We start from the raw sequence: 72,089 nt of genomic DNA, 5'->3' as shown, positions 1-72,089 counted from the left end.
CCGCGTCCTTCTCTGTTCCAGAAGCCGTAGCTGTGACTCCCTCTCTCTGCTGCCTCCCTCTCCCTCTGCGTCGTACGTGGAGTTCGGGTAGTAACCTTGGTGTGCTCATCTTCCTGAGCCAGGCATTGTTTGTTTGTGGGTGTAGTCCTAAATGACTTGCCAGGTTGTCCCAGGAAACATTTGACTAAGCAGTAAATCGAACCCAGCTTCTAAACTGTCCTGCAAACCATTTTCTTAATGCCTGCTTGTCTTTGCATAAAACATCCGGGCAGACCACGTTGCCACATCTGCCTTTTTGCAAAGAAGTAATGGCTTTGGGATGGTGGCGACTACACAGGCGTCAAGTAGAGATTTTATGTGTTCTCCTTTGAAAAATATGTTTCTCTTTGAAATACTGTGCATTAGGTTGAGTACTACAACAGCCCACCTAAACAAATAATTGATATCTGAAGCTTCCTGTAATTGGACATTCTACTGATAGTAGGGATTATAAGTGCTGATATGGACAATGCAATAAAACATGATGAGAGGTAATGAAATCCTGCACTTTGTCTTAACAGATTTACTCGCTTTTACTTTCTTTTGATGTCTTCAACAGGACTAGAAGCTCAAGCTGCCCAGTCTACTGTTGGTAGGTTGTGATATCACCCAAATGTGACATGCCTCTCGACAGGCAGAAGAATACTGCCCCAGCCCTAAAACATGCCACTGGTATTGTGAAGGGGACAAACCCCATTTTGAGATGATGCTTTCATAGCTTATTTTGAAGAATGCAATGATCAAATAAAAGTGATTAAAAGGGGAGCAAGCAGTGAGGCAGCTCATTTCAAAGCAGTTTCTTTTACAGCCTGCAGTAGTGTCATCAAACTGTAATCTGCCTTCTAACTTCAGTGTTTTGTTGGGAGAAGGTGGGGAAGTGAATTTTAACTTTCTAATCTGATATATAATAAAGGAATAGCCCACCCTGGGAATGAACACTTTCCAGACACTTTCCAGACCAGAGGTGCCCAAACAGTTTCTTGTTTCTCCCAGAAAACACATATCTGCTCAGCCCTTTAATCCATTTCCGCTTTCCTGTATCTCACTCATTTAAATCAATGCAAAACAACAACAAAAATTATTTCTTTTTCTTTGTATTATCTGAAAAAGATGGCTGTTAGGAGGGAAAAGTGCTTCTTTAGAAATCAGTGGGTTGAAGTGCTTTAATTTCAGCTCTCATGATTAAGGATGTACAGTTTAAAATTTGAGGGTAAATGAGGCTGGCATTCTAGAAAAACTCAATACAGATCAACTCAGGTCCAATTATTTTCTTACTGCTATCCTAGAGAAGAACACCTGGGTTACCAAAATAGCAATTAATAGTGGCGGTTCATTGCATATCACAGCAAAAATAAAGAGATAAGCTAAGAAAGAGAGAGCTTCTGGTCTCAGTCATGCCAGTGCTAGAGATGGATTTACTAAGAAGGATTTAATCCCACCGCCCTTTTTCAGCCCTCAATCATTTGAATTTGGTTCCTATGACAGAGAACAACTGTACAATGCACACCTTAGCCCTAAAATATGACCTTATCCCATCTTTAGCACAGTCCCACCAACCCGTATTGGAGATATCAGGAAAAGGAGTATCAGTTCTCTTTATCTGGTGATTCATTTTGACCCTTAAGTGGACAAAACCCCAAAGAATTACTAGATAACAAAAGTAACAAGGTAAACTGGACAGGATGCCTTTCTAGAAGCCTTCATTGCACTACCCCCCACCATGGGCTATCAGGGTCATTAGGACCTTGCTTGAAGAAAACCAGTTCCCTCAGGACTAAACATCTGAGTAGAGTTTATGTGCCAGAAGTAGGAAAATTTACTTACCCCATGCGAATTTTCAGTGACATCTAATAGATGCATATGTTTTATGCGTGTGTGTGTCTATATATCTGAATATTATGGACACACATATGGCAATATCTAATTAACATGAAGAAAAAAATTCCTTTTTAGAAAAGATGTTAAGCCATATAAAGGTGCGATATATAGATCAAGAGCCAAGTCAGAAAGGACTTTTGCCATTTGAATTGCCAAGTTAAATACGGTACAATTGAAGCAAACCTGTCCCTCCAGGCATTCATAAGCCTATACTTGGGAGCTCTTGGAAGCTAACTTAGCACCAATTGTATCTTATTTAACTTGGCTATTTAAAGGGCTAACCCTTTAGCAACTTGGCTCACGCTGATCGTATCACACCTTTACATGACTGACCTTCCCCTCTCAGCTTTCCCTCGTTTAGTGCACGCCGAATGTTTTTGATCAGATCTGATTTACATCATTTTGGCCAATTAGCGTGAAAGACAAAAACAAAACCTCTAAAGGACAGGTCTGCGAACATAAAATATAATTGGATGGAAATGGACCTGTTTGCATTCTTTTTGCCTTAGCTCAGCGTGCGAGCGTCAAGTGCGAGCCGCCTGTTTTTGCCGGCCGTCTGTGCCACCCTACAAGGAATTTTCCCCAAAGCCCGATAGTTGAACCTTCTGTGCTCTTGTGCAGGGCTCATACGCTGCACTAAACCAAGCAGTTTTTCCCTGCTCTGGGGGAGGCTCTGGGTTGGATGTAATTATAATGGGAAATAGAGAGGGCAGCCAGTGGGTTACTGATGACTTCTGCTGTCATATGTCAGGGCACGCATGCGGTAGAGCCAGATGGTACTGTTAAAAGTGCAAAGAGGTTCGGGTCTTGCTTTTTCTGGTAAATACATGCCTGAAGGAGACTAAATTAGAGTATGGGTATCCTGTGGAAAAGTGTCAGTTGTGAGTACCACAAAGAAGAAAGAAGAATTCAGTAAAGAAAGGGAATTTGTTTTAACATCAAAATGCTGTTGCCATACAGGGCACAGGAAACTGAACCTCTTCAGATCTCAGATCATGGATATTTAAAGACACTCCCAGTAGACTTCTATCATTTGAGTCAGCAGAATCAGAATCAATGAAAGTGGAATCTGATAGAAATATTGTGTTGCAATCTTTGTAGATTATTACCTATGATAATTAAACACTTAGAAATCACAGTAATGACAGCAGTATAAAGGCTTAGGCAGATTAGATAGAAAGAACACAAAATGACTTCCCTGAGGTGTGTACGTCATCACATACATGGTCTCATACCATCTTCCGATCCAGCATAAAATTCTAGTCCGTGCAATAAAACCTCTCCATTCAAGGTGATGTATGGATGGAGCTGCAGGGGAAGCAAAGGAAAAGCGGTCAAATATGGCCCCCAAGAACACTGGGGTGGTTAAAGGTGGATTTATTGGTGGCAGGAGAAGGGAATGAGTGTGTTACCCATCTTCTTGGTGGTAGTGACAGTGTAATACAACCAGTGCACAACACCATTTATGCTGTTCTGCCAGTACCTAGCCCTCCAATAACACAATTTGCACATGGTTGAGTGGAAAAAGGCACGTACAATGAGATTTGCTAGCCAGGAGATGCAATTTAGAATAAACTGAAGTGATGCTTCACATTCCTGCTTTCTCCAAGCCTCTCATATTAATTTAGGCCTTGATTACATGTGAATTGTCCTGCTGTGAAACGAGTGATGGGCCTAAAGTCTCAAGGGTTATCACTGCTTCTTAAACATGTTCTGTGGAATTTGTGGTAAAATTTTATTCCTTTTTTTCCATCTAAAAGGTTTATAATGACTAGTTACTGTGCAAAACATTATTAAAATTAATGAATAATATAATAGGAAAAAACACTTAATAATACTCTTGTACTAATTCACCTCTATCTCCTCTTATCCTCTTCTGTTTTCTTCCCTGAAATCAGATAAAGTATTTGTTGGCTGACATGTTATAAGAGCATGGGACTGGAAGACTGTCATTTGATTAACACCTACCTTGCGTTCTAAAAAGAGGTGCTTTGTGAAGCTCTTACAAAACATCAACCTGAAATGTCACCATGCTTTATTGCACATATCATACATCACAGGCAGTGAGCAGAAGAGATGAGAATACTGCTAATGGTGTAAATCCCTGAAATAAAGGAAATTTATTTAATCAAACTGCCAGAGGTACCTAGCGGATGGCCCCAACACGGAGCTGTGAGGTAGCACAAAAAGTCCAGCAGCTCCTTCCATCTTACCTGGGGAAGAGAAAGAAATATTCCTCCTGTCACCGAGCCTTTAGCCCTGAAAATGTGAACTTGACGTACCAAACAGGTAAATGAGATCAATACCACCAGGACTTAACGCGTTACAGTTCTATATCGTGTTTCTAGTTATTACCAACCTCCAGTGATAAGGAGGTACAGGAAAAAACAAATTGCAGAAGAAATAATTTCTACAGCTATTAGATCAGTTGAAGATGATTTGCCAAGAATCATAGAAAACATTGCACCTTTTGATCTAAGTAGAATCTACAAACCTCGTAACTGGTCAAACGAGGATGTCTACCCCCTAAACTTTTACACTTGAGCCTAGACTTGTGTGTCTGGTCAGCGGGGAGAAATAGGGATCCCATTATTCTCGGCTTCAGAATGCCTATAATGGATCAGATAAACTATGTTTTAATAGGTGTAATTTCTTTCCTTTTATTAGAAAGGGAAGTCTAAGGAAAATAGGCCAAATATAGACCCGTAAAGTTAGGAAAGGTAACTCTCAGTCTAAGTAAGCAGGCTGTACCTTTTTCAGAAGTGTAACAATGAAGATTTATTCTTGCCTCTGCCCTGTGCCAGAGTGTTGGAACATATTAATGAAACTGAAAACACAATTCCAGAGAAAATTCAGAAAATCGGAAAAAAAACCCAAACAAAAATATTACTTGAAGTCAGCAGATTCTACATTCTAATTCTCTCTGACACGTAGTTACATTATAATTACTTCAGTCAACATCATCTTCTATCTTCCAGAGTCCTTTCTATGAGTCCCACCCATAATCCAAACAAACAAGAGTGTTTTTAGAGAATCACTATATACAAATTAGTCTTCGAAAAAAGTAGTATCTGACGCTTTCCCCAGCAGTTTAGTAAAACTACCTATATTATAAATAAGCTCTGTTTGGGTCTGTTTTTCTGTGAAAATGCAGATAAAGATACAGGCTGGAGACACCCTTTAGTAGAATGATTTACTGAAGCCACAGCAGTTATAAGCATGACTCTGGAGTCCCTTCTGCCTTAAGACTCCGACAGACCAAACACCGGCCTGTGTGAAACGGGCTTTATTGTGGGATGGAATGAAAGAACATTTATAGCAGTGGAAAAATGACACAAAATCCAACTGGCTGAAGAAGGAGAGGGAATAGAGTAAACACGGTGTTTGGGAAAAATACACTGGCTTCTGTGCAAATGTGCTCTTTCTTTTCAAGATTGCCCAAGAATTAATTCTCCTTTTGATACGAAACGCTGCTTTCTGCCTTCGAAGAGCTGTGGCCTGTGAAGGTGGCTTGCGCAGCTCTCTGAGAAGTGAGAAGAGAATGAGGAGAAGGCTGGATGGCCACATGCTGCGAGGCTGTAGAGCGAGTGCCGAGGGTTGGGGGGGGTATCCCTTGTCTGGATAGGACCTGCCTTTATAATAGTTGTGACTCCGAGGTTGCAGGACATCACGGAGGGTGGCTCCCACCTGTGAGATGAGCAGAAAAGGACTCAGCAGCTGTGGCCGTGTGGTGGGACGGGGGCTGGAGAGGTTTTTCCTTCCACCCTGCTGTGCGAGCTGCCATTGGAACGACTTGGTGTAAGCCAGAAACCTGGGCTTTGGGTTCAAAATAGAAGTGTTTTAGTGCACAGGCAGGTAGTTCGGACCTGCCCACTGCGCTTTGGATGGGCAAAATGTTAACAGTGTGAGCACGAGCTGTGACGTGCTACCTATAAGGGTTCGAAAATCGGCCTGGCACCAACTTCTTTAATACTGTAGAGTCAGGCTATGGTCCTGTTTCCAGCTAAGCCCAAGGAAGTGGTGTCTGCCCGAAGAGGAACGAGGAGGACCTTTCCCAGTGCCCGGGACGCAGCCGCTCTGCAGGACTCTTGGCTGTGTGGGGCGAGCATCCCATGGGCTCTGCGGACAAGCAGGGTGACATCCCGCAGTGTGGGCCAAGGCAGGGATCAAGGGCATTTTTGTCCAAATCAAGCAATGGACCAAGGCAGGCTGGCCAAGGACATGGTCGGGAGGGTAGTAACACACTGACTATTTGTTTCCTCTTGGTCCCTGGGTTGGTGTTTTCACTGAGTTGGGTAAAAAACCCACTCTTTAATAGAAGCACATGCAGCTTGACAGTACGCAATCAGTGTACCCTATATCTATGTTGTTCAGAGCTAAAAATTAAGCCAATTAAGGTCTGGTTTTATACTCCACCTTGGTATCTCATATCTCTGATGTCAGTTTTCAAGAACAAGATATGCAAAGAAGCAACAGCTTTTTCACACATTTTGCAGTAGATAATATTTATGGTCTTCTATTCTTTTTATTTGAACACGCTGTGCTGGCATGTGCTGCTGTGCAGTGAAACTGTCTGATCTCAGGGACTGATTATGCAAAATGAAACTCTGGAGCTCAGCTCTCCTGCTCCCATCATATGTCATGTTAAATGCTGGTATTTTCACACTTTTGTGCAAATATTGCACATGATTTCAGAAGTTTAGCTTCAGGACATAGGGTGAAAAATAAGAGACAAGACAAAATAATTTAGGCTAGTTGGGAGGAAGGAAGAACAAATGCCACAGGATAGTAGGGATTTTTTTTTTCAGTTGAAATAGTAAATGACAGATCTGAGATGACCTGTGAGTTTAAGTCCACACTTCCCTGGGGTTTTTAAGACTATCAAGTTCATTTAGTTGGTGGTATAGGATGGGGCATGGAACTCACCCCACAATTTCTGCAGCCAAAACCTGCTTTTGTTCTGAAAAGAAAGTAAGCTTTTATTACAATGCTTCAAGAGATGGAGTACTCACTATCATGCAGGCCAATATTTCAAAGGATCGGTTACAATCAATATAAACTACAATAAAGGATTTCAGTTCTCTGTGTTAAGATTTAAAATTAATCTGAAATCTGAATTCAGAAATTCCAACCATCCATGCAGAACCTTTCTCCACACAAAAGTAAGATCTACCTGCGTGGGTTCAATATCAGAGTTAGGGATGAAAGAGAGAATCAATTTGTGCAGGCTACTACTTAATGAAAGTGCAGTAAAATGGTGTTAAAATATTTTATATTTGCTTAAGCTGGTTTCTAAGCTTTGCCCTAAGAATATATAAATTATATTTGCAGTAATTACAGTACACCACTACTTAATGACACAATGACGGTGGAGAACAATACTATTCAGCTATTTTGACAAGTCAATTTCTATGGAAGCTTAGTCTGTGGCATAAATTCAGTGAAACAGTGCATTACATGAAACTCTTTAAAGTGTATCTCACTTTTTCTGCCTCAAACTAACCAATCTAATGCAGGTTGAGAAGATAGAGCCTGTACTTCAGCCACTAAAACTAAAGTCTGCTTGGAAATTACAGAGCAAATTTGACTGAAATGTTTGTTTAATAGAACAAAATTAGGAAAATCTTTGTATATTTACCAGGGTACAGGTTGAAGGGGGAAAGAAACCATTTTCTTTTGATTCATTGCAGTTTAGCAGTTGTCCATTGCTCACTTGGTAATCCAAAGTGCATATCTTTTAGTTGAACTGTCTCATATCTCCTGAAATTTATCTGATAAGAAAAGCCATTTTTATCTTTGAAGTTGTAAAGATGAGGATCACTGGTAATGGTATGGCACACCCTATTTGATTCAGCATGTAGTTAAAGACAGAAGGAACATTAAACTTTGTGTTCTGATGGGAAATCTTGGAGCTGTTACTTAGTCAACTGTTTTGATCTCTAAATTTTAAAGGTACATTTTCAGAAAGAAAAGGAGGAATATTGAAAAATGTTCCTTCTTTGGCAGTTCCTGATGTCAACAAGAAAGGCACCGCAAACTTTTTCTCCCAAAACTGTTCTGACTATATTCTGATCCCTCTTCTCAGTTTTATTTCAGAGGTCTTCTCTGTTAGATTGCAGTGCTGCAATCAACATTTCTGTTTTTCCTTGTGTTATACCCACTTCTGTTTTTATCTGCTCAGGCTCTTGTCCACTCAATGGTTAATGGAGTTGCTCAGCTTTTACCCACCCTTCTTCCGTTATCTATCTTCCTCATTTCTTTTCTTTCCTTATAGTGTCCTCTACGCATAGACCTACTCATCCACTCCTATGCATACTCCTGGAATAGATAAAACCTTTTTTTGCTGCCTCTTTGCTAGTGATCTAGCCAATTTGCATGCACTAGGACACAGGAGCTCTCCTGCGAGAAGCCTGCACCTCTCTAGACCTATCATCTCTTGTTAAGCGTCATGCAATACGTGGCGTTGTCTACCAAATGCTGACGAAGGGCTGGTGGGAACAGCGGTGCCTGTCTGGATTCAGGCTTTACCTCCTGCAAAAACCAGGGCAAATGTTGTGCATGATGGGACTAACACATGCTCAGGTACATCTCAGAAGGAAGGTGGCCCCTTATATATATACACATATATATATATATATATATACTGCTAAAGGAAAGAGGACCAGGGCCTGATTCATGCCCATACCGCTGGGGGCTGGCCTCTGCCGTTACCGGTGGGTGCCGCAGAAATGAAGAGCAGCGTGGATGGACTGCAGCCCCGTCCTCAGACTTTGTTCCTGGCCACCTCGTCATTTAGCAGCATACCCTTGGGCACAGGGTAACGGCCACCAACAAACTGGAGCACGTAAAGAGTTGAAGCGTCAGGGCTGACGCTGGTTGCTGCTGACACACATCGCTCTGGGATGCTGCGACGTTGGTCGTTCTTTGCCTGTGTGACCCTCTCCTTCTACCCACCCGTTGAGCTGTGCTCATGATTACCTTCCCTCTGGCCAAAGAGCTTCTCCGTGGGCAGCCCCAGGGGCAGGGGACGGTGTCTGTTCTGTCTCTTCGGTGTCTTGCGGTCCTGTGGTATTGCACCGTTGATGTCAAAGTGCTCTTCTAAGGGGGTAAAACACATGCCTCCATGTTGAATTTTGAGATTAAAGTCAAAATCCGCGTATTCTGCTGACTCAGTTCAGTTATTTTGGTGGGGAGTCTGGAAGCAGTACTCTACCGTGCTCTCTACACCCCGCCTGGTGTCTGCACACTATTTTCTGTGCTTTCTCAGCCTTCAACTGAAAAGCAAGAAAGTAAGCAGTTGTATTACCTCCAGGGAAAGTTGTCATGCTGTTTGGAGGACATGACTTTTGCTTTTGAGAATGGCCAGACCCTCAAAGACGTGACGTGGTGGAAACCAGTCAAGAGCAGAACTACAAGGGCAGCTTGGTGCACAGGCTGTGTGCTAAGGATGCTGAGATATGCCAAGCACAAGTGTAATAAAATGAATTAAGTGGTTGAGCTTTCTTTAGGGAATTGGGAAATGTGATTTAAATCTCCTTAGACAGAAGAGGAAATTGAACGCTTCCCTGCCCCCCTGCAGCAAAGGGGATTTGGCTAATGTACACTGAGAGGGAGAGGACAAGGGAATAGAAAACGGGTCATCAACAACAGTCGCATACCAAAAAAGCAGCAGAAACCCCCTGTTGCTCTAGGACTCGAGTAGGTTTGCTCAGAACGTGACTGTTAGACAGAGCCCCTGAGGAGAAGGTGGTGGGGGAAATCCTTATTTCTAGGGCCTGGCTGGGCTTTGGGATAGATATATTTCTGACCTGAATGGTGTTATAAGGCATTTTCAGAGTCTGCATGCATGTGTTAAACCACCTGGGGAACTCCTAGATAAAACTGTAAGTTGTTTCTGGAGTTCAGGCCCCTTTGCTGAATAGTTTAGCATTAAGTACAGAAAAGCTTTGCGCATGTGCAAAGGTGTTTATGGATCTGACTGAGTAGCCTTGCAGCACTAATCCTCCTCCTCCTCAAGGTGTCCTTTCTTATCACGTAGAAAATGCAGAAGTGAGTCTGTATCACTGTATATATTTGAGTCACGTATTTTTGAAAAGCGTGCCTAAAGACAGCACATCACCTCTGAACCTGGTCCTGTAGTTCTCTGCAGTAAACACAAATAACTCATGCAATACCATTAGCCTTCATAACAGAGTAAAAAGTAGAAATTGTCCTTTGAACACTTAAACCCAGGGATCACTTTCATTCCCTCTCATAGCCATTAACTATTTAACAATAAAAATGTATAATGTTCAAAATGCAGTATAAATGATACCAAGATCAAATTGTAAAAAAAAAAAAAAAAGAACATTACATCAAAAATAATGTATTTGTTTGGGATGAACATGCTCATTTTTTTTGTGTAAATGGAAGCTCTGTTCCACAGAAGTAGAAATTGCTCTAACTGCAGTATCTACTTCGTTAAAGCTTAATTTATCATTAACCGCATGAGTCAGAGCTGCCATAGGTCTACAAGGAAACAATAGGGGAAAATACACGGTCTTTACCCTGAATTCTCTGGTCCCACTAAAACCAGAAGGTTTTGAGCGTTTAAAGAAAAAAAAAAAAAAAAAAAAAAAAAAAAAAAAAGGCTTGGGCACATCCTGTTACAGCTATACCAGTAAATAAGCCAAGAGGAGGGCACGGGCTTGCGGACTGTTTGGTGGGGGTTTGCAGCCCTCCCGGGACAGCTTCAGCTCTCGTGACTGGGGGCTCCAGGCTGGGGTTGATGGGGGGGACTTTTTCCAGAAGGGACCCTCCAAAGACCTCAAGGAGGATTTGGTGTATCTGTGTGAAGGAGTTGCAATGACTAGTCTGATCATATTCCAGTGATGTCCAAGTACCATAAGTGATTTTGCTGTTGTAAACAGCCCATCTGTTTTATGTTTTCTGTCTGTGGGAAGTTTTTATGTTGTGTACCAAATGGTTTCTGTGGAAAAGCTGTGAAAACCACAATAGAATGGGTGAAGTGGTACAGAAGAGAAAGCAAGTAATCAATGTGATGACTGGTCCCTCTATGGACAGCTAAGTACGTCTTCATGAAATAATTTTGCCTGAATTTTCTCCTGTCCCCCCATCACTACATTGTTCATTTCTGCATGTACTACTCTGTCTTTCCACTCAGATGTTATCTCCCTTTCAATAGGCAAAGTATTTGCAAGCAGCTTGTGTTTTTCCTTCGATTTAATGATTACTGGAAATGACTGCACAAACAGATGCAAGAACCTCAGAGCTCAAGTTAGCTTGGCAATGGCAGAAGCAGGTGCTCAAGGAAAGAGTGTGAGAGACATGGGCACGTATCCCTGAAGCTTCCAGCAAACAACTATTAAAGGACTTTCTGAGCCAAAACTTGTACCTTGAGCATCATATTAACTTGCTGGCAATGAATTTATGGTCCACGAATTAGGGTTTATTCTACCTCTTTCTTAAGCCCACTTTTTACATATTGTGCATTAAATTTATCCAATTTTTTTTCACACGACGTGTTCATCTATGTAAGCTGTACGTTTTGTTCTGTTTCCTCAGCAGGGGTACTTTTATGGAAAATTGGTCCATATCAGCTGTGGGTTATTTTATGAGTTCAGGCTATATTTTTAAAGAAAGAGCCTTATGTGGAAAGAATTTGTGTTCTACCTACAGCAGATTTACTACTGACATTAGAAACACATCACCAGCACAACCTGTAACCCTGACATTTTCATTAATCCCTTGCAGTTAATTCCACTTGTGGGGAATTAATTGTACCATCAACTTATTTAAACGGGGCCTTACCATCTCAATATGACCTCCTTACATCTATTTTGAATTCAGATGGGGGAAAGTGGCTTTTAAAAACTGTGATGAAATCTCCCAAATGAGTAATACATAAACTCATTGCAGAAGAAGGAGACAGAAGGTCTGCAGTAATATTTAAAAAAAAGTATCAGATTACCTTAATGATATTTGATCAGCACATCTAATCAGCATATCTGAAGCAATTAAATTACATCTATAAAATATGAAGCAATGCTAAATTTGTGTGAGATGGAAACACTGGGTATGTAATTGCTAATATTTCTCATCGTCAGGAACAATTGCAGTGAATGAGAAACTATGTACGAACTTTATGCACTCTAAAGGAAAAACAACTAGATTATGTTTGCCTGGAACAGAAATTATTCGTTTTCATAACAGTATCTAAGATATGTAGTAACCAGGGGTTATACCACTTAAAGGAACCGATCAACTTCCTGTTGAGGTCAATAAGAGTTTTCTTCAATTTTGAGGTTTCTTTTCCCTTTCTTTGGAGTTTTAAAGTATTTGCTGCGATTGCAAAGGATTTCTCAACTGGTGGGTTATTGGAAAGTCAAAAGTCCAGTCCTCGTGGCTGAATCCCCAAATAATTGAAGTCCAAAAGATGAAGATCTTTATTTCAACTTATAATTTCTAAAGTCTCATGTTTTCTTAAATCAATCCTTATCTGAGGGAGGAGGCTGATTTATGATCTTTCAGATGTTAATGGCAATTGATTGATTTGTTTTACACCAAGTCTATTATAAGCAAGTAGAGATATCACTGCTGCTTTTTTATATGCTCTTTGTTTACATAGACACAGTTTGGAATGTCCTCACTGAATTTTATTCCTAGGCCTTTCAAAGTCCCATGTAATTCTGTGGAGAGACGCAGGGCTGGGACAAATTCATTAAGGAGGCATGCTTTTGGTACAGTTCCAAGAGGCGGCTGGAAGTAACACATTTTTTGTTGGTTTGTTTTTCTAAATTCTGAAATATTTCACAATATATTGCAAGGGTGGTCTTATGGGCTTGCAATTACCCCATGCAAAGTGCTGACCCCTCATCTGACTGCAGAGACATTCCTATAGATCAGGGGAAACGCTGTGAATAAGGATGACTTGCACAGAAGTCATGAGGAGGATTTGGCTGCCGCACAAGTGTCTGGTGCCATTTTAGGTGCTGTAGGGCCATGGTAGGTGCAAGCAGGACACAGGACCTACAGAATACCTGTGACTTTCTACATTGCCAGCGGAAAGCCAGGCAGGACAGCCCAAAGCATCTCAGATCGCTCTAGGTGCCTCTGTTCAGGCAGCTGAATTTCACACCCAATTCTGCATCATCTCTTTGTCTCCTTCCAGAATTCCTCCTGTCCTCAACCAGGTGTCTGAGGGTGTGATGGCTTGCTCTCCAGAGACATCTATCTTTTTCTACTGACAGTGCCGACTCCTTGTTTTCAGGGAAGGATGAAGGTCGATGCTGGAAACTTACTTGTAGATGGCTACATTTAATGGAAATTAAATGGAGACGGTAATATCGTTCCACAGTGCATAACTATTAATGAAAACATATTATGACTCCTTCAGGGTTTTCAATTATCCATCTTCTGCAATTCCGGTTTGAAGATTGGCAAATATTGTGGCAAGTAACAGTTATTTTTACATTTGATATTTTGAGTTAATTTAGTGCTCAGCTTAACTGAGATATTAGTACTTCTGGAGCAGAATAAATATTCCTTAGGAAAGAGAAGCAGAGTTTTACTTCTACTGCCCTTCGGTTCTGGCTTGGAAAATCCAGTCATTTGGCTGTGGTACTATTACACTATATTTGCTTTAATTCTGGACACGAGCAACTGATACAGTTAATGTGGGGAGAGCGGGAGCATTCTCGTCAAATACCAAGCAGAGGAGGTCTGTGCCTCGGGAGAAAGGGAATATGGATTACTGGTTTAGATTTGCAGCAAGTGTATTGTACATTAATTGGTTGGACCACAAAAAATAAAGTTCATTTCTCCTTTCCGAGGCTGACAAAAATAATACTGATTGACAGAGATTATAATAGTGTTTTTTGAACATTATAACCTCATTAGTCTGAAACAAGAAACTCATTGAACATAAAGTGCAAATCAATTTGCTTCTTAATTCTATTCAAATTGCACTCTCTTCTGACTAACACAGCACACTATATGACAGAACCAGTTCTTTTAGCTGTCTTTTGGTCAGCTGAGAAATTAGTTATATGTTCATAGGAGATTAAAATCATCATACAGACATTTTTTTGTCTAGTTTTATTTTTCTCAGTTATAAAGTCCTATCTTCCCGGTTAAAGAAAACATACTGGGTGTTCAGAGACTTTATGCAGAAAAAGAAATGAAGACCAAAAGAGATATTTCAACTGGTTTTTTTGTTTTGTTTTGTTTTTTTTGTTTGTTTGTTTGGGTTTTTTGGTTTTTTTTTTTGTTTGGTTTTTTTTCTTGTTTTTTTTCTTTTCTTTTTTTTTCCTGTCTGAGAGTAAAAAAATTAGGTATTTGTTCTAAGTCAGGCCATCTAAATCTACTTTATAGAGACAGACAATACCAGTGGACAACTCATCCTGTAACAGGAGTCTGAGACAGTGGACGTGATTAACTCTCTGGTAGTGCATCTCTCTCTCTTCACTGACTGGGGAAGAAGTCTTTATACCCAGATTTATGGCTACAGACTTTGGTTTGGCAAGTATGATTGTCGCATCCTTGCAGCCCTTATACTGCAGACTTTGGGATGAGCTAAGCATTAATCCAGCTGTCATTTCAACTTTTAGGGTATGTCTATCCTTACACATACTTCAGCTCATTTTGCCTGCAACGGCTTGAGAACTGGCAGCGCAGCAGTGTTAAGACTCAGGGACTACCCAGGCTCTCTGGACATGAATGACTAGCTAAAAGTAGACTAAATGTGTTTACCTAGAACCTGCTAAGTCATCTGTATGACTTCTTAGCCTGAATGGGTAAATCAATGATACCAGTATGAGTAAGAGTTAATTAGATTGGGTATCTGTTAGCCTGAATATTACTGCGTGATGCTTTTAAATTGCACATCCTGCAATGTCCCATCCACAGGTTGTTTCAATGGATCAAATATTGCTTAAAAAGCAGTAGTGACTAAGTGATACCGCCTTTCTTTGAAAGCATTTTCGTGCTGGAGAACATGAGAGGAGATGATGCTGAGCAAGTGAAACAAGCTGATCTTGACAAGCTGGGGTTTTTCTTTTGACAGTGCTAAGACAACTGCAACTGCAACGCTGGAGGCCACCAGCCTCCTTCAATTGAGAAGCCCATATCTCAGCATTTATATGGCTGACAGCCAAAGACACATAACATCTTTCTGGAGATCTTTGGGGACAGGACACAGCTTTCCCCAAAGTCCCTTACATTGCTGTGAGATAGCCCACCCCAGCTTCACCAGTGATGGACAGAGATTGATGTTGCCCAGACTTCCACAGCTGGAGATTTAGCAGCTGTCATGTCAACATAAGCCTGCTTCTGGTGATGTTAACAAGCCCTGGGGCTTTGTTTTAAGTCTGGTGTGCTCTAGAGGCATATGTTGGCTAAGATCTTTGAGCTGGCTTTCCCCATATAAATCTTGGGACATACGACATATATCTTGCTAGATGTAATTGTAATGGCTGCAGAAACTGCAGCCTCCATCCTTCATCTGGGGTCCTAAGTGCACATATACATTAAAAAATATATACCAAATATGGCATCAGACATCCCATGTTCACTTAATCTTCATCAGGTTGCCCAGAGAGGTGGTCGATGCCCCATCCCTGGAAACATTCCAGGTCAGGTTGGACGGGGCTCTGAGCAACCTGACCGAGTTGGAGATGTCCCTGCTCATGGCACAGGGATCAGACTAGATGACCTTTAAAGGTCCCTTCCAACCCAAACTATTCTATGATTCTTTGATTAATAAACATATTAATTTTAGACATAATCCGAGGTGGTTTTGTTACATCTCAAAGCCATAAACTTTGTCTGCATGTTAGGTTTTAATCTCCATTCTTTCCACCTTAAATTACTCCAGTGGGCAAAATTATAAATAGTTTCTGACTTTATTCAGTTCAGTGTTTACACGGTTGCTTTAAATACACGCGCACACACACACACACATAGTATAAGCATGACAAACTATTATTCTTCAATACATTTTCAAAATCTGCTTAAAATATGCATGGAAGCATTGAAGTTTAGCATGGGGAAAGAGTAGCGTCTTGGTCTGTAAGAAAGACATGATCCTAACTAACTTTGGCTGCCCATTTTTTGATGGACGCAGGATAAGGACAATAACGTTTTTACTACAGATGTTACAAATAACAGCTTATCTTTTTCTCAGTGAATCTGCTGTTTCACATTTATGATTCCTCCATAACAGACTTCCCTACATTTTTCTGTTTAATCTTCTTTCTGTAAAACACAGCATGCCTCGTTATGTGCTAAATCCCACTAAGTGTTAAACTCCTCCTTGGAGGTCATGACCACTCTGAACTCCCCCCCAAAATGAAGCAGCTTCAAGCCTTCCAGAACTCAGGAACATTTCGAGACCCTTTCCCCCACATATGGTAGATAGAAGTAATTTATTCTTTGTTTAATACTGGGCACATTTCTGCAGCAGTGGAAAGCTACATAGCGGGAACTCAAATTCCACAATTCCAGTTGTGTTTGTAAAAAACCTGCCACATTAACTCACACCACCTCAGAAGGTCCACTTGAATATGACAAAGAGGTGTATAGTTTCCATCTGTTGCTAGTTGGCTCATTCTTGAATTTTTTGGCCAGCCAACCTCTCATTCATTTCATCTAAAGTTCTCTGGATGTTTTCTTTACATAAGAGCTACAGGACTAATGTTACTGAATGTATCCATAAAAAACTACAGCTGCAAAAAATTTACTGCACTGTTTCTCTTAGAATTATGCTCATTTTCTCCACAAACTTAAGACAGCTTTCCATATCTATTTTTGAATTTTCAGAGACAAATAAGGTATACGTACATCCAATTATTTCTGTCTGTGGTTTATATAATTAAAATCTTAAAGTTGTCAACTACCTCAGTGTCCACATGCCACAGACACCTGGTAAATTCAAATTTATTGAGCTCATAAAATAAGAAAACCACATAACTCTCTACAAGAGCTATTGTCTCGTGTTAACGGTGATGAAAGTAGTCCTAGATGAATCAGGGACAATTTTGTTCCACTTTCAAATGCCTCCCTTTCAGTGCAGAAGTTGATAATTTCTTACGCTTCCAAAATCTCTGCCTGCTCCTTTGTATGCAGCTGTCACACTAAAATTGCTCTAGGCTTACGCCCTCAGCTTTGTCTCTCTGTTCAAGTGTCCAGCACCTAAAAGACCCGGACTGAAGATGCAAAGCTGTTACTTTCTATTACTGTAGGCAAAACCCCAGAGTCATAACGTACCTTGGACTTGTTAAAATTCTAGCTTTAGAATAAATTAATGCTTCAAGCAATTAGTACAGTGCAGTGACTTTAGTCTACCCAGACTGACCTAAATGAAACTTTATTTCATTATTTGCTTGTTCCAATTTCATGGTTGATTCATGTTCAGTGAAAGTCCTTCAGTCTTATCAGGTCTTCCACATCAACCCCTGTTGCTGCCCAGGCACTTTTACAAGATTTCTCTTTGTTTGGTGTGGGGGCTGAAACTAGCAGATGGATTTGCAGGATCATGAGCTGGAGTTGGTAATGCAAATATCTGCCTGTTTTTTTAAGCAATAGCCCACCTTTATTCTGCCTTTCTTTAAATAAGACATAATAAAACATGAAATATTTTTAGGGAATTAGCTTCAAAACCAGATTCTACAATCGTGGCAGAAACCATGTTCAAAATCAAAGTAGAAATCTTTCATAAGTTAATAATTTTAAAGTCTTAATGTACAATATCAGCAGAACTTCTCCTTTTGTTAAATAAAGCAACGGCATGTGAAAAAAAAAAGTTTTAAGTAAACCGTATAACTTTTCAGCTGGTGGGAAGAGAGGTAATTGTCTATTTGGTCTCATTTGATACAAATCCTCCATTTATTTTAGCATGTGATGACGCTGATTTTGAATCCTCTTTCTCCTCTGTTTTCTCAACGTCCGTCTTTGTTTTGACACGGTGTCTTCTGTAAACGCGGTAGCCTGGGAATCAGTATATATTTAGTATTAAATAAAGAAATCATAACAATTGCCTGAAAAGGACACTGTAGTAACATGTAGCCATGCAACATTTTCCTTCCTCATATTGCTACAACATTCCAACACCTCCAGCCAGTTTCTTTAAAGCTATGTTTAATTATTTTATGTCAACAGCACTCATCGCTGGAAACGTACCTTTAGAAAATAACAAGGAAAGCATTTTGAATTCTGCATTTGGTGTTTGACTGCTTTGTGTTCCTGTTGTGTGAAGCGACTTTTAAAAGTGTTGCCTGCCTCCCTGGGGAGGACTTTGGGCTCCTGACCCTCACTTCTACACCAGTCCCCTTTGGCAGGAGCTGGGACAAAGCGGTTCGTCGGTCCCCACGCCGTTGCCTGCCGGAGAGGTGGGAGTCGGGGCTGTGTCCCCGGGGCAGTGCTCTGGTGTGGGTGAGATGGCTGGTTTGGGAGTGGGGGGTCCACAGTCCCGGCTGGTTTTACCTGCGAGCACCGGGGATAAGACCCCGACCCTCGGCAGCTTGGTTGTAGGAGCAGCAGTGCAACTCACGAGAGGTGTACGTGGGAGGAAAAAAGGGACCTTTACCTCGAAGGGAAGATGTTTTCTCACATTAGCCGTGAAGCTAATGCCTGCTTTCTCAACAGCTGGTAGGATGGGGAGTTTGTGCGTGCTGGTGGGGATGGCCCTGGTGGGCAGCTGTGTGCCCAGGCACCCTGGAGCGGTGGGAGAAGAGGCGTTTGCCCTTCCTTGGCCAAGGGCAACAACCATCCTGTGCTCAGTGTATTCTCATGTGCCCACTTGTAGGTGGTAGAGATCCCACCTTGTGCTGAAAAAAGGGGTCTTCCTGATCTTGAACTGAGCCTTGTATATTCCTAGTTATGTACAGGGCACATATTTTCCATTTGATTATCTTTATCCCTTGTTTTCTCCACATCCATGAAAAATGAGGCTGATAACAATAATGATAATTATAATGCTATAATAGAAAATAGCTATACTTTACCTCCTAAAATTAGTAGTGCAAACAACAGCTGGAAAATGCTGTAGATGAGTGGGAAAGTAAACATCAGTTCAAGTTGTTCAGGAGTGAATGAGAGCTGTACTATAGTTGAACACAGCTGAGTGTTTTGCATGCCAGTTTCCAGAGACACCGTACGACATCTAAAGGGAATAACACAAAGACCGTTGTGAAATAACAGCCTGTGGGGCCCTTATGCCTCTTAGTAATCTGGGTAAGCAAGAAACATACAGTAATGGATAACTAAGAAAATGGTATTCTTCAGCTCACATAGTCCGCAAAACATTCCACAAGTCGTATGGCTGTTACTACCAGAACACACACAATTTATGGCAGTTCAGCAATTGTAAAGGACTGTGATCCACTCACTACCGTCTCCCTCTCCTGTAATGATGTTCGAAATTGTAGGCTGCCGCATCTTTGTGAGAAATTTTACTGCAGTCCTAGCCCACTTATAAGTCAGGTCTGCTTCACTTATTTGAAGTGTAGGACATGGGCACACAATGGGAAGACATATGAAAGATTGGAGGAAATAGTATAGTCAGAATCTGTAAATAAACATGTGCACAAGAAAAGTTTTATCTACATATAGCATCCCAGAAACAGGGTTGGGAATGAGTGACTCTAGCATAGCTAATGTTTATGAAGCATTCCCAGCATTAATTAATCATCAAATAAAAACTTTATTCACAGCTAAAAAAAGGCTACATGTCTTTGTCACAGAGAATTCCATACCTGTGCCAAGACAGACCAGCTACACGCGCCAGAAAGAATCCCAGAGAATAGCCAGCTGCTGGAAATATAGTGCCAATGATCCATAATTTGGGTGAGATAGTCCAGGAGCCTTTGTAGAGTATTCCCCCAACCACAGCAATGAGCACGATGAGGATTGCTCCCACAATGGAACCGATCTGTGAGGGGAAAGAGGAAGGGCTGTGTGAATAAGAGACCTCAACGAAATGTAATGGCATCAAACATAGTGTCAAACATGCCCATGAGTGTCTCTGAGTCACTGAAACCTCCTATTAAACATAAAACCTAAAGTTTACGGCAATGTAATTCACAGCAGACAGACAGATTAGATAGATAGCTGCCGTTTTATCCAAACAGGAGATGTACAGTGTACTTCAATGTGTGACTACAGATATAGATCAAGGCACAGCTATAATAGGTATCTGTAGCAGATACCTGTAAAACTAGTCTCTTGGCTATAATTGTAGTTAGAAATGGAGATTAGAAATAATTTCACGGGTGTGACGTGAGCGAGGAATGGTGCACACATTAGAAAAATTTCCACAGAACTGTTGGGAAGCTGACAGCCTAATAGCTAGTAAAATGCACTTTTCCTCCCCGCTTCTTGGGCAGTCACACTCTATGCTCAGTGTAGCATACGTTAACTAGATGCTAGATTGTTAGTGATGGGAAATTATTTACCAAGCAGAGGAGCAGATCTTCAATGTGGCTGAAAACTTGTGTTTGAAAACTGGCTGGGAGCTCCTACAGCATTTCTACATAGACATAGCCACCGAGTTGATTTTACTTCCTCTGGCTGAATGTACTGAGATATTTACCACTGCTTGCCAAAAAAAGTGGTATCTCACCCTCTTCTCCATATCAAAGTGAAATGTCTGCCCTTATGTCACATGTTGCCGAGGTTCTCACCGGCAGACTTCTGGGTCTAAGCTTAGGAGAATCCATTTCTCAGCTGAAACGTGTATTCCCATTGAACCGACTTCATCAGTCTTTGGCTGACGCCTTTTTAAGAGCACTGAGTGAACAAGTACTTTTGTTTGACTGAACTATTAACCACATGCACCTAGGAAGAAGAAACATGGTCTGGCAATGACAAGCTCTTCTATTTCACCTGGCACGCTGTCTTTGTGCCTTTATGTCCATTTCTCACTATATGGACCTTAATCTGACAGCTACGGCTCAATCGTTACTTGATGCTTCATTGTCTACATAAAGCAAACTGTCAATGGACCCTCCTGTGGGTTGATCACCCACTCGGTAAGAAAGAAGATGAAATGGTGTTTTGCTGAGAGAGCAAGTAGAGTTTCTTTTCACGTGAGTTAAAGTGCATGCTTTTCCCTTAAATGATTAAACAGGAATAGTACAGTTTTGAAACCAGCACTCAATAGTACCCAAGTTCATAAGTAAGCTGTGAGTGCTTTTAAAAATACAACACAATAAGCTAACAGCTTAAGAAACAGAACTGACTTTAAAGGACCTTATTTGTGTTCTATGCTTCCTGGGCTGATAGCAGAGAAATGATAACCAAGTGTAGGTAGAATAACAGGTTGCCAGATTAGTTTTCCTTTGGAAAAATTCAGAAAATATATCTGTTAACAAAGGACAAGGGTACTCTATATGTCTGACAACCATTTTAAACCTAAACCTAATGTTCGGAATGATTAATTTGCTGTTAACATTAAATGCAGATAAGTTTGTTGTTGTTGTTATTATTTTGGTAAGAAAAGTTTTTGCTAAAGCCCCATATTTTTGATGCATCTCAAACTATCTTGCAAAGGCAGTTGAATTTTGTGAATAGTTTTGTTAGATTTTTTTAACAGTTGGAACATTTTCAGATTTTTTTTTTTAATTAAAAATTGACTTCATAGTCTCCAAAATTGCCCCCCCCCAAATCAGTAAAGTGGTTTAAAAGTAGAAAGTGGGTTTTTTTTGATCCAGGATGTGCTTATTTTTTATTATTTTGCAGAGAAAACCTGCCTCCAGTTGACCTGAATGATTTTCCTTCCAATTTCAGTTTACATTATAAACTGAACTCAATTACTAACATAGTTGTAGCCAAAGACAAAAGTAGGCTCTTTGGATAATGATGGTTTCTAATAATGTATGCAACTCATGCATGTTTGTGCAGGGGGAAAGCAATACATTTCCGCAGCGTCTCATTTGTTTTCTGCTGAAAACTTCCCGGGTCTTATGGAGTCAGATACTAATACTATGAATAGCAATGTACTGCTTCAGTGGTGCCGCTGATTCCATAATTTGTCCACATTTACTAATGCTTCAGCCTTATATATCCTACCTTAAGTATGATTTTTGCTTTACTAGGCCATCTGTGGTTAACATATATTCCAAACGAAACAGGAATTATAAGAGCTACCAGTGAAATTCCTGTAAAAAAGAAGAGAGAAGAGAAGTTGAGCCCAGGCATCATGCAGAAGTTCACGACAGGAGGGCAGACACCGTGCAGAGCGGCTCGGGGTGCGGAGCAAGCCTTCAGAGGCTGTTTCTGGTGCGCGTCCCCCAGAGCACACATGCACGCTTTACCCACACCTGCCCATTTGCTTTTCTATAGAGTCTGTTATCTTCGGCAGCCTGTTGAAGTAATTGCCATTCTGCTGAGCTACATGCTCATTCACCTGCATCAGAAAGGCAGACAGAAATTTGAGTGTGCTAATCATCACTATCCTGTGATGTGAGTAGCTATATTAAACGTTCATTTTGTCTGCAGGTGTTTCGGTACTGTACCATATCAACAACTGGTTTAGAGCTCCTTTTGTTTTGGCCTCCCCCCTCCGGTATTTATTTTGAAAGCGCAAGCAACGTATGTGATTTTTTTCCCCCCTCCAGGACAATGGGAAATGAAATTGAAGAATATGAAAGTGACTCTGCTGGCTCTTAAGATTAGCACAACATGGAACCGCACTTGATAAGCACTAGGGCCACAGCTCAGCAAAGCACTGGAGCATGTATTTCCAAATACTCTGACTATTTGCTCTTTGTAGCTGAATGAGATTTTTGACAGGAAGTCAAACGAAGCCACTCCTGGCAGTGTAGATTGCAGCTTTTCAAAGAGACTCAGCAGTTTTAATCACTTGCTTAATTATCCACATGTGCTTAAGTACTTTGCCAGATTATGGCCTCAGCATTTAGCACTTTGCAGGATTGTGCCTTAAAGCTGTTACAAACACTTTTATCCAGGGGAAGCAGCTATTCCTGTGCACGTTATTCTGTGTTCTTATCCCAGTACCATGCAGGTCTCCTAACTGTTTGGAAAGAAAAGCATGCACAATCTTGTGATAAATATCTGTATGCGAGTCATAATGACTTCAAATCTTTGTTCTGCAGAGCTGTGGATGACGTGATCTAGGTACGTAATTCCCATGGAAGTTATTGGAAAGTAGGAGGATGAGTATATTTAGAAATCTCGGGTCATTTCTTCATGACTCTGCAGGATGATGGTATAAAGGTGGTTGTTACTAGAGGGAGGATAAGGGGAGAGTCAGGAGGGAAAGTGCTGGTTCACTGGACTCACCGATGCTGTCATAGGGGAGCACAATTTCACTAGAATCAGTCCATATCTTGGTGTAAACGAAGAGGCAAAGTGGCATCATTCCCATTGCAAACAGTGTGGAGCAAGTTGTCATGCTGATGCTGCGAAGAAATTGGTTAGAGTGACAGTTCATCTCATGCTAGCCTACAGTCTTTCTCATTTTCTTGTTATGACTTCACAGCTTACGAAAGGTTGGGCAAAAAATGCTGCTGGCTACAGTCAATTTATCCTGTATATCGGGTTAGAAAAAAAACTAAATGGAAGGAATGGCTTCCGCTGGAAAGAAAGGAACGTAAAATGTCAACGTGTTCTGCAGGCACAGAACAATAACTTTCAGTGCAAATGAGGCAGGCAGACAGGCAGCCATCAGGAAGGTCTATTGGCAAGTCTGTCTGCGTGCTGTCTGTCCGGCTGGCTTCTGAGAGGGTGGCAAGCTGGACAGGGTCAGACGGACATCAAATGGAGCTCCAGCAGTTCTAGAGTGTTAAATTTTCACTCCAAAGTCAACAGCATAACCCCAAAATATTTCGTCGTTTAGGATGTGTGATGTAATAAAATTCCCTTTTCTGGCTTGTTTTGCTCTAGGCCAAAGAGTAGAAGCTGAGAATTACTCGGTGAAGCTAATTGTAAGTATCGTTGCTTCCTTGGTTTGTGCAAAGACGTTTCTGTTTATAAAGTCTTGAAACCATCAGGCCTGATACACCTTGTACTAAAAGATGCGTTCTGCTACAGGAAGGAGGAAAAGGCAAGACAGCTAAAATAAGGAGGAAATTCTCAGAATCTGAGTAGAATAGATAAAATTATGCCTACAAATCACACTCCTCTGACATAAAAATAATGAGAGAGGGTTCTAGTTAGGGGACTTTGGAAACTTCCTTATGAACCTCACTTCTGATTTCTCTTTTGCATTGCTTGCCCTCAAAAAAGCGACTACTGACCCCATCCCACAAACAGGGCAGATCCAGAGAACTCTAGAATAATTAATACAGAAACCACAGGAATATCTGTATTAATTTTGGTTCCTACCATGCTCTGCTTCCGAGTCATCGAATAGAACATTGTAGGAGCCTCTGACAAGAGAGTTTCTACACACAGAGAGCCATGGGCTACAATTAAGGTCAGGTGAAGATTATTTTTCCTACCTCCACATTTCCTACATCTTCATACTGTCCCTGTATCTATATCCTGCCCCAAAGTCTGCACGTTCTCTAACCCCAGTCCCTGTGCTCACAGAAGCTCCCAGGGGAGCTGTGGAGGAGAGGAGATGCTGTTTCAGAAACAGTTGTTTTTGTGAATATCAAGAGATGTCAAACCCAGATGTCCCTATGGGAAGCTTTAGAGGATATCACCTGGGTCTGAGTTACTAAGAAAGGTATAAAGCCTTATACTTCACCTCCCTGTGATTGTATGAGCAGTAGAAAATTAATTCCTGCTCTAACTTGCGGTCTGTTTGCACTGGGGCATTTTGAAGCAGGACTGTAGACAATGGTGATGAGGTGTTATGTATAAACATGAAATATTATCAGTTTAAAAAAACCCCACGTTGTCTGATATGATGGGCAGGCTTTCTATAATACTGTGCTAGCTTTGGAAACCAGCCAAGCTACTTGTACTGTTATTCTTCTATCAAGAACTGAAGATGCTTGCATTGCCGTCTCTGCTGTACCTCCCATATCCACTGGTCCCTGCATTATTGTTATAAAGGTACTGACCAAAAGCCTTTGACTTCTTAAGGTAAAGGTCTTTACCTGAAGAATAACCTTTTATAGGTATTTTCAATTTACTTCACCCTCTGCCAGCATCATGGGATATAAACCCTACTCATTTATAGCATCATCAATTTGGATTTTTACCATTGATTTCAGTGGCGTGACTGAACATAAGGAGCTGAGAAAGCATAGTTTAGCTCAGCGTATTCTTCCAAGGAAAGATTAGGACACAATTTCAGACTTGTGCTGGATATCTTTCCATCTCTGGTTTCTTTGACCTGTATTTATTGGAATTAAGTGTCTTACAGTTCCTAATATCATAGGTCTTTCCTCCACAGTGAGGAAGTTGCTGATTAACAAAGCTGACCTCATACATAATTTGAAAGCTGGTATTACATTAACACTTGCATGTGACAGAAAAGTTCACTATTTTCAAAGGATGGAAAAAATGTCTTACTAAAGCTACAAATATTAACATTCTTAGTCTATTTGCCCTAGCTCCACATCTTTCTTACTTCTATTATTTTTTCCATTTCTGGTTCAGACTGGCATATGATAAATTGGATGAACGCTTCAATTTATGTTACTCTGTGGGAAACAGAGAAATGATCCTGTTTATTTTAGACCAAAGCAATCAGGATATAAAACTAAAAAGATGGCTCATTTTTAAAGGCTGTTAGAGTTAATGAACCCCCCCATGGAATTTGCATCAAGAGTAGGGTTCACTTCTCCTGAGTGTTTGTTGTCCTAGGCCATGCCAGGTGCCTTACAGATCTGTTTCTGACTTCAGAGCACCCTGTCACCGAGACCATCGCATTTTGCCACAAAAGAGTTTTTTCATTGCCCCCAATATGCAGAGCTGCCTTAGTCAGTGGCTTCTAGCCTGTAAAACTTTCCCTCAGTTTGAAGACTTTGCAGAAGGTGCCAGGAGCAGATAGAATTACCGCAAGTGATTTTCGTTTGTATTAGTTCCCAAAGAGAAAATCTATGCCTGTCTATTCATTGTATAGAACACAAAAGGAGGGAAAACATTTTTCTACAGGTGGTCTTTTTCAAGGAACATTGCTTCAAGAACTATTGTGTAGCCACTATTTTGTACAGAGGATTCAGATCCTAAAATCCTTCGTTGTTTATTTTGTTTTTTTTTTTTTTTTTTTTTTTACTGCCCAAGATGTCAAGAGAAACAAAATCACAAAAGTAGTTCTAACTTGGACAAAGATTTCATAATCCTTAGTATCTTAGCAGTCTTCATAAATGCTATTTTCTGCAGGATCTGAAGATTTACAATAAAGACATTTTCTAATATACACAATTCTGTTATTCTGTCTTTCACATGAATTCTCAGTGCACCAAGGATATTTGCTATTCTGCTTATATTTACTACTGCTACAGAAACTAAACATCTTTATAAGGAGAAAGCTCCACCATCTGTGGGCCAGGAAGCTAAGGAAAAAACATCAGACAGTTCATTTCAATATGAAGTTTATAATGTAAAAAGCCAGATGAACTACTTAGAGAACAACTGTCTTACCTTAGGTCCATGTCTCCATCCACCCAGTAGGCAATGACATTGGAGGCTGTGCCCCCCGGACAGCATCCCATGATCAGCACCACGACAGCTTGAATAGGAAGCACGTTAAATACCAAGGACAGCAAGAAGGCTGTGAGAGGCATAATTCCAAACTGGCAAAGGAAACCCACAAAAATGCCCCAGGGTTTTTTTATGTGGCCCCAGAATTTCTTAACTTCCACATTACAACCCATGGAGAACATCACCAAAGCCAGCATAATTGTTAGAACAGTACTTAAAATTACGCTCAGGGTTTCATTAAAATTATCTTCTGGTAACACACAAGATGTGCCTTTGCAAATAGTAGCATTTGCTGGACAAGCTGTGGAGTTTTCTGCCAAAGACCCAGTGTCAAATTGCTGGGAAAGAAGGTATGTCTGCATTTTGAAATACAGAACTGCTCAGTACGTCAGAGGCAAACTTTCAAGCCTGTGTAAATGGTTGTCAGTGAGTCCTTTTAAATGATCCAGGAAGCAATAAGGTGCAATAAATACTTGAACGCTCTTACTATTCTTGAAGGGCTTGGCACAGTGCTGATTCATATAGTTATAAAAGTTGTACTTGCTCAGTACGGTGACAATTAATCATTTATTCATACGATGATGAGGAATCCCACATCAAGAGAACAGCTGTGTTAATATGTAAAGGTGTAAAGGAGGCTTGTGGTGTAACCGAGTACAGGGAATGAGAATCACAGGAGGAAGAGAAAGTTTAGACATCATTCCTTGAATTTCTTGCGTGCCTTCGAGAGAGCCGCTCATGCATGTGCCGTCACCGGCATTACAGGGGTCTGTGGAGCGAGCGACCGAGACACAAGAAACCCCAAATAGAGGTCCTGAGCTGGGATTTGAAGCTGCAACTATTGCTAAGTGACACAGCGCTCACCATGACACGCAGGCTCCTTTGAATGCGGCGCGATCCTCATTTGGTTGCATTTCTAGTATAATAGAAGTCAGGACTGGAGTACAGGGATAACTCTAGCACTGGACTGCATGCACTTTTGCATCACTTTAGGCTCCCGAATGCAACTTTTAGGTAATCTTTCACCTTCCGCGCATTCCTGAAGATGGTGAAGATCCCTGGCTGCAAAGTTTCCCGCAATGCCGTCCTCTAAAACATCGCCTGCGTTTTTGGCGTTGTTGGTGGAGAACCACCTCCAACCGGGTCCCTGGGTGACCCCCCCAGTATCTGCCCTCCCCTGCTTGTGTCTGGCGTCGCTCTGGGTCACATCCAGCTCCACGCTGAGCTCATCGGGCTGGAGAAGAGAGGAGAGGGAGGGAGGGAAGGGAGCGAGGAGCCGTGGGCTGTGCTTATTCGGGCGACTTGGAGATTTATGGTCCTCCCAGAACCTTCTGTCAGGCGCAGCTGGTGCAGTCACGCTTGGCTCCAGCTTGGGCTGGGAAGACGGTGGGTGGTGGGAGGAGGAGGAGGAGTGTGGAGTGGCGAGGGTGGAGGAGGAAGGGGACAAGTTTTCTGAGCCAAGCGTGGGCAGTGGGGAGCAGAGCTTTGGGCCTTACTGCTCTAGGACAGGCGCTGGGCGTGCTGTACGGCGTGGCTAACAGCTTTTTTGGGATGTGGGACCGGAGGAACTTCGCACCATCCTTGGTGTACTTGCCTCCCGCTGCGTGTCCCCATTCTCCCACCCCTGCCTTGATTCACGTCCTTCTCTCCCGTGTGCTTTCCTGTGGAAAAAAAATCATATATCAGTCAGTGCTTAGATATCTTTACTATGCTTATCGCACCACTAGGTGGACGCAGGGCAAATATTCATGCACTGGGTATCAAAATAACTTTGTGCCACTGATATTCTGTAAGAGCAAAAGGAGGTATGGGAGCAGCCAGGTGAGCTCTTCAAGCCAAAACAATAGCAGCGACAACAACAAAATACTAGAACGTCAGGGTAATTTTGACTCTGCAGTGTACTTGAATCTCAGTTTCAAGTTTTCAAAAGCCTACAGAGTCATTGGGTCTTTTGATTGGTCAAAGGCTTACCCCTCAGGCTTCCTCCAAAATTGGGAATGTTTTCAAGGGAAGAATTTTGATGCTTCTTTACCTGCACCCAAGCTTTGGGGCAGAAGTAGCTTCAGGTGCAGATCTTAGACTAAAATCAAGTCCGAAAAAAAAAGCGCAATTGATGCCCCCCAAACATCTTTAGTTTTCAGTACAGAAATATTTTTTACTAGGGTAACATGCTAAGCCATTATTATCTTCAGCAAGCAAGGCTCCCTCTGAAAGCCTCAGCATTTTGTGCTTAACCTCAGTGCGCAAAATGATAGGCGTTGCTATTTTTTTTTACACTTTAAACCGTGAACCATTGAGGGGGAGCTGACTGCACTAGAAAGGATTTCCCAGCATGCTCAGATGGCACCTGTTTCTTTACAAAGGGGTCAGCTAAATGGCTGTATCTCCTAAGTCACTGTTGGGTGCCTGATGGGATAATGTCAGAGTAGCTTTATCCTCCCAGGCAGCTGGCAACTCCTACCCTGTGATTAGTGCCACATCTGTGTGACGATGATATGTCTAATAGAACAACAAGCAAGGTAATGAGGAGTAGATGAAAGGAAGAGAAGGCTACAAGATCTCAGTTTGGCAGAAAACTTATTCTCCTTATTACGCACGCTTTCAAACAGAATGTTTTAGGAGCTTTTGTTTTTCAATCCACGTCTTTTAAAGGGCTAGCTAGGTTTTAAAAGCACGCCTGTATTAATAAAATAAATATATTTCCTATAAAACCTGTACCAGAGTCTGGGTTTGCACTTAAACTTGCTTCTTGTTGAAAATAAAATTTTTGACCAGAACGTCTTGGAATCTCCAACAAGCCTTAGGGCCAGGGGTGACTTTCCTAGGCCTGTAAATGTCTGTGACGCTGTGGGAACGCAGGGTGAGCGGTTTGGGAGAAGAGGTGAGGGATCCCCAACTCACAGCGACTATTTCTCAGGCAGGACCTTGCTTTTGCATCCTCCCTCCTCCTGCCAAGCACGCGTCTGAGCTGTGAAGGGGTACTCGATGCCATCCCCCAGAAAAAAAAACCAGAAATGTCCCTGCTGTTGGTATCCAGCCTCTGCTGAGAGGTAAGAGCATCCAGCTCTCATTTTGGGATTGGACACTCCTTCTGGAAACGGAACGGAGGGGGAGACCTTCCTGATCAGGCTCTGGGCTCGACCGAGGACGAACTGGGCATCGGCTACTCCCATGCGTGGCCGTGGGGGTCAGCAGGTTGTGTAAACTTAATCCGAACTTACTGCTAGGTTTGCCTTTGTTTTTTCTCCTCTGTTGTAAAAGCGATGGTTCCGAGTCATTAGTTCATCAGCTAACTGTATAAAATCTTAGATTAGAAAAAATCCTTTCTGGGAACAGAACTGAGCCTTTCTGAATTCAACTTATTATTAGGCTGATAATGCCACAGTTTCGCGCAGATGCTAAAATCTATTTCAAGATATGATATCTCTTTCATGTGTTGTTAGGGAACTAAAACCATATCCAAGACATTGAAATATTTACAGGCACAGTTAAAAACATGTACGTTGCAGGAGGTACAGTGTTATCAAGTAGGCAGGCAGCTCTCTTAGGAGTGCTGGATTTCAAACATTTCTCTAGTCTGTTTTGCTTTTTAACAGCGTGCTTCTGGGATTTAATCCACATGCAGGCTAGTGGGAGAAAATGGATCAACAACCCCAAATTTGGCTGCTCTCTGTAAGTTTCCTTGACATCCTCAGGGAAAGCAGCATTTCAGAGATGGTTGTCAGAGGTACTGAGCTGTACAGCCTCACTTTTATCGCCTGTTTTCCACCCGGGTTATGGTGTTTAACTGGTGAGATGGACTATGTACTGCTCTGTGAACCCAACTGGCATCTTTTGCCTATTCCTACTGCATGTATTATTTAGTGTGATTTGACGCATTTGTCACTGGCGTTCAGAGAAGAAAGCAGCAGTGAGTCTTGTGGCATTTTGGTGATGATTAACAGCTCCAGTCTGATTCTGGACGCTGTCTGTCAGCATACCTCAAAAATGAAAACAATAAGTACTTAGAGAAACACCAGCCTAACCGTATGTTCGCATCCCAAAAGTACTTGCTGTATTCTGAATTGTCTTCTTGAATTTCTGTGGTGATGAGGTTGCCAGCTTGTGCAAGCGAGTTTAGCGTCACTTCAGCAAACAAACCCAGGCAGATGAAACTTGTAAGGATCCGTCCCTGTGCCGACAATTAGATAATTGATTTATCCATTAACTCAAGCAGTTATAAAACATGAATAGCAGTAAGTGCATACAGAGCCCTACACTGGGACAGACAATTTAACAGTTTGTCTTTTACGGCTGTCTGGTGCTTATTTCTGCGATGTTTCTCTTAATGAGACTTATGAATCTTCCCTGTCTGCTTAATTCAGACTCTGAGGTGCTTCTTAGTATATTTATGTCTTGGTTAGAAGAATCTTTTCTTTCAGATAATTGATTTCCTAGAGGCAATTACCTGCTTTTTACCACCATCTTTAAAAGAGAGACAGCAGTTACACCTAGTATTGGTGACCTTGTTTATAACTTTAAACTTTAGTATAACTATAGATGGAAGATTTTTTTGTTCGTTTGGTTGGAAAAAGTCGTACGACATGATTGGAAGTTTATAGAGGGCATTAAGAAAAGAAAATCTCCATGGAATAGCAGGAGAGAAACTTATAACACTAAAATACATCTAGCTTAGGATAGCTTCCTAAAGAATACTGGAAAGTCAGCTGTAAAGCTGATTTACTGAATCTTTACATTTACATTTATACATTTCACTGTCTGGTGCATACATCTACATTCTGCCTGTCAGGCTCTTTTGCTGAGTCTCAAATGAAACACCAAGGGCATGGGTGCTCTTGCATTTGGCTGTTGATGAACTCACCTGGGAAAAAAACCCTGATGTGGTACATACTTGGATTACAGGCAAATTTAGCTTGCTGGTGTACCAGCCCTGAGAGATGCACCTTACTCTGAACTTCTGCACACACTTAGTAGTTGGTTTGAGGGATATGGTTCTGCTATGATTTGTCAGAACTCTAAATATTGTCTGTGCAAGGAGAAATCCATAGTGCATTTATATTTTCTGATCCATTTCAGCCTCGCCTGTCTAAATCACGACAGAAAGTGTCATCTTTCAGCGTACCCATCGTCAGTAGCCAAATGCAAGCATTTTCAATAGAACAGAACGTCTCATCCCCAAAGTGCATAGTTACTATGCAACTGCAGGTAAGAGCATGCAAAAGCCTTAAAGAACTTTGCTCTTTTTTGATATGTGTATGAGGGGAAATCTGCACTTCCATGCTGTTCAGCAAGGACTGTCTGCTATGAGACAAATAACGAAAAGCTGCCAAAAGCGTAAGCCAGCCTTTTGGCTGCCAAACTGTAAGGGTGACCTCTGACATCGATTAAAAAGCTGAAAGATAGATAATTTCATACTAAATCAAAGAAATGAGTCATGCTACCACCTATAAAAGTGTAAGTTTTTGAATTATTCTGTTGGGTTGGAAACCCTTAATAAAAGCATGTTTTTCATGTTTCTCAGCAAGGATTGACTTTGGACTTCGAGGGCTAACACACTATGCCAATATTTCAGTGCCTTTACCTGTCCTTTCAAAGGTGTAATTGTAATTAGTAGTAAGGCTTAATTTGGGATAAGTGGTCAAAAAAATTAGATGTTTAAATTCTAGATCAAAAGTCTGATTGATTTTAAAGTCTGCAAGGTTAAAGAAAATGAAGTTGTTATAGGAATTTTTATACTCTTGGGACCAAAATTGACTCTTCTAATTTCCATCAGAAGGGGAAATGACTTATGCTGTTTCTCGTTTGCTGTCGTGTCGGTTTATGACATTTTTCTTCTGGCAAGTAGCAAGAAACCAGTGGTTTTGCCTGCAGTTCCAATGCCCTTTCCCACCATCATCTAAGCCTTGAACCCGTCTGCCCCTTTTAAAATTCTTATTTTGATAATTGCTACATGATTTTGATCATTCGTCTTTGAAATAACAACAACAACAACAACAAATTTAATTGTTTGATCTGTTCTTTTGAGAAGTTAAAGCACAGAAGGCACGGAATTAAAGTAGAATAAAACTGATAGTAAGTGAATAATGCCCACGCATTCATTTACTTGTCAGTGAATGGGATGTAGCTTATCAAGCAACTAAGCCAGCACTACAGGAGCAGATCAGTAGATCAAAGCATCTGGTGCTGAGGACTCTTAAAATTTCCCTATGTGTAATTTGGATATTTAACTTCAGAATATTTAGTCTGGTCCCTGATCTAGGTGTCCCTGTCACGTGTGCCTTGGAACTGTCTGAAGGATCAGTACTGGGTTTGGATCCATATGTCCCAAATAATATGTGGGACAAATAATACGTGGGGACATAAATACTGGAGCGCATCTGCAAATGTGCAATGGGCTTTTTGGGCTTAGTTATAACCTGTTAAAGGAAACCAGCCTGCACACACCCCAAACTGCTCTGCAAAACAACCTGACACAGATTAAATGGGAACAGTTTGGGGATTTACTTCGACACTGCTCTAGCACTCCTGGCCAAAACAGCAAAGTGGGTTCAGCCTGGGGGTACCCCCCTCATGTGAGCACTGAGCGGCGCTGCTGGGAATAGGAAAAACAAGGGAAGGAGAGGAAATGGAGAAGTAAAGCTGTGGGGTTTTATTATGTTTTGGGTTTTTGTTTGGTTGGTTTGTTTTGTTTTTCTCCCCATCCTTCGACAGATGTTTTGCTTTGAATTAAGGTTTTGTTAACGAAGGCAAACAGATTCATTAACTGAGGAGGCTATGGCCCTGTGGTGGTGCAGACCTCGTGGACCACGTTGCGATGTCAGGACCTGCCAGTGTTGTGTTCTTGTTTTGGCTGCAAGTGCAGTGAGTTGGGAGAATCTGGTACTTTCTTGTCCTGGTTTCATTAGAGTGAGTTAGGATGATTAGGCACTCCCTAACCATGCCTGAAACTCCTGCTGCCTGGATCATGGCCCGCCCTGGAAGGTGCCAGAATTATCTGACAAGAATTGTGGTCAGAATGGAAATATACTGACCAAAGTCAATCATCTCGTAATCCTATAAATAGCTCTCCTAAGTGAGACACTTTAAGCTGTCCGGGACCACAGCGGGCTGCATAATCCAGTATCTCCCCCTGAGCTGGGACATCTCTCAGGGTGGATTTTGCGAGGATTTCAAATAGTAGATTTCATGAGGATTTCCAAGATCGTCCACTGATAGATGCCGATAAAGAAGAAGGGGTCAAAGATCATCTGCTGACAAATGCTGACGAAGGAGAATAGTGAGTAATTCACTATAATTAGATTTCCTGAAGTTTCAAAGATCATTTGGTACCAATAATTTACTACAATTGGCAAAGAGAGAAAAATCTTGATCATAGGTTAACCTCTATATCTGTGCATGTGTGTTTGTGTGTGTGCAATTCAATTTAGGAAACTTTGTAGTGTTAATTATAGCAAATTTTATTAAATCACTCTGGTAATCGGCTGATGATTAAGTATTGTTAAAAATCGTACGACTTAATCTTGTAATTTACCGTAATAGTGCTAATAAATCTTAAATGGCTGCTACCTCAAAGTTGTGTGGGATCCATACTCACTCATTCCGCGACAAATTGGTATAGTAACTCAAGGGGAGTTTTTCCTTACCCTTTATATAAATTGCATTAGACATAAACTGTTGACCAAGTCTGGGACTAAGTCTGGATCCAACCGCACCTAGACTCCTCTCTGAGAAGGAGTTTAGAAAGCAAGGGGGTCCTTTCTGAACCTCACTGGGAGCGTCTCCCTTACTGTTTTACTCCTCTGGTCTCTGGGTAAATAATTTTAAATTGTTTCTAACTCAATTTTCCTTTGTATGTTTCTTCTATTTAGTAAGTAATAGAGTGAACCTTTCCATCGAACTTTGGTAAGTCACACTTTTACAAATTCCCATTAAAATCCCTTTTTGCTAATACCTTTGACAGTGATTCTTCAAGTGATTTAAATCACTCATTCACAACAGCGCCCTTCTCAAAATGGGGCCGGTCTCTGAATACGGGAGAGGCGCCTCATTAGCATTTCTTTTTCTCATTTGCAGCAGAGATTTAAACTTGGGACTTCTGCATTGCATGTTGGGAGGTGCTGGTCTCAGACTGTCTTCAGAGGAGCAGCTTTACCTGTACAGCTCAGTAGGCAGACCTGGGACCCATATATGCATCTCTTGGGTAGGTACACTAATTACCAGGGACTATCCTCAAATCCTGCAGATTTATAGAAAGTTCTGGGTCAGGCAGAAATAAATTTTTCTGGTGAATATCAAAGAATAATCTCTTCATTAAAACTGCCTTGGTAAAAGGTGGTAAGATTTAACTAATGCTGATTCTAGAGCTTTTTGCTTGCACAAGATGAGGTGTGAGGGAGGGGAATCAGCTAATGGTGGTTACAAGCTTAACATCTCACTTATGCTAGATGCCGTGCAGGGCCATAGTAAGCGTCACTTCCCACTAGTTCTTTTTTATCTTCTAATATTTCTCATCATCCTTCAACATATGGAAAACGCCAACACTACAGGCACAGAAATGAAGAAAAATGAAAATGCAAAAGGGTATCCATTGCATATATAAATGACATATAACGAGACACCTATTTTGAAAAGCCAGTCTAAAACCATTACCCTCTTCTCCTCAGGAAAAAAATTTATCTGCGTGTTCATCTTCTTAACTGAATTTTAATTTTCTTAAAACACCCGTCTTCATTACAGTGGGTAATACTGGCTGGGACTGCATAAGGTTTCTAAGCTTTTAAACTTTCGGCTCTTGATAAGACTGATTTCAGTGACTTGATTGGCTGTCTGTTTTCAGAATACCTTTTATTACCAGCAGACACTGTTGATGTGTTCCTTAGGATTTATCTTAATACCTACAAGGTCAAATATGATTGTAAAACCTTCAGGAATGCTACGTAGATGCAACTTTATCTGGGAGCTGCTGAACTCTCAGCACTTGGGAAATTTGAGCCACCTACCTGGATACTGGAAATTTACTTTAGCAATGCATTTTTGGAAATTCAGACAGGCGGCTGTGGTTGTGGGAGTTGAAAGTATGGAGGATGTGGTGCCCTTGATCTGGTGTACCGTAGGGCTGATGCAGTCGATAATAGGACTGGTACAGTTTCTGTGTGAGTATCTCTGTTGTGGGCTTGTGGAAATGTGGGCGTATTTCTTGGTTGATGCTTGGAGCTATACACATAGAATAGATAGCAGCAATGAAGTTTTATTATTTAACAGAACCCGAGTAATGTTTTGGGCCTTCAGTTAGCCATTTGGGTTCCTATTTGGGTGCGCAATGCTGAAGATGCAAAAGCTTAACCACATTGAACCTGTAGGCTTTGGGACCCAGGAGAATCCACGCTTAGATGCTTGGTGTCTTCATGCAACATCCATCAAAATGGGCGATCCCACACAAGCGGTACAGTGGGGTGGGAGTGGTGCACAGCAACCCGTTAAAAATGCCGGGGGATCTGTCTGTGACCCCTACCCACTCCCCTTCTGCACTGCCTCCTCAAATACAAGAACTGGAACAGGACCTGGAGCCCAGCTCCCTTTTCCCACGAGCCCCGTTTGCTCATGTCTCCTCTCTGCCCTAGTGAATATTTGATTAGAGCCCATCATTCCCGTAGGCGGGCTGAGGGAGTGCTGGCCCGGAGCAGCCCACCGGCTGTGCCCAGAGCACTTTGCGGATGTCTCGCCTGGGACCTGACTGATGCAGCTCACGTCCCGCTGGGCAGGGACGGCAATTTTAATTCTGCTCCCCCTTCAGCTCACGTGAGTTTTTTAACCAGTGGGCCTTGGGGTAGGAAAAAAAAAAAAAGAGCAAACATGCCAGGTGTGTTTTCTGCTTTCTCCTTGCCTGTGTTTTACATCTGTTGGTGATGCTGGTGGAGCTGGGGCAGAGTCAGGCAGAAATGACAGCTCAGTGAAAGCCTGAGGATCCCACCTGGAGCCAGGCTCCTGCAGTGGCAGCCTGTTAGTACCGTCCCTGCAGCTCTTCTTGAGGCATGCATGCTTGCTAGTGTGGCTATCTACTTTGAAAATGCTTACCAAAATTATTTCCGTCAGTTCGGTTTTGAAGTTTTTTCCATGCAGCTGTAAACTGTGTCTTATTGCTTTCGTTTCTGACGCAGGTGAACGTCTCCTATTTGGAGTGGAATGAATTAAAAAGGTGGATTCGTTCCATCCTTATAAGAAAAGGAATTTCTATATGAATATGTAAAAATAAACATATATAAACCACTACATATATACATTTATATATAAACTATATGCAACATGAATAATGATTAAATATAGGTGGGGAGGTGTTGGTGGTTTTTTTTCTGAGAGAACACCTGTGCTTTCTGAGAATTTCCATGTGACTGAAGTGACTTTTTAAAAAACTTTCCTAGTCTCCTTCAGTAAATGACAACATGCTTAAGAAATTACTTTTTTTTTTCTGCTGCTGAAATAAGTATAGGCAGTGTTAGATTTCTGCACATTGACGTCTTCTGTAGATATTTCAGTAACATCTATTGTCTCTTCATGAGGATTTTGTGATCAGTCGAAAACCTGGTGACCTACTGTCAAGTGGCATTAATTAGGAAAGAAACCCCCATGTTGTCTTGAATGCATTTATTAGAAATGGGGACATGTACTCTGTAAACCATGTTTTTTATACTCCTAATCATTCTTGTGTGATTCAATACAGTTTATCTATCCTTTGCCCTCTATGCCTCAATTTGCAAATCTATATGTATAAGTATTTACATGCAGAGTATTCCAGTTCAAAATGTTTGAAACACGTTTGAATGCTTTTAAGAGCTTCAGTTATTAACTGGAGGAACTTGCTTTCTTTGCCTCATGATTCCTGGACACTTAGACTATGCTTTAGTGCTGCTTTTGAACTCTCCTTCATGCATTCTGGCAAGGATCTTAAAATAGGAATTAGGATGCTCATGCATGGAAAAAGACATCACTGTGGGACTTCAATGAAATTCATCAGTTGGTGACAAAACCCGGTTATCTATTCACAGTATTATCTGTAAAAACCTTTCAAATGAGTTTTAAATAAAAGTGTATGGGCACAAAATAATAATGTAGATGTGGCTTTTGCAACAGTCGGGAATATAAAATTGATGAGTGGGACTCATTATGAAAAAATGGGACAGCACCACACTAACCAATGTATTAAAATTTAAAAATTTTATTAACCCTCGTGTACTTTACGTCAAATAAAGTTATGGTCCAAAAATTTTTCACCTACATCTCTAAGTGTATGGGTTTATCTTTCCCCTCTTTTTTTAACCAATGTGTCCTGGAGGTATCTTGCAGTGGAAATAAAAATATTGAAAAAGGAAGCCTTAAGAGTAGAAGGTAGATCCTTGGAGACTGAAGTAATACCATTAGTGGACAAGCTGAAATAAAAAGGCAGCTCCAACTTAGACACGCAGCCTGGTGAAACCCATTTACAGTATAAAATATTTGTCAGAAGTACATATTTTTTTAAATAGGAAAAAAAACCCCACTGGAAATGAAAGCAAAAAGTCTAAATTTTTTAGGTCACCGAAGAATATGGTTAGGGGAAAAAAAAAAAAAAAAAGATAACTCAGGTTTAGTGCCAGCATCTGAACTAACTCCTCTTACTTTTCCTCTCTGCAGAAAAGCTGCTATTTCTGTAGCTTTTATGTGGAGGAACAGTCCTATCGAGTGGCCAGTTTATTAATGTCGTGTGTGTTCCCTGGAGGAGAAGCCCTGCCCTAGTCCCTGTGCGTGGACAGATGCTCAAGGCCAGGCAGGGGTGACACATTTTGGGGTTATCGCAGGCTGCGGTTGTGATGGGGACCAGACTGCACCCTGAGTGGGACACTGACGGGATCACCAAAACAATGCGCAGGTCTCGCAGCTCAAAGCTTTTCTTTGGCGTAGACTGACTTTCGCGTATACTTTTCGTTAGCTACTTATTGACCTTGAGATTTGATATACACTGAGCACGTTGGGGAGCGAGACCTTTATCTCTTTAACCTGCCTTACATGTTTCCTTTGGTATCTAACTTGTCCTTCTCTGATCACTAGGAAGGACGAAGAAAACCCCTTATTAGCTTTGTAGATGCCTAGAACCAAGCTTTAAAAGCAGTCTCTGCAGTAGGAGATAGATAAATTCATGTTTATACATACAGTACAAATAGTACCATGGGGAAAATAGAGCCTTGTAAGCTGGAGTTTTCAGTGCTAAGATGTGAATGCAACTAGGCTTTAGATATGCCTGTGCTTGCCACACCTCGTGTATCCTGATAATATAAACAACAGGAGCTGAGAACTTCTGGGGAAAAATATTTCTGTGTGAATGACACCACCTATATTCAACTAAGCCTAGGCAAGAGAGAGATCATGGCACGCCAAATAGCAGACTTGCTAGCGCAGACTTGCTAGTAATACCATTATGTGAAAATTGGGAAATACTTATTCAACTGAAAGATAAAATTCTCTCTTTCTAATAAGAAAGCCTCCTTTCTAGGTCCTACAGGTCATCAGTCGTTCTTAGGCAATATTAATTTTCTCCTGGTTCTGTAACTGAGTGAATGAGTTGTCTGAAGGTCTCCTTGTTTTCAGAGCTGCTTGCACTTGTGTTATCAGCACTGAACACCCCTGAGCAAATGGGGCTTGGTGAGACGTTTGATGGGCAGAACTTTCTAAGAATCCAATGGTCATACCATTGCCCTCTGTGTTCGCCCCTGGTGGGACAAGAGCGACAGGCAGACACTGATTAATGCCTCAAACCCTGCGCCCTTTCCCTCTGAAGTCCCCCGTTGTCTCTGGCCCAGGATATTTTTGCCGAGTGGAGAGAGGGATGAGATAGGAAGAGATGGCTTCACACCTGAATGAGACATTCTCCCTTTCTGGGTCCCCTCGGAGTAGCTGCAGCTCCACATGAGGTTAACTGGACTTCCAAGAACTCTTCCAGGAACGGCGAAGTCTCTGAGCTAGAGGTTGTCTCTTTTCCTCTACAGGCTTTCCAGTTCCTTACTGGAAACTACATAAGGAGGAGAATTTAACCCTTTGGCTTTGCCAATTCAATTGGCAAGTCATCTTGTCCTTTTCTTTTTTTTTTTACTTTTTTTTGCATAACAAGAGGACCTCTGACATATCGGCAACAATGTGCTGTAAGCTTCAGCTAGGGCTGAGGGCTAGAAATGAAAATGTGTTGGAAAGTTAAACTTTTCAAGGAAAGGTAACTGTGGAAGGGTTTTCTGGAGAGATGTGGAAGCTTTCCTTCTTGGGCTTGAGGAGGAGCATAAATAGTGAGCAAGATAAATAGATAGATAATGCCAAGGATTTTTGTTTTTAAAATACTTTTTACCCTACATAAGTATAAATAACAGCAGATTGTTTTTTTAATCAAAAATCTGATTCATTTAGCTATTTCGTCTGTTTTGAGACTGCCTTTTCCATCCCAGACACTTAAGTATGAACAGCCAGTTCATATGGCATTCATCGATTCTTCAGTAGCTAAATTGAAATGGGTACATCTCTTCATGCTGTCATTATTCAGCAGTATGTCACCATGGAGAGTCATTTTTACCTTAGGTGAAAGAATGGAGTATAATGAAAAGCCATCTATTAGCCTGTCATCATCCGTAACTTCTGATGCTTATTGCTTACTCACATGCTTTATTCAGACCCATGAAGCATATGTGTTTTTCTGATTTCTGCGGTAACATTAGTCCTCCTAACGAAGTTCAGACCTGCAGTTCTATTGCTTTTTCAAAATTGTTGATACGCTTTCAGAACTGTGATGGCCTTGTGCCTTCAACCTAGAGTGATTAGCGTAAAAGAAATTAAAGAAGTAGACTTTGAATTCCTCAGAAAGTTACATGGAGTGTATGGAAGAGCAATAACTGAGGAGACCTGTTAATGATCCACTACTCTGTTCAGCTCAAACCATGGGTATGCTCAGACTTTCCCTGTGTGGGAAACCACTTAGACCAAAGCTGTGTAAGAAGTGATATTGAGAGTGGAAACATTCATAAACTAGGGAAAGAAAATAAAAAGCGTTTGTTAATATATTGGCACAGTAAAGCTTCGGAGACTCAAACTTAATCTCCTAAATTGTAGGTAAGGATAAATAAACAGCATTCCCATAGGTAATTATCCATTACCTATTTCAACACTGGGCAATATAGTACTTAATTACTTCTAAGGCAGGGCAAACTCACTTCTTTGGCTTTTTAATATCAATTTATTATTATTGGCCCCTGTAATCACTGTAAATGACAGAAACGTCCTGACTAAATGATGTTTGAATTAAGCTCCATGACATGCCTGCAACAGCCCATCAAACCTAAAGGTGCAGGTGATTACCAGCAAGAGTTTGACATTTGGTTTTCACACTGAACAACGCTGGACAGCAAGAAATGGTGGCAACGCAAACAGTGATCAAGTAGCATGTTGACAAGAGATACTGTTCGATCCTGAAGCCTTCTGACTGTCCCAGAAGGCTTACAGCCCACGGGGCAGGACCCTGCACCCGTCCAGATGAACACTTGTAGCACGAAGAAATTCCAGGTTTTAGTTTAGTAACACCAAGTCCATTGGTAAGAGGTGTGGGGGAAATGTCCATAGGTACAGCTTGCGGATTGCGTTACAGTCTTCAGGGTAGTGCGCATGTACTTAAAATAATATTTTGTTACATCTGCATGGCGGTTCTCCATCCTCTGTGACTGGGATAATTAGGCTGGAAGTCTGGAACACTTGAACATATCATGTGCATAACTTGTGGCAAAAGAGGTGTGACTGACAGTAAAAGTAGCCCACCAGTTTTGTTTATGATAAAATTTAGAAAGTTAACAGCAGTAGGAAGGAAGACATCAAGCAGAATGACTACATCACCAGCAAATATTTTCGCTGGAAAAGATAACCACTTGACTAGCCTCCTTTCACACTCACTTGTCATAAGAAGGTAATGGTGACATTATCTCTGAATTTATCTGGTTCAAAGTAGCTTCTCTGAGTCTCTTTGAAGCAGTTCATGTACTCTTCAGGGTCTGAGAATGGCAGGTTGAAAACTACTGCTCTGTAGCAAAGTTGTCTGGATCTCAAAGTGTTTTATCTCCTGAGATAAACACAGATTCACATTTTTGCAACCGTGGATGCTGAAGTTCCCCTCCCCACGCCTCAGGTGTGGAGGAGTGCAAAAAAGCTTTTGCAAGGGTCCACTCCACTGAGATGCAATAAACTGCACAAATTCTCTCCTGCTTGTGAGGACAGGGAGACCTGAACTCAGATGCTTTTCTAACTTGGATAAACTTGGAAGATGCTACTTAAGCAGTTTAATAAACAGAACATCTTCAATTGTTTTGATGATTTTACCGAAAACTGAAAGGAAATGTGAGGCAGTAGGAGCAAATGTGTATATAGGTATCATTGAATGTATATTTTAGTGCATCTTACTATACATTGACTGTATACCTTACATTATTTTTTATAATACAAATTTTGAATTTTGAAAATGTTCCTTCTACAGCAATGCTTTTGTCCACCTGTGAGTCAGAGACTCCCTGCCAACACAGACCTTGATTTGCTATGAAAAATCTCATGTGACAAAACTACAAAGATGTATGTAGCCACAAGAAATCTAGAAACAGACAGACCATGGTAGTTCAAGACAAGTACTTTATGAAGAAGTGGAATTTTTAGAGGTAGCAAATGTAACAGGAAGCTTGGCTGGGGCTTTTTTTTGTCTTGGGAACTGTGGTCACCCCACGCAGTATGAAGGCATCGGGCTACTGGTGTCACCGAGCTGTGGAGGAGGAGGAGAAAGAACAGACTAAGGAGACGTTATCTTGGGCCTGATACGGCATCTTGCCTACTGACATAGCTGAGCCAGTAGCTCTGTTGGTTACTGTGGTCTGTCCCAGTGGGTGTTCACTCTTTTTTTTTTTTTTTTTTTACTTTTGTCACATTAACATTAGTTATCAACCTAACAGTTATTTAGTTAGTTAGGCACCTAACTAGTTATTTTTTAATCCCTGTGGAGTACTGTTTTCTGTCTAGCTTCTGGTATAGATACTTTCCCCTCCCATCTGGTACAGCAAGAAGATTCTACCTCTCCACCAAGGACTTCTAAGTTCTTGCATCAAAATTTTGGCTTGGGAAAGGAAGAAATGAGTAAAAGTGAATGAAATTCAACAGCACTGGTCATGCTTTTTGGTTGTAAAAGACCCTTCTTGCCAGAAATGATGATTTTATGGAAAATGAGTGAGATTGACCTTTTGGAATTGCTTGTCCCACTGCCCCACCTCGATACCCCTCCAGAGGGGTTCAGCAATGGAGGAAAACGCCATGTTCCATGAGCAGGAACAAGAATCGCCTCATGGCCTGGGTTGTACACCTTTACTGAAACTGGTTGTTGTTTGTGTCACTTCTAATACCAAATCAGCATTTCATTACAAAGAGTAAAACTGTAAGACCATCCTAAATCCAAGTAAAAAATGGCACCGCTACCTTCCCACCTTTTTCTGCATTACATTACTCCTCTCTACAATCCTGTCCTTTTGTCTTATCTGGTGAAGTCCAAAGTGTTAGAGAAACGTGATTATTCTATAGACACTGAGATGAAATAGGGATTCCTGGAGAATGCGGTTCAATTTAATTTCTGGCAATAGTTTCTACATATAATAATTTTGATTTCTAATGTTATGAAAAAGTTTCAGGGAAATTATTCAGTCGGCTTCGCAATTTATGAACACCATAATTTTTGCTGCAGTATGCTAATTTTGTAAAAATTTATTTGTGGCCAAACCTGTACAGTGACTAGAGACTTGATCTTGAATTTTGTTATACTGTGAATTATGTTACAGGTTTTTTTATTTTTCCATATGATAGCTCAGGAATGCCTGACTCTAAAAAATATTCCATTGATACTTTCACAGTTGTTAGTAATGAAAAATTAACTTGATATAGTCCTATACATTTAACTTGACTCCTCTCTTTACATAAAATGGCTGAATTTAATTTAAGAGTTGAAGGACACATGAAAGGCAACTTAGCTTTACAGAATGTAGAAGTTTTACTTTTTTGGTTTCTATTCTATTATCCAACAATATGCTTAAAGATTGTTAAACAATTGTTAGTCATTACAAATAAAGAAACCAGCATTGTTCTCAAGTTATCTATTATGGAATAGATAACCAGTAGGAAAAAAAAAAAAAAAAAGGAAAGATTTAATTTATTTGCAGGTGAAATCAAAAGCATAAAGCAACCTGACATATAAAAATTTAGGTCTATTAACGATTCTGTTGGGTTCCATGAGGTATCATTTTTTTGGTAATGATGACAAAAAGAAAAACTAATGCAGGTTTATGTCAAGTGCTGTCTGGAATTGCTGAATTGCTTTTCCTCTCTCAAAAACATAAGCCTAAGACTTTGTATCTGTACAAAATTTTGAAACAATCAATCATGGAAACAGCATCTGATTGCAGAAAACATGATTTCAAAATCAATTTGTCATGCTCCTGTATGGATTTGGTGCCTTCCTTGTTTTGACATTTCTCATTTGCTAAATGCAGGAATGCTACTGTAATTTCTCTATGTTGTGTTACAAATTAGAAGGCTGAAATGCAAAAAGTTTCTTCTTTGTTTTTGAATTTGCACTGGATATGGAATTATTTGGTATTTTTTTCCCCAATACATTGTTTTTGTGGTGCCTTAGAAAATTATGCTGCCTGATTTCCATCTGAAAATCATTTGTGATGCCCAGTTACCATCACACAAAATACTTGGGAATGGCTTTGACAACATGATTGGCTTTTAAGACCTGCTTGCTGAGAAGAAATACGCTGATGCTCCTTCTAATGTGAAATTTCACAAAGAAGAGGATTGGATTTCGATACGGCTCTCTGTGCAGTTTCTATGCTTAAAGGCATGCTGGTTTATGACCCTTTTTAACAGTACTTATTTGGGGGAAATTGCTTTATAACACAAATGTATACAGTGAACTGGATACCAGTTGTTTTGAAAGAGATATGTAACATTGTCATATATATAAGGGATAGGCCGGCGGTCATCATATTCCCAGAAAAGCTCAGCTTTTGTTTACCAATCAGCACAGAGCTTTTCTGTAGGACTTTGAAATGGTGGAAAATACTAATGTTCAATAATGTGCCTGTTTTGTACAGCTTAAGCTTTAAAATTTTTCTAACATGGGTATCTAATGCTAGAAACTGAGATGTTCAGATTGTCTTCAAAGGTGCATGGACATTGTTTGTTCCAACAGCTTTTGCTATGAGTTAAAATACATATACTTCTGCACAAAGAGTTGTTTAATGCCTATGAACTACGTTGCAATGCCTATAAATTATATCGAAGTAGTTACTAACCTTCCCCCCCTCAACCATGAGGTGTGTCCGGCACTGTTTCAAACAGTGTTACCATCTACGTCACTCATGGACAATCTGGGGCCACGTTCTTGGGGACAGTTTGCTAAAGACGGCTTCGATTTGGCACAGAAGTAACCTAAATCTTTATGAAAATTTGTTCACAACTGTCTACTATTTTGATACAAGTTTGCATGCTGAGAAATCCTTTGTTGTTGTTGTTATTTATTGTAATTTAAAAATGCCTCTGATGAACATTCTTCTTTCTAGGTACCCTGGCAGGAGTTTTGCACAGTCACTATGTGCTGCTAAAACTTTTCAGTCCTCTCTCTGTAGAGGGGTGAGATAACTGGCGACCAAAAGGATCGAGAAACACCTCCACCTCCCAAGCTCTACTTTTCCTTCTTCCCTGACTCAGTCCAGTAACAGACTGGCTTTCAGGATGCCTTCCAGGTAACACAACGGAGGGGTTCTGATGGAGCATATGCTTAGAAAATTAATAACAATGGCTTTAGGTTTGATTTTAGGTAACTTTTTCTCAGCTGCCTGGATGAATCAGCTAAATTTCTGAGTGAACTGAAACTCCAAGCAATCTGTTTTGGACTCCATCCCAGGCAGACCTGTTCAGCCATCCACTTAATTGCTAGTGCATCTTCATTTATGTACCTCTATTGATTTTAATCTCAGATGATTTATACAACACCGTAAGCAGGTAACAAGCCAAACCAATGGCATTTCACTGGAGATGAAGATACTTATAAACTATCTTAATTTGTCCAAAATCTGCTCGTATATACAAGGCACTTCTTGCTGTGGTTGTGTGTTTAAAGTTTGTACTTGCTGCTTCTCAGCTAAACTTCTGTTCTCTTTCCCACTCGGGTTTAGCCTGCTTTCCCGTATTTTAAAAGTAAAGTACATTTCAATTTGACTCCAAGCTACCTCATGGCCTGCTGCCAGAGTTCCATGATATTTGTTTTTCATTCTAGCTGTTTGTTATTGATACACTTATTCCTGAATGAGTGTGGAACTCATTTGGCCTGAATTCAGATGCCAGTGGGATAAGGACCTTTTAATAGTTGTGAGTGGTGGACCATCATTGGCTTAATTCATAAACAGAGAGACAAATTAAGTAGTTTCAGAATAGAGATTCATTTCACCTCTTCAGATCTTTACTTCAGGATTAAATAAGTCTTAGACAATGTTTTCACCCAGAAAAGGGTTTATTTGTTCCTGAGATCTCTCTGTAACAGAATTAAGATGCAGTATGCTCTTACAAGGCCACAGCTGCTACCTCCTCGACTCTGCTACCTGCATGTCCTGGAGCTGGATTAGATCTCAACTCAAATGTTCCTGCATATGTCTGTAGCACTCTTCAAATAGCTATTTAAAACAGCTTTAAACTAATGTCTGCAATGGTTCTTATGCTTGAATATTAACATAACTAACACTGCAATCAAAACAAGGGAGATTAACATTGCACAGATGAGCTGTCTGTCCTATAGGTGTCTAAGCAGCCCATTAACACAATACTTTGTGTTTTGTGACTTTATTGCAAAGTATTATACAATCTAAAAGAAAAGTGCAAATGAGAGAAATCATCCTTGTTAAATGAATCCCATCTTATTTTAATTTTCCACTTCAAATCACAATTAATATGTATTATTCACACCTTTTCATTTCTCTGGCTATATTATATTAAAGTAGAACAGATGCTTTGTGCAGACTGCCCAAGACATGGAAACAGATTATCGTTACTCATGTTTTTCAGTTGTCCTTCACTGTGGGCAATAATAGTACAACAGAAGGGACTCACAGTTATTGAACGCAAAGTCAGTTAACAATTTTAGGAGGCTGTTCACAGAGAGGATCTAACCGTTTCTCTCTGCACTTACCACGTGTCGTATCAGACTGCTCATACTGGGAAGAGGAAACGGTGGATTCAGGTGGGAAGCACCTCTGGGAAGGAAAGTCTCCTTCTACATCCTTTAGGCGAGAGATTTGTGGCTCAGATTCTGGTGTTTTATCTGCAACTGCATTGGCTACGGTGTACCAAAATGAGGTCTGGGATGAGTTTGGGGATAACTTGCACCCAACAAAGATCTTTGTGATAGGACCCTTTTGGATAGAGTTCATAACTTAAACTTAGCTTACCTCTGTAAATGTTATTAGGATCTTAAATATGAGGTAAATTTTAAATCCAGAAGTCTATGACCTATAATTTTTTTGGAGAGGAAAAGAACCACCATCACTTTTGTCTGCAGCTGCGCACTGGTTTTGAAGGCTAGTACATACCACAGCCCAGCACACCTGGGGAATGGCGAAACTTAAGCGAAAGAACTAACATGACTCACTTGGATTACCTCAACCTGTGGTCTCGGTTAGAGGGTTAGCTCTACTGAATTAATTCATGTGGAATCTATATATCTCTATGATGCATTCAGGCTGTTTAAGGCCACAGAAGCTACCTGCACAGAACGAAGCTTATTCAAAGCTGTGTAGGGCAGTGTTTTTCACAGAAGCACAATTAAGCTATTTCTCCAATAAACTGTGGAAGAGTGCAAACAAACATTTCTCTAACAATGTTGAAGACAGATGAGAAGCTATCCAAGAAATACTATAGGACTGTTGAAAATGCTGGAAACATTTACAAATCAGCCTTATGACACTTCAGAATTGTGCATAATATCAAGTATCATATTGAATCTGTGGTGGAAGTAGAAATAAGTTACAGTAAAGGTCGAAAACCAGAAACATTAGAAAAATATAAAACATGCAAACTCTCAGTTCTTAACCTGCATTGCAAGTTGAATTATACAAACTGAAATTACCCCAAACTTTCTATTTAGCTCAGTGAAGGTCATCTTATGGAATAACCACGTTAAATTGAAAACCATTATGATAAACCTTTGTTGTCAAAATCTACATATGGTCCACTGTGAAAATCAGAGAAGTTACATTAAACTGTATTGTTTAAACAATATATTATCTCCTTAGGTTTAAAAAAGTAATAGGTTGCTTTTATTACTGATGTACAAGGATCATCTTCGAGAGACATAAATGTGGGTGAAAAGTCACAGAAGAGAGGGGTTTTTTAGGACATATTTTAAAGGAATCTTTTAGAAGAAGGAAGGAAGGAATCTTTTAGAAGACAAGGTTTGAAGACAAACTGGAATAAAGGTCTTTCAGAAAAAGAAATGCAGATGATGATATACTCCCATAAGATGCTGTTCTTTTGTTCACTTGTTTAACACTGCAGTGGTGCTTTTGGCTTCTCCAGTAATTTCTTGTGCTGTCCTATATACTATATATAGTTCTTGTCCTGCAATGATAAATGTCTTATTGAAAGTACTCAAAATATTTCAGATGACAATTAATTGTGGAAGTCATCCTCACTTTCTAAAGCTCTGACTTTTAGTGCTAGAAGATGAATATAACCAGTTCTCATATCCCAGCTGAGAGCACTGTAAATGTAACTGAAAGAACAGCATCTTCCTAATCTAAACTAGCACCTTTTAATTTAAGCACTTGAGATTTTGTGATCCTCCCTCAACTGCTTTCCAGATCTTTCCAGTTCTATGCTGAAACAGGTTTTCAATTTTCTTAACTTACCTGTTGGTCTAAGCTCCCTTTTATCCCCTGGAAAGACAAAGGTTACCCAGTGCATGGTATAAATCACCACATGCCTCTGAATTGACTGAATAGACTGCAGATTGCTAGCCTTTGATTAGATTTCAAACTGTTTCTCTAAACAGAATAAATTTTAATCTAACGATATATAGTTAACACTTTGTTGAACTGAGTTAACTGATAGGTGTTAACACAAGTTACTCCATCCTCGTTGATGTTTTTTAAACTGTGGAATGCATTTGCAAAGAAAAAGAAAATAAAAGAAAATCAGTCTCTTCCTGCCTACATGAAAATGAAATTCTGCATTGAATAAAATAGGAAAGCTATGTTACTGTTTTCCCAAGCACTCAGTGGCTCAGTGAAACCCAACTCTATGGCTTAATGAAACCAATAAGGCTTTATGTGAGCTCTTATGCACATAACTCATCTGATCACAGCTGAAATTCCTATACTACCACCTTGACCTCATTATTTTGGAAAGCACTGAGATTTCTCAGTCGTTCTTGATGCTTTATAACATTAACACTAACGTTTTTGAATGAGAAACGGCTTGTGAAATACTTATTTTTATTTGCTTGCTGGTGTGTTGCTACTTAAAATGACACTGTATAACTAATTATAGCCCTAACAGTGGTACTAACTGATTTTGAGAAGAACAGTATAGAAGACACCTGCACACCATCTTTTAACTTTGCACCTCGCCTATTAATCAAGGAACAATAGAGCTGGAGTATTGTAACATCGCTATTTTTAGATCACGCCTAGCTCTGGTGTCCTCTGTGTGTGTTTGTACAGCATGTAATATAGCGAGGTCCTGGGCTGCCTTTAGGACTCAAGTGCAAGGCAAATAAATACAGACAGACTGTCTGTACAGCCAGCGTTAAGACTGTCTCTCTTCCACCAGTCAAAAGGAATTATTCCGAGGCTGGCAGAGAAAACCCACTCCAACAATCTCGGTCTGGGTATTTACACCGCACGCATCGCCGTGGTAGTGGAGTGCTTTAATAAGAGTCGTGTGCACAGTGAAAGGAGAATATACTCATTAGTGTCTAATGTATTGTTCAAGGTTATACACAGGATATAGAAGTTTAATGAGAACTTAATGGGACTTCTACTACTACTGATTAAGTGTATCTATCATTTTGAAGATGTGGGTAAAACTGCTTAACACTGTAAAGTTAAGGAAAAATGAATGCCCAGTATGTCACTCCCTTCTGCCATTAATCACGTTCATTAGCTGTGTTCCAGCGACAAGATTCTGACCCATTACTAGTGCAGTAGTGGGAGGACCACTACCAGCGGCCTGCTGATTTAAATAGTAATTAATCACATTAACTACTATGACTGGTTTTGTTCTTTCTGTCATAGATGGCTTGTAGATTAAGCTGTGACAAAAATGAAAGTCCGGTACTGTACTGTAAATTTATTATCCATGGTGCCTTGCCAAACTCCTGGCTCCAGAGCAGGAGAGGCAGAGCTGATGAGATGGCAACTGGGGGGGAGAACCAACGCATCGCTGCTCTGTTTCGGAGGGGCTGGGGGACATGGTTGCCCCAAGCAGGAGCTCTACATCTGTAGGAGCCTGTCAGCTACTACATCCCCAAATGGTGATTTATTAAATCCCGATTTATTTAGTCTCCTTTCAATATCTAACTATTATCTTTTGGGCACCCGGGAAGGCATGAGCAATTACCCCAGCTTTTATGACGGACTTTGTAAAGGTAGGAATAGTATTTTTGATCTGCTGTGTGTCAAACAGATTTTGTCCGGTGTCTTGTTGACATTTTTCTTTGGCATGGGGCACCTGACCTCTAGGAATGAAAACAATACATTAATGCTTGGGGGATTGGGGTGGAAGAACTAAGTCCAGATCACCAGATATTCCAAATACAGAGAGAATTAGTTCTTCTGTGTTCAATAGCAAACCAGACAATATCTGGCAGCTGCCTTTGCAAGTCAGCACATGCTAAATTCAAGTTATTTTACTATGTTACTTTACTTTTAAGGGGAAAGGATTTCTGCATGTTTTGGAAGGCACTGAAGAGCTCATGTTCCCCAAACTGACGTTATTTTTGGAGGCTGCTGATGTCCTTAGCATAACCTTGAAAAATCCCCATGTGTAACAAAAATGGCAAGTCTCCCCAGGGTGCCCTACATCCCACAGTTTCCCCAAGAACATTGCTACTATGCCAGGACTTACAAAATGCTTCCTCTGGTGGAAGATGAGCCGCTGACTCGTGCATGCCCTGCAAAAAAGGTCTCCTGGAGGACATCTGACCTTGCTGCTGACCATCCTTTTACCCTGTGTTGAGGTTTTGACCTTAATCATCAAATGGTCTTTTTGCTTTTGCTTCTTTTCTAACTTGCAAGAATGTGGGGTGGGTTTTTGTTTTGTTTTTTTTTTTTTTTTTTTTTTTTTGTTTGTTTGTTTGTTTGTTTTTTTGCTTGTTTTGTTTTGTTTTGGTTTTTTTAATTTTATTTTATTTTGAGAGAGTTAGAGGTAGAGGGAAAACTTTCTAAATTTACATACCTCACACGAATGTAGAGAAGCATTCTAACTGTAGCTAATGAGGTTAATATATTTTAAACTAAGTCATGGGTACAATGGCACTGTAAATAGTGTTTAAGAAAAAAATAAATAAAGAAAGGAAGGTGTAACCCAGCCTGGTCTTGCTCAAAATGCACTTATAGGATTGCTGTTGCATTAATCTGTGACTTCATAAGTTTTACAGATTTAAGTCTGGCAAGTTTTGTTTAGAGGAAGAGAGTACTTAAATATTGAATCTGAAAGATGTTTCATGTTTGATTGTAGCTCATTCATTCATAGTTCATAAATGATTTTTTTATTCACTTGCTGAAGGCAGTTACATAGTTCTTCCTAGCTCAGGACTTTTATTGAATTAAATTAGTAAACTATGTAATTTCATATAATTGACATGGATTTGTATGAAACATGATTTGTCTGCTGGAAGTTGTATGAATCGTTATGACTGTTAGATTAAGGCAGATTAATTAATCATAATCTACATCTTAGCAGTAAGTATAGAAGAATAAATTATGAGCTCATTATATGAGAGCATTAATATTTATTTTTTGCTGTTGTCTTGCTGATTTCACTTGACTCCAGTATTTGGTTTGGACCAGAGGCAAACCTTCTGTAACAAGTCCTTTGAGTGATATCTTGCAGATATTTTCCCTCTTACTGATGCAGAAGCATCACTGAACAAACAGCCTTTAAGAGGCAACTTTGAGACTATTTGTCCTAAAAGCTGGCTTACCTTGAAAGTTTTTATAGGTTGTTAATCTTAGCTCAAGCTTTTTAGGGCAATTATTTCTGTGGGGTGTGGAGTAACATACATAGTTATGGCTACCTAAGTGCTCTCTTTTTAAAGAGGTTTTCCAGTTACTACTAATTATCTCAAATGATAGCTATGTGAACTTAGTTTTTTCCTTTATATTCTGCCTTGCTGAAAGCTGTTTTTTAAGTTTGATCAAATTCCTTCAGGCACTTTCAGGGTGTGAACTTGATAAAACAACTAAAGTCTTTCAAAATATGTGTAAATACATGTATTCTTAATGCTTCTCTGTGGCTCCACTTTTGGAAAAGTTCTAGAGTTACAGGAGTCTGGAAGGCTGTGAAAACTTTTAAATCACAGGGAGAGTTTGTGCTCATATAACTGTATTTTTATGCTCAGATTTTCTGTCTCTAAGGAAAATAAGTCATTCATCTTTAGTTTTGGATCACCTGTTATCTGTTTGTTTTTATTTGTTTCTCTGCTCGTTTTCTGCGTCCTCATGATTAGATCAAACATATTTAATTTCGTTCGTTTTCATGTGCAGCCTGGAGGACCTGCTCATCAAAGCTAATCAGGTGGCTGCATTAACGTTGCCTTTCACCAGCTGCTCCAGGCAGCCCTGACCACTTGGGCATGGAGGATTTGAGCATTGTGTGCTACAGAAATGGCACCTGTCATCTAAAAGCCTTTGCCTTCAGGTCCAATTCTGCTTTCTCAGAAACCCTGGTAGGCTAAGTGTCTCATTTTCTGGAGCCTCAGCCTCATGAGCACTTTGCAGTAGTGGTTCTTATTGTGCTCTTCTGCCGTGCTTTTAAGGGCTTAAAACCCCCCTTATTCTTTTTTTTTTTTTTTTTTTTTTTTCATTTTTCTTTTTGGATGGTTTCAATTTTCTCTCTTATATGTGACCTCTGAGTCTTGGAGTCTGTGCTGTTTACTCCATCCTCTACCTGCAGCAGCGAAAAGGGATTCCTCGACCAGCAAAGCACCCGTCTCCCTCCTTCTTTTGTGCCCAAACTACCTGCCTTTGGGCTTCTTGACCTACCCCTCAAGCTTTTCAACGGATGTACGCACATCACGAGTTAATCCACAGCAAGTCCAGCTGTTCTTGTTTTAAAGAGATGGGGACACCTCCAGCTGTGATTTAATCTTGCCGCGGCAGTAACCGACTGACTCCTGAACAAATGGCAGCTCCGTTTGTCATGTTTGAAAGTACCGTCCTCCTGATGCACAGCATGCTCTCTCGTGCTCTCCGAAGCACAAGGTGCAGCTTGGATGCAGCTGGCGCAGCGTGATTTGCTTCAGGCTTTTTTGCCTCAAGCTTTTTTGTTGATGTGTCCGTAACCTCTGTGGTTTCGAGGGCCCAGCTGTAATGCCTGACTCCTGCTCCTGTGGAAAATGCTGCTGCTCCAAGTGCCTTACCTGTGGGCAAAGTTCTCTGGACTTATTAGTCTCTTACTGTTATTCTTATTCTACTTATTCTTCTATTAGTGGACTGTAGGGTTTAGGGTTATTCCATGCGGGGCCCGGACAACAGGACACCAATATGATGATTAAAGTCGCCACTTTATTGAGCCTAGCTGATCATTCTTACACAATTCTCTAAGTTCGTAAGAAGCTTTGATCGGCTGCAGCATGCAAGCATTTGGTGTCCACGCGCACAAACATAAAATGTGATTGGTTATATCGATACTGTCCACGCGCATAAACATAAGATAGAGTTAGTTATACTCACTCTGTACATGCGCATAAACACAGGACATAATTGGCTATGTTAACTAGAGCACGCGGAACTTGTCTCAGTCCAATTGGCCAAGATATCCCCTGAATTGAGGTTGGTTGTGCCAAGTTCCCTTTATCGTGGAATGTGCTCCTGTGTTTTTCTGATTGGGATCTTTCTTTTTCTTTCTTCTTGTTTATTCTGTTCGAGGCCTTCTAAAGGCGCCTGGAATGCTCTTGCGACCACGAGCTACTTTCAGGCCCAGTCACTAAGTTCCATATAATTAACCCCTACAGTGGACTATTAGGATGTTTTCTTATAACTGAGAATCACCCCATTTTAGTGATCCTATCTCGGCTCCACCTCAGGAGACAGTTCATCTTTAAAAGGTGCTCAGTGATACAAAAATTTCCAGAATGCCAACTCTTTTGAATGCAGATGGGCTTCCAGTGCTACTGCAATCACAAAGGCTTTTTAAAGTTACTAACACTTTCTTGCCAGTAGGGAGAGAGGCAAAATATCCAGGGCATAGAAGATCTGAATAGCCATCTGTAAAAGCCCAGCTTTCACCGTGGATGTCAGAGGGAACAGAAAATAGCTGCGTTTCCAACTTTGGTGCATCACTCAGGAGGCTGGGGTTGGACGGAGTGACTCCAAGCCACGGGCTGCCAAAATTTTAAGAGGGCCGTTTAAAAGCCTGAGTCTGCTGGCTACTAAACCAGACTCTACAGTCAGATATGTAAAACTAGATGGATAGACCTTGACTTCATTTGATTAACACATATTTATTTTAACACATTAATTTTTAGATGAGCCTGTTAGAGTAGCCTATCTGTAATGTTTGGGACTTAATGGCCTTTATGGCTTTAAAAAGGTTTAATAGCTTCCATTAGGCTTCTGTTAGCAGTGCTGGAGAAAACAGGAAGATGCACATGCAGAAAGGCAATGATTTTTTTTTGTTATTCGGTATGTACCCTAATGGATGAAAGTGTTTGCACACACTGCCCGTGAAATCGGATGGCTGTCACAGTACAGATTCCCCCTGATGTTCTTTGGTTCTCACAGATATGGGTTCAGAATTCAAGCTTAATATCTTTCAAAGGTTAATTTCATAAGATCATTTGTAAAATAAAGCAACTGGTCTCCCCTTCAGCCCTTGTCTTTTAAATGAAGTTCGGTGATGTTCACATATGCTCTTTGTAAGTTTGACTGTATGCTCTACTTACTTTTGCTCTCTGTATTTTACTACTTAGTCATGCATAGCAGGAGACCTGTAAATGTTTCTTGATGTACCTGCAGGGGAAGAATGGGATATATACTACACATTAAGTGGTTTCCACAAGTTTTTTAAAAACTTTTTTAATTTCACATGAGTCATACAATAGTCTCTTTGTATGAAAACAAATGCCAAATTTTAATTAAATAATTCTGACAATGATTTTCTAGGAAATGAAGATGAACTTGAGTTCCAAACCATACCTGTAAAGATGGGTTCTTTTTATGTCACAGTATTCTGTATCCACAACCTGAGAAAACTGCATGTGCAAATCTGTCCTGTCACCATAGGATCAGTTTCTGACCTTGGTGGAAGGCCAAGAGTTTGGAACCTTTGAAGCCAATTTAGGTTACAGTTTACTTTGTTATTGGAAAGTACAGTGCTGTTGGAACTGGCAGAGACTTGCGTGGAAAACACACAACTTTCCATGTACAGAAAACTAGAGATTTGGGAAAAATTCTTTATTGTCTTTTACCTAAACTTTATGTTGTCCTTAAGGCTTTCATCACAATTTCTGATATGTTTTCAATGGCTCTTTTTCCTACCTAAATATAAAAATAATATTTGAACTAAACCTGCAGTTTGCCAGACTGTGCTAGTGCATAACATTATTAACTGCTTGGTTGGTGCTGAAGAAATTACAGACTTCTGATTTTTTTTTTTTTTTCCCTAGAGATGATTGCAGCATTCATCTTAATATCTTATGGGTACAGAAGAGTGTTCCAGTAGACAGCAGGACATCAATTACAGATGTGAAGCATGCTCGCAGGCATATGGGTCTTATGTTAGCAGCCTGTTCAAAGAATTAAGCAGTGAGGATCCAAGACAGTCCAGATGTTCCAGATTTCTATCAGTGGTCACTGCAGCATGAAATCTCATGTGAGTTTCACTTCTTGGAATCATTCAAGGTGAGTTATATAACAAACCTCATAAATTATTATTATCAGGACAGGTTTAATGAGTGATTAGCAGGAAAATTGAAGGATTAATTAACTTGAAATGTTCTTGCAGAGTAGCAAACAGTCTGAGCTTTTATTATGTGAAAAGAAGGTCTTGGCTTTTATACAAGTGGTCATCCTGCTTCTTCAACAACCTAATTGGGTTTTTCAGTTCTTACTGGAGGAACAGAATCATTAAAGCAGTGTGTAACTCTTGGGCAAAAAAAGTGCCCTAGGCACTTTTCTCTTAAATTTTTAGCTATAATTTGCCTAGAAGCAGTTGTTAAAACTGATGTTCAGAGTCCAGGTGAATCAGCTGAGGTTTTTTCCTTCTGAATAGAAAAAAATTTAGGAGTACATTGAGTCCCTTATTCTCTAGATCTAATTCAGAATTGTTAGCACTTTCATGAAAAACAGTTTTCAAGGTCTGTGAAAGCATTTGAATATTATAGATTAACATCCCTCTCCTCCAACAACAATGACAAATGAATTTTCTGGGCTGGGAGCATAATTTTTTTCTTGCTTCTTATGATGGGTGAAAAACATGATGGAGCAGAATGGCTACAGATTCTTAGCAAAGGTGACTAACTCATCGTTACCATAAATAGTGTCTGTAAACATTCCAAGGCCAGTCACTGAAATATAGAATATTATGTCAAACCAATTAAAATGTAAATGAAGCGTTAAAATTGCAGATTTGGGGATTTATTTTTTTTTTTATATTTATCTCTACTGCAACACAAAGTTTAGAACAACAAACCCTGAATGATCTAGTAGAAGATGTGGCTGGTTCACAACTTATGAAAAGAGAATAGTGCACTAGAAAAACAAGAGGCATTGCTTTTAATATCTTTTGCTGTTTGCACCTGTATGAGTAACAGAACAAAGGAAAAACATGGTGCTGTGGTTGATTTTTCCTTTTACAACAAACACATATCAGATATGCAAGTCTACTACACAGTGCAAAAATTACAAACACTATAATCATTACAGAACTCTTTGAAGCTTTTAACATATGCTTATAATAAAAAATATATTTTTTAGAGCCTATGATAAACAACCCTTGTAATGTTTCTTTGGTCTAAGTATTAGCTGTGATACTCTTCCCTCTCTTCCTTGCCTTTACAGAAACGGGGGATGAAGACAATATGAGGTACTCGGGTATTAAAGAGTTTTGGCCCGTGTTCCGCAAGAGGGGTAAATCTGTGCTGGAATTCAGTCCAGTACAGTGATTCACTAGCTGTACATACAATATCAATAGAAATAGCTCTTCTGTACTCAAACCTAGATATTATTTGCAAAGCTAGCAGAAGTTTCTTCTTGTAAAGAGAACATTTTGAGTTTGTTGGGTGAACTAAAAACAAGAAGCAGCTAATTCAAGCAACAAAGGAATGAAGAGACTGAAATACATCTCTGGTTTCCTAGACTTAACAGAAGTCTAAATTCCTTGCAGGGGGTTGAATAAAAAGATTCCATTTTCATTTTCAGGGCTTTTATTACTTTCTAAAAATATATCAATTTAAAACCTTTTTTTTGTTAACCTATTCTTCTGAGCTCAACATTAATATACAAATGCCTCAGACAGCATATAACTGTATAATTTAAGGGAAAAAAAATGTCCAGAAGAAAAAAAACTTCCAAGTACAGCAAGATTGCAGTTCTGCAAGGATTTACATATTTACAAAACTGTTTTTGCACACAGGAAGAGGGGTACTTTTATAACTGCTTGCATATTCAAGGCCTGTGTGAGGAATAAACAGTTAATTGAAATGTAGATTTGAATGTAAATCCATTTTTAAGTCTTGAATTCTATTGCCTTTGCTTGTATGAAATAGCACTTTTATCAGCATAGTCCTGATTAAATAAGGAATAGCTAGAATGAATCATGCTAAGTATTATGACAACATTTTCTAATAATTATTTTTGTTTCAGTAGTTTATTAAAGAAGTCTGTAATAACTTTTTGCTCAGCATCTTCATGTTTTTACTAGCAGCATATTTGGCAGTAGATATTTTTTTCTGGTGAAATTTCTCACAACTGTAGTTTCTGAATTTGGATGTGTTAAAATCGTGCAAGAAGAAAGTAAGTTATGGTTAATGACAGACTCGCTGCTAGTCAGTTTTGACAGTTGGAAAATTCCTTCCTAATTGTTTCTTTCATTTGAATTTTTTAATTAAATGAGTCTCCTACTTGTACACAAACATGTTTTGCATTTAGTGCTTGTTGTAAACACGGTGAATAAAGTATAGCTGATGCAATCATTTTACCAAAAAAAAAAAAAAAAAAAAAAAAGAAAAGAAAAAAGAAAAAAAAAAAAGAAGCCAAGCAAATTTTTTGATTACTTTAATATTTAAGATGCATGGTGTCTGCATTTCCACAGAAATGTGAAAGTATAGAACAGCCTGGGTTGGAAGGGACCTCGAAAGATCATGTGGTCCAGCCCTTAAATATTGTTAATTTCAGTATGCTACAAAATCGCAATTGTAATTAGAAGTGCATCTTTTTAAAATGTCTTACTTTGAAGTGAGTTTTATGTGAAGTAATCTGTCTGCTTTCCTACTATCAAAGAATTATATGAAATCAGAAAAGTACATGAACATTAATAAATATGTACACCAAACTTGGACAGAGCTTCAGCTATGAAGTGTATGGTTAAACAAAGCGCACAGAACAAAAAGACTCTACACTAGCTTTACAAAGGGATTCTTCAGCCAGGGTTGATGACGATTGAACGCCTGTTTGATGGAGAACTCTTGTCACTTGGTTCCACCACCCTTCTTGGTGACAGTGACAGCAGCTCCGGTCCAGAAAGGAGGCCTGTGCTCTGAAGGGGACTAAGAACGCTGTTTGAGCAATCCCCACTCCAACATTTTCCATCCAAATTAGCACAGAGTTGAGATATATGCAAGTTCTTGACTTAAGCATTCATAGTCAGGCTTTGAATACAAAGTACAGCAGAGAGAACTTCACTGTACAGAGCTGAACTAAACAAAATTTTTTAAATGAAAAAATGAAAAAATATTTTCTTCTGATTTTTTTTTTACCTTCTGAAGTCTTACAATGTAATAAAATCCATATTGTGCTGCAATAAATATTGAAATCAAATGCTGATCCTACTATAAAACATATTGATATGAAAATGCATAAGATTATGTGGTAATATTTCCAAAGGTTGCTATCAAAACAACAACACATGGACTTGTGAAAAACTTAATTAACCTTTGGTGTTTGAAAAGTTACTACTTAGTTCAGCCACACTAGAGGAGATTATCTGGCAAAGAAGTTGGAAAGCTGATGATTTGAATACAGGCATGCAATTATTCTCACTGGTAGATTATGTGCTGATGGGATCCAATTATATGCCAGCCAAGCCTCTCTGAATCATCAAAGAAGAAATGTTAAAAATTCCCTTGGCTCCCAAGCGTGATCTCTACCGCCATGTGTCAGAGCGGTTTTCTGACTCATGCAGGTCCCTGGGTGACACTTCTTTCTCATCCTTGCATTACCACCTCTGAGAGCATCCTAGACGATTAAATGAAAGTACAGGCCATTTCGTTGGAGTGTACATATTAGTGTGTTTGTTACCATGAAATTATTCCAGTAGCCTGTTTTATTTAAAGATTACCATACTGTAGGGATGGAATAATCTGATGTTAGCTAATGACATTGAAGTTATGTTTTATACAAGTCAGGGTCAGTTGGAAGAGAACAGGAATTAAATATCCAACACGCATGAGAGAATGATGACTGCTTATAAAGATGCAGCGGAAAAAGATCGGCTTAATCTGCCAATTCCAAGATACAAGCCAGAAACTTTTATCTTTGCCTCAACGTCTCCAGCTCGTTGGCTGTGTAACTGTTGTGAGCAAGTGGCTGAGAGCTCATTCCTGTTACGTGCCTTGGGTGCACCCACAGAACAGGACCCGAGTCTGGGAGACTCACATTGTTTGAGTTTTTGACCATTCTTTCAAGTCTAAATTGAGCCTAGGATCAAGACAGGAGACGTGCAGGCAACTCCCGTGTTTGCAAAATGAACAACCGTTGCTTTTCCAGGGATTTTTTTTTCCACGTCTGGAAAGGTAATGTACCATTTCTGTATGAAACAGTGACATAAATTTTCCCTTGTGTTTCACATAAATATGTGACTACTGTTATCTGTCAATGCGTTAATAACCGTACAAAGAGGTACGTAAGACTAATGCCTTCAGATGCTGAATGAGACCAGCCTCAGCTTCATTTTGGAGCGACCGTGGGTTGGGGTGACTGACATCTCACTCCCCTAACCTTCCCTTTGACAAGTCGTTATGCACAGAATTAGACATTCACAGTGATTTGAGGTGGTGGGATCTGACCCTTATCGGGTTTTGCTTTATTGTGTCTCTTAGTATTAAAAAAATATTATTGCAAAAGAGTGCAACACAGATGAAGTCCGAGAATGTTAGCATTAATAAAAGGAATATATTTATTTTTTAGGTAAAATCAGTTTGCTTGGTTAGACAGAAATAAATCTGCTCTACTTCCTATCAGGAAATTGCTGTCAGGCCCAACCAGCAGATAAAATTCACTGACTCTTGATACATAAGAGGGAGTGTGTTTCCTTGGTTATTATTCCCACACTTAAGATTACAGTTTTATGTTTAAGGCATTAATATCAAAGTTTGGTAGTCTTTTATTCTTATAAAGCTTGGAGAGCTGCAAGATCAGCAGTTTTTAAAACTCCTGGGGAGGCTATGCTTCAAGACCTGCACTAGAAAACCACAATATCCACCGTATAGGTTACAGTTTTGGCCCGGGTATGTGTATGTATGCATGCATATATGCTTTTATTGCGTACTACATTTATTTTTTAGACAACGGCTTTTTCCTGACTGGTTGACTCTAAGCATTCAGAAGAATAAAGCATAACGTACATATCAGAATGGTTGTGAGAAATTCCAGGCTTTAATTTGAAGGGGTTTGAGAGGAAGGTTAGCAATATAGACGTGACTTGAATTGAACTTTCATAAAGATGCCTTTCCTTTCTTCTCTCTATTGCACACTTTGGATCCCCTCCAGATTTGCCCTTATTTCAGTATCCTTAGATAGAATCCAAAGCCTTGTTTGGAGGACAGAAAGGAAATGTAGGTGGCTGGACATACATCCTGTGGAAACCTGTCTTCCTTGCCTGTGCCGAAGAGACACAAGTATTTCCTGGATGACTTTAGACTGCACTGGAATAGCAGGTATTTTGTCATGCTGTCTTTAATAAAAATAATTATAAAGATATGAATGTAGATAATCTTGCATTTTCTAGACCTATGCTGTAGACTATAATGAAAAAAAAAGTCACCTTAATTTCATATGTATAATGCAAATATGAACAGAACTCAAAAGGGCTTAATTCAGTCTTGTTCTAATTCTCTTGATGTAATTAGCATTAGACCATGCATTAATTTGTCTCAATATTGTTTACACGTATATTGTAAACTGAACAGTTGTAATATAGCTGCATATCACCTGGAACATATAAAGTAATAGCAGGACATTAGAAAATTCATTGTTCAAATGCTTAAAAACCCCCAAAATTATGGAAACAACATCTGTTATTTTGCAAGCTCATATTCGCAGGCAGCATGTTTTTAATACCATTCTGATCTAATAAAAATAGATTTTTTTTGTGCACTATGTAAACTGCAGGTTCATCTGTTAATAACAACCTCACTTTTGCTGCAAGCATATAGTTAAAGCAATAGTATAATCAGATTATCAATGTTTTGGACATTCACGCTGGAAATTATGTATTGTAACACAATGGTGTAATGTTTTGTATGTGTTTATTCCTCCAGAGGTTGAGGGACCGCACAGGGTGCCATTAAGAAGTCAGATCTTATCAGGAGTTAACCACATGATGGTTGTTGAGGAATTACAGAGCAACCCCAATGATTGGAGTACTGCAGCGCATTAACTGTTAAACAAGTGATAAATGTTCATCTGCTCCATCTGTTTCTCCAAATGTTCATGTGTAGGCATTGGGATCCTTGTCTTGGTTATGTTTGGTGGGTGCTAAAATAATACAAACAAATTATACAAAGGGGGAAAAAAAAGCTGGTAAAATTCTGTACCTTAGAAGTTAATCTTTGTTCACTAAGTATGTTCTTGAAATAGCCATTATTTTCAGACTTCTGCTGACAAACAGGGAGGTTATATTGGCTCCAGCTCCCCCAAATATTTGTCCCACTCCTCTCACAGAGGTTCCCACCCATCCTGAGAAGTTTAAAGGAATCACTCAGCAATTCCACACTGAACAGTTCAGTTCAGTTTAACCTGTTAGTGGTGTAAATTTCCATCTTTAAATGCAAACTAGCTATCAGCAATCTCTTTTAATTGTTTCTGTAGAAGCTCAGTTATCTCTGCAGTGATTGCATGAACCTCCTGGACGTGGGAACCTCCCCTAGTATGGCACACAAAGGACATGGCAATAATCATCTCCTGTCAATCAGAGTCTTCATTTTGTAACGTTTTAACTAGAGTACTGTAGGAAGGTGAACTACTCTGATCACTCTGTGTGGGTTAAAACAAAATCTTGTTTGCCTCATCTATTTGAAGAAAGGATTTTTCCAAATCTGCAGCCCATTACTCAGTTAAAATGATTCTTCCTTGTTTTGGTTTCACTGTGAGATGTACAAAACTTAAAACATTTCTCATCAGCTCCAAGCTTTCCTCCAGGCAATCCTTATCTATCACTAATCGCAATTAGTGTTGCTTGTTTACTTAATGACAAGCTAGCAGTTTAAAATAAGCTGTCTCATAATTCCTGCTCCAGAGTGAGAATAATAGAGCTAAAAAAATCAGTCTGTTTCATTCCAGGTCCAGGCAGAGAGAAATTATTTCCTTTTGAAACCTGTACTGGCAGGTAGGAGGTCAAGTAGGGTTCTGCTTTTCAGAAGTTTTTTGCAGTGGAGTGTCTCATAAACTCTAGGATCCCTTCACGAATCTTCCTCATACAGCAAGACTCTGTAAAAAGAATTTAGGAGGTGAATGTGGGACTTTGAACTGAAGTGTATAAAGCAAAAAAAAAAAAAAAAGAAAATCTTATTAAAAGCCTTTGTTGTAGTCTTTTAGGTACCTGAATACCTAAACTTCTCTAGTCTGAGAACCTCATCACCTCTCTTTAGTTTTGAGCCTGGAGAAAATTTTAAAAATTGTCTTCCTTTGCCTAAGTCACCATGGCCGTGTTTGGATGGGATCTGAGAGTACTTCTAAGGCTCTGGTGGCACAGGTGAGACACAGTGAATGACAACCCGCAGTGGATCTGGATTCTAAGGTTTATTTAAGAACTAGTAGGATGAGAGTTTTATGCTGTTTGATTATCTGAGGCGCCCACTCCCTTGCTGCCCCCAATGCCATGGTCACCAGGGCTTGTCATCCCTTCCTGCCAGGGAGGTCACTGCTGGCCTGGGACACTTGGTCAGAAAGTTGGGTTGGTTCCTACTGTGCTGCTGCTTATGGTGACCCAGCTTGGGTGGTAGGGGCCAAGGTCACTGGGCATCACCATGCATTCGTCTCCATGCAGCTCAGATCTCCGGCAACTTCCCCCACTGCTAGGACACGTCCTCCAGTCAAGACCTTCACCTCCTTTTCAGCCCCCAAAGCCCTCTGTTTTCCCAACCTAAATAGTCCCTGTAGGGAAGCACAGTGCATGGTCAGTCTCCTAATTGTTGGGTTTGGTTCATGTCTCTTTATCAACTGGAGGATTTGGGAAGTGCCACTTTTGTTTAGTCCAGGTATTATCCAAGTTTACCGGCCACCTGTCCTGGTTGCAGCCAAAAAGGCGCAGATTTCTGCATGAGTGCTCAGAAGTTCAGCTTGGGACATCCATCCTCACACACGACCCAGTTATCTGCCACCTGTTTGCATTCACAACTATTTGAGCTATTTTTTTCTTTACCATGCGTGCTCTCTAACTCTGCACGTGGGTGTCGTATCATGAGAGTAGCATCACCACCACCTAAGTCCCAAGAGAACTGAACTTTCAGGAGCAATCCAGGACTCAGGTCACCTATCCTAGGTGACACTTACCCCGTGTGGCTCACTTTGGACACCTCTGGAGGTCTCTTGACTGCCCTGAGAAACCCAAGCTCCTAATGATCCTGTGGCACATTCCAAAGATAACCAGCGACACTTCCACCAGATCTTGCTTACTGCTTGTTTCCTCCACATTCAGAGATGGTTTCTGCACATTCAGATACTCACCATTTATTGGTTTCTGCTACAGGCAGCATCACGGTTAATGCGTTATAGCTTCAGTTTGGAGATTTCTGCTGAATTTTTAGCAGTCCTACAGACTTCCAGTGGGCCCTGCCCCGTCCCTCTGCAACTCCGTTCATCTGCCAAACCTGTGTAATACTCTTTTCTGTTAAGGGAACACAGTATGAGTAAGGGAGGAAATTATAAAGGGGGGAAAACATGAGCATAGTTTGGGCTTTCTTTCTGGGCTTTCTTGCAGCATTCTGAAGGAATATTTAGTGTATTTTTATTGTTATCCTTTTATAGAGAGTAACTGAAAACAATGTTAGCAAGTAAACATGTTTAGAAGTGCATGCTTTCTTCAGGGAGGGCTTATAAAGCAGCTTGTTTTGCTCAGATCCTCTCTTCCAGCTCCCCTGATATCTTTGTATCTTCACTGTGCTCCAAATACCATCTGCTGCTGCTTATGTGCCTCATCAGTGAAATGTAAACTGAAATTCCTCCACACTGGCACAACAAGAGTACGCTGAAGAAATATCTTCCTCTGTTGGTGAAAAACAAAACCAGAGCCACATTACCTTAGCAGCTATGGGATGTAAAATATTCATGGTGACCTGTGAGGTCCTGGAAGTTCTTTTCTAAGCTTAGTAATTCAGTAAATACAGCACCCGTTTTTTTTGCTTTGGCTAATTCACTGTTATGGCTTCCACAAACTGGGTGGAATTATCCTTAACGGGGGAAATTTAGTGTAATGAACACATTAACTCTGTTTTTCCTAAAGATTAAATACAGTTTCTCTCATGACCAGGCAGCATGCTTTATTTGCGGAAATTTTCTGCGCTCTCACGCTGCTGAGAAGTTCCTCAATGCAGCAGACCAGTTTGCAGCTTCTCTCTTCTGGGCTCCAGGCACTCTAAACGTACCGGATTCATGAAGCGCAAAATGCACAAAGTGCAGTTTGATATCGAGCTGACTCTAAGTGGAAGATTTCGGTTAGTTCAGTAAACATTTTGATGACCGTTATGTGTTTTGGTTTTGATTAAAAATGCCTAGAAGGAATCTTCCAGTGCTTGGGAAGTGGCGACTTTGAAACCAGTTGCTCTGTAAATCGGCATTGTGTAAGTGCAACCGAGACCTGAAGATGGTTTTGTGCTGCTGAAAGACCATCATTCCTGTGAGCTGTTGAGCTAGCTAGAATGAGGAAGGTGGTCCAGGACTGGGCTGGATTACATCTGTTGTCCCTCAGGTGCTGGAAATTACTGGTGTCTAACTGGCCCAGCATGTGTCAAAGGAGGCTGTTTATTCTTTGGTGGTGTAGAACACTTAAAATGAGGCTTACAAATTTACCGTAAGAAAATATTAAGTATTCAAAATTAAATGCGTGTGGGAAAGTGGGGGTTTCTTTTCTGCTGTCCTCTTTTTGGGTTCTTGTTTATGATCTTCAAGCTGTTCTCTGGATTTTTGTGAGATAAGGCTAACTTTTTAATTGTAGCTGAAATGTTCTGGTATTCTAAAAATCTGGATATAAAACCTCAAATAAAACAGCAAGTAAAGTGAAATCAACAATGGTGAAACACTTACTTAGCCAATAAAACTCTGGGATCCTCTAATTTATGGATCTACTGGCATTTCATAGAATCATAGAATCATTTATGTTGGAAAAGACCCTTAAGATCATTGAGTCCAACCATCAACCCGACACGACCATGCCCACTAAACCATGTCCAGAAGTGCCTTGTCTATGGATTTTTTTAACACCTCCGGGAATGGTGACACCACCATTTCCCTGGGCAGCCTGTTCCAACGCTTGACAACCCTTTCAGTAAAGAATTTTTTCCTAATATCCAATCTAAACCTCCCCAGCACAACTTGAGGCCATTTCCTCTCATCCTATCGCTAGTTACTTGATAGAAGAGTTTTGTTTGGATGAAGAATGTGGGATATATAAGTTGATCCGAACACAAAAGTGATTTTGTGCAACCTGCAGTTGCTTTTTTGCTTATTCTTCTGTAGAAATGTCTTAACCCAGTTGCACTGAAAGTTTCCTAAAACATTTGCTGTTGGCTAAACTGCATTTAGTGGATTGGAGTTGGGACAGTACCATCCCATACCTAAGGAATGTTACGCTGATAAAATAATACCAAGTCTTCATATTTTATTTCCTACATCTTAATGTGAAATCAGCACTATAATTAGATAATTTGAAAATTTAATAGAACTTTTGTCCTTGAATTAATACAGACAGATCACAATGATAGCTCTGAGCCAGGAGATGAAATAGAGAAAGGATGGTGTAAACTGCATGAAGTCACCGTATAATAGCAGTTTTCAGTGTTCTTGTAATAGGTACTAGCTAATAATTACATATTGCCTAGGGAGAATTCATCAGCTTGGTGTAACAAATAATAAAGCACATTATCATAAGTGCATGAATTAAGTTAAAATCTCAAAAAGTACAGAAGTTCAGTAATTCTTCTAGGAAACTCAATCTGCATTAGTAATTTCACCAAAATGAGGGCATGTAATAGGTCCCTTATTGCAGAATAATGGAATTGTCTTTAATAAAAAATAGAGGTTTGATTGTAGAGTGAGATGGTAGACTTTCATTGTTTTGGCTGTAATAAAGACAGATGCATGACATTATGTATTTAAACTGAACATTTTTACTCACTAAAGCAATACACATTATATATGATATACATAGCAGCAGACTGATAGATTGCGAGGAAGTCAGAAAGAATGTCAGTTTGCATTAATGCAATAGCATTACTTCAGATGGCCCCGACCAGTGTAAAGGAGATAATAAACCTGGCTCTCAGTCTACTATATTTAAGCCAGAAGGATCCATTTCTTCTTTTACATACACTAGCACAATTTCCACTAAAGTTAATGGGTCAAACTGCTCCTAAACACAGTTGCCCGACCCCATCTGTCTCAGCCTAGTGATGGCAGAATGTGGCCCGCTGCCTTGTTTGATGCAATGACTTTTCTGCCATTTGCAGGCCAGACAGGCTGACATGTCCATTAGACCTATGGCAGTTACAGTTGTACAGTGCTCCATAATTCTTTTGATCAATTAAGAAACAAAAGTGCTCCTGAAATTTAATTTTCTGTGTCTTTATAGGTATTTTTTTCAGTATAATGAATCCTGGGTATTATAATTATCTTTAGAAGAGGCAGTAAATAAAGCTACCAATTGAAAATATTGAACAAATTATAGATTTGTGGGCAAAATGTAGCTTGTGTAAAGAATAATTCTATCTATCTCCCTTGGTATCTTATGAAAACGCTGCTTGTCCGTCAGGAACGTTACATGGAAGAATCTTACATTAGAAAAAGTTACAAACCCTGCTGTATGAATGGAAATAAGTGTGCATATGCATCCAGTCAACAATTACTACTAACAGCTGGCTAGAATATAGACCAGAATAGGTCTTAGTAAAATAGAATTAATTATAAAGATTATAAAAATATAAGGTTGGTGTCTCCCTTCTGATGAGACTTTACAGATGGCTTTGCCCCTTTAAGAAAATTTTATTTTTAAAGGAAGGCAGTTCTTGATCAGTATGTATAGATTTGAAGAGTGAAATAAGTAGTTAAAGGGAAGAAAAGATGGTCTGTAGTTACTGTACAAACTTCTGAATTACTCTTCCTGGATTCCAGTTCTGGTTATGCTACCAATTTCCCATAGCATCTACGGAAGTCCTGAATTAATCCGGTAACCATACCTGTAAATAACTCATGTAGGTCTTTTTATTTGGAAAGAAATCGGATGTCTTGGGATGCGTGTAGGTAATACTGAATTTTTCAAAAGTAACTCAGCTCCTAGCTTCATCTTTAGATGCCTAAACATCTCTAAAAAGTAGTTCTGAGAAATCAAGTCCCATTAAATTTAAATGACGTGCAGGCTATATGTGCACTGGTAGTGCTTTCCTTGTATGGAAATATCAATATTCTAATGCAGATAAGTGCTCCAAGAGGAAATTCGGTAGGAACTGTAAAGTGATGCATATTAAGTCAGCACCAGTACATTAAACGACCCTCTGAGTGGAACAAGCTAAATTGGTCAAATTTCAGATATACTGGTCAAGCAGCATTAATGCTAGGAACTCTGCTGATGTAGCATGTCAGGCAGACATAATAACTCTTAGTACCCTGCATTAACTTAACCATATCAATAGAAGCCCATGCAGAGGACCTGCCCTTAGTTCCTAAATGACTTGCGAAGTGAGACTTAAACTCTAAAGCCATGCAGGCACTTTTGGAAGGGTGCGTTTTTGTTCCCAAACACTCCCTTGCAAAAGTTAGGGAAGAGTTTTCAGAAAAGGTCCTTTCTGGACCTATGAATTGTGCCTTCTAGATACAGCACAAAGAGTGGGGATGTTGTGGTCCAGACGCCTTTATAGCCCCAAGGCCAGGGCATCCTCTTGGGATAGGGCTTCAAGACCTCTCAGCTGAGAATTGAGTTGGAACACAAGTCTCCCGTTTTTAGCTCATTCATAGACCTTTGGGTAGAAGGTGGGCAGCATCCCACCGAGGCATGAAGGTGTGGTTTCCTTAGTTTCTCTTGCTCTTCCTCTCAGAGGTCTCTATTAGTTAAAGGTCCTTGAGGAGTCGAAATTTGCAGTGCACGCAGCGCACGGGTATCAGATTTATCTTAGAAATATTGCCAAAATTTGATAGTGAGGAATTCACAGGGACCAAGAAGGGATAATTAACTTTGGTGGTTGACTGTCTGTTTCAACTAGATATTATTTCATTAATTTACATGACAGTCTTAAAGAACAGAAAGAAAAAAACAAAGCTATGGAATGAGCAGGAAGGTCTTGGTGTCCTGCCAAGGTGTGACTGCACGAAACCTTGCTGGCAGAGGGCTTTGAAGTCTTTAGAAAAGTGCAGTAAGAGTGCAGGTTGTTGTTTGGAAACATACAGAGACTTCCCCCCCTCAAATTTTCCTCTTGCGTTGTCTCTGACTATCTCCTAATTTCCTGTTTGGCTTCCATCCTCAGTTCTTCCTAATACAATTGCCTGGTGGCAAAACTGCTTTGCACACTGGAACAACAGTCTTTGTCCAGACAGTCACCAACCACTAAACCTCTTCATATATTGCAGATGTTTTTTCATATTTTTAGATCCCTGGTAATAATTTAAAAATGTAGGTCTTCATGGGAATATTCCTCAGCCTCTTTGTGATTGATTTTTGACCTTGTGTCACATTTTTGTGCATGTTCTACAAGCTTTTGGGTATGCCCGGTTTTATCTGGATTGCTGGTTTCTGAGTTAGAAAAGAAAGATCCTGAATTCCCTGTTTCTAGAAGCTGAGAGGATTTAATACCTCACTGTGGCTGAAATACTGGAATGGCAGTAATGTTGTATTCTGATTACCTGAACACAATTTACAATATTTACACAGCTTAATTTTTAAAGCAACAATTGTCTTTATGTGCTCCTAAGTGAACTAAACATAATCCCTTTTCCTTCCTGTTCTTTATACTAAACCTCATTCAGTCCTGAAGCTGTGATGGGAAAAGTGCTTAATTTTTATTAGAAATATTTAAAGCACTTTGGGAGCTTGCTTGTCCGTGCTGCACTGCTGCATGCAGGTACTTATTCTAACCCCTACTGAGTGCTTGGAAGTAATCTTTATGTTAAGATATTCCTGTACCCAGCTGCTCCTCCGTCTCCTGACGTTACTGTTAGTGCCCTTAACTTCTCTTTTGCAAGCTTTGCTGTCGAGGCCCGAGAGCTGCCTGGGAGCTCTGCCTCTGCCGACCGCTGCCAAAGCCCCTCCATCAGTCTTCAGCTCCGAGCGTGGCCCGTTCACTTTTTAGCTGGGCATTTCGGCTGGGGAAAATTTGGCTGCACGTTTCCTATGAGTGGTGGAGAACGGCGCGCAATTTGTTATACAGCTTCACCTTCCTCTTGTTCTCTTGTTGCTGAGTTGCAGGTAAGTAAGATGATGGCAATTACTGAAAGCCCTGTGGTTTGTGCAGTGTTAGATTTTTCTATAATGAGCCGTCGTTATGATTTGGGAGAAGCCTGTTTTGCTTGAATAGTTTATCAGAGGTTTGGTGTCTGTTAATTGTTTCTTGTTGTTGGTTTGGGTTATTTTTTTTTTTTTTTTGTTTTTTTTTTCTTCTTTCTTAATTTTTATTCCCTGACTGTTCTGTTTGGATTCTAAGAGAGGCATTTTTTTTGTTTATCTAATACTTCAATTAAACTACTCTACAGTCTTATTCAAGCATATCACTGTTGGTATTAAATAATAGAAACAAATTGCCAGCTGCAGGACAAAAGTCAGGGACATGTTTTGAAGGAAGCTATGCAGCGTTACCGATGCAAATTTGTACAGATTTGCTGCAAATATACAGCAGTATTTTGACACCGGGAGGAGGAATTTTCTCCAATGGAGATGGTACAGTTGTGGGATGAAGACACCCAGCGGAAAAAAGTGTCTTGTGAGTGTACCACTTGTCGCGTTTCTGTTTCTTCAGTGGGGTGTCAAAATACAGCCCAGCAGATGTCTGACGATGTGCCTCTTGCTCTCCTGGGGAAGGAATGATCATTCTCAGACTGAACTTTGTAAATCAATTGCCTTTACTCTGTACCACCCAGGGATTTGCTGGGCATATTGTGAGGGGACACAGGTTTCCACCAGTCTATAAGTGCAGCTGTGGGATGGTGCTCCTGCGTCATTGGACATGTGTGTTCACCCCCAAAAAGCTGGATCTCCATCAGACACGTCCGAGTTCAGTGGTGGCACATCTGGTTGTCTACGCTCAGAATGGTTTAATAAATCACTACGCACTTGTTTGTAAGCACAGTTTAATTTTAATAGCAGGAATAAAGCAAGACCAGTAAGATAGTCTGTGGACCTGTGCTGCAAACTGGGTCACTGAAGAGACACAGGCTGTAGATAGGTGTTTTGGAGTTCTTATCTGACGGTCCTATCAGTTGCCAACAGCTTGCCTGGCTGAGCGGAACCCACAACTCTTCGTGCAGTTGGTCCCCAGGTTTCTCGGTTCTTCTAACGACCTGTTTGGGGAGCTCTGTGGGACATGCAGGGACTCTTCCAAATCTAAAAGGTCTCTCCCCTTCCCTCCGGTGTTTGCTGGGAGATATATATCCGCAGGTTTTGTTTTGCTTCCCTGTTTTGTTTCCCAAGATCTATGTAGCATCCTATGGTCATACAGTATGCGACTGATTTAACAGGGAAACACAGACCTGCTGTAACTGACTGCTGGGAAATGCCACCTCCATAAACACCAGCCTAGATCCCTAATTCTGTCTTTTCCCCTGATTTTTGCGGCCTCCATCAAATTACTTGAGCCAGAATGATGAAAACATTTACTCGCCTGCAGATACGTGTTACTGCATTGTGGGTTAAGAACCTTGAGAGTTTCTGTACATGTTATTATTTTGAATTTGGTGACCAACTTTCACTTGTATACTAGAGACCTAAATATACTTGAATTACCTGTTTATTTACCATGATTTCCTCTTTTCGTCTAAGCTGGCCAACTAATGCCCCGTGGATCCGCTATTGTGAAGACGAAGTAGCTGGTGAGTGTGCAGTGCTTTGCAAATGTCTGGAGATACATACATATTTGAAAAGAATTTAATACTCCTCCATGACTTATTTTGCTTGTTGTCTCACACATTGCACAGCATGTTATCAACAAAAATGTTTTGTATAACACAGGTAGTGTACGGTTTAAAGTATTTAGAGGCACTGTAGCTGTGATTAGAGGACTGAGGCATGTGATATGACTGATTTAAGCGGTCCGCAGGAAAGCCTGTTACTTCACCTTGTTGCATGCTTTATTTTCTTAGCAGATAAAATATTTCTAAAATAGACAGGATTTCTTAAAATAACAGGCAGGACTCACTGGTTTTTACCCATTTTAATATGGTACTCTCTACTTGAATAATTCAGTGTGACATGTAGCTTCCAGATATGCAACTTGAATTCCAAAACTAGTTCATATGTGCATGATAATTCTCAGTAAGTCACTGAAGGTTTTGCATTTTTAAAACATAATCTTCTACTAGTGAAGGGGAGGAAAAAAAGCATTCTTGATGCACACAGAAGAGGAA

General features: G+C 40.2%; 1 protein-coding gene across 1 annotated transcript; it reads right to left on the bottom strand.

Moving 5' to 3' along the window:
• Positions 1-17,767: 17,767 nt before the first annotated feature.
• On the bottom strand, positions 17,768-26,894 carry SLC10A2 (solute carrier family 10 member 2). The gene is made up of 6 exons (XM_049815692.1): positions 26,473-26,894; positions 23,215-23,333; positions 21,982-22,070; positions 19,668-19,843; positions 18,918-19,075; positions 17,768-17,901 (listed from the first exon to the last, which is right to left on the bottom strand). The coding sequence occupies exons 1-6, from the start codon at positions 26,892-26,894 to the stop codon at positions 17,768-17,770; spliced, it is 1,098 nt and encodes a 365-aa protein (XP_049671649.1).
• Between the last annotated feature and the right edge of the window lie 45,195 nt (positions 26,895-72,089).

This window comes from Accipiter gentilis, chromosome 13, assembly GCF_929443795.1.
Source record: "Accipiter gentilis chromosome 13, bAccGen1.1, whole genome shotgun sequence".
NCBI lineage: Eukaryota > Metazoa > Chordata > Aves > Accipitriformes > Accipitridae > Astur > Astur gentilis.
Note: the sequence above shows the minus strand (reverse complement) of the source record. Positions and strands in the feature narration are given on the sequence as shown.

Bases quoted from the DNA above. Each gene is read 5' to 3' on its own strand.
- SLC10A2 (XM_049815692.1), bottom strand. From the start codon at position 26,894: ATGCAGACATACCTTCTTTCCCAGCAATTTGACACTGGGTCTTTGGCA. The intron at 23,334-26,472 runs GTAAGACAGTTG...ATTTCTTCGCAG, and splicing joins GATGGAGACATGGACCTAAG to CATCAGCATGACAACTTGCT. The intron at 22,071-23,214 runs GTGAGTCCAGTG...TCTTTTTTACAG, and splicing joins GCTCCCCTATGACAGCATCG to GAATTTCACTGGTAGCTCTT.